The following is a 59526-nucleotide window of genomic DNA, read 5'->3' on the forward strand; positions in this document are numbered from 1 at the left end:
TCCCTTTATAGGGATGATCAATGAGATGTAAATATTTCCAAGTTCATGCAGGATTATGTAAATGTGTATGCAAATATATGCAAATAGACCAATCCATTTAAACCTTGGTGGGCCTTGACTGATCGATTTTCGAGCTGAATGTATTTGCATACAAATGTACATAATCCTGCATGAACTCTGAAACGTTTGCATCTCATTGATCCTCCCTAATCCCTTATGCGAGGGTACACACCATAAAATAGTTTGGCAGATAGATGGTTCAATAATTTCTGACATGTCCGATCAAATTGATGAGAAAAGATGAGAAAATCGATCAAACACTAAATCGGCTGAACAATCTCATCGTGTGTATCTAGCATTAGAGATGTTCACTGAGATGCTGTTTCTGAGTTGATGCAAATGCAAATAAACGTATTAATGTAGCCTGATCAGTCACTTTTGTGCTGTGTGTTGCTGATTGGGTCAGGGAGTCGCTGCAGCTCGCATCGGGCTAGGTTGTTTGCGGCCGGTCCCGTGTGTCACCCAGGTTTATGTGTGATGAGTGTGTTGATGATGCGGAGAGAGAGTTGCTGTCAGGCTTGGCTGTTTGCGGCTGGTCCCTGTGTCACCCAGGTTTATGTGTGATGAGTGTGTTGATGATGTGGAGAGAGAGTTGCTGTCAGGCTAGGCTGTTTGCGGACAGTTCCATGTGTCACCCAGGTTTATGTGATGAGTGTGTTGATGATGCGGAGAGAGAGTTGCTGTCAGGCATGGCTGTTTGCGGCCGGTCCCGTGTGTCACCCAGGTTTATGTGTGATGAGTGTGTTGATGATGCGGAGAGAAAGTTGCTGTCAGGCTTGGCTGTTTGCGGCTGGTCCCTGTGTCACCCAGGTTTATGTGTGATGAGTGTGTTGATGATGCGGAGAGAGAGTTGCTATCAGGCTTGGCTGTTTGCGGCCGGTCCCGCGTGTCACCCAGGTTTATGTGTGATGAGTGTGTTGATGATGCATAAAGAGAGTTGCTGTCCGGTTTGGCTGTTTGCGGCCGGTCCCGTGTGTCACCCAGGTTTATGTGTGATGAGTGTGTTGATGATGCGGAGAGAGAGTTGCTGTCAGGCTTGACTGTTTGCGGACGGTCCCGTGTGTCACCCAGGTTTATGTGTGATGTGTGTTGATGATGCGGAGAGAGAGTTGCTGTCAGGCTTGACTGTTTGCGGCCGGTCCCGTGTGTCACCGAGGTTTATGTGTGATGTGTGTTGATGATGTGGAGAGAGAGTTGCTGTCTGGTTTGGCTGTTTGCGTCCGGTCCCGTGTGTCACCCAGGTTTATGTGTGATGTGTGTTGATGATGCGGAGAGAGAGAGAGTTGCTGTCAGGCTTGGCTGTTTGCGTCCGGTCCCGTGTGTCACCCAGGTTTATGTGTGATGTGTGTTGATGATGCGGAGAGAGAGAGAGTTGCTGTCAGGCTTGGCTGTTTGCGGCCGGTCCCGTGTGTCACCCAGGTTTATGTGTGATGAGTGTGTTGATGATGCGGAGAGAGAGAGTTGCTGTCCGGTTTGGCTGTTTGCGGCCGGTCCCGTGTGTCACCCAGGTTTATGTGTGATGAGTGTGTTGCTGATGCGGAGAGAGAGTTGCTGTCAGGCTTGGCTGTTTGCGGCTGGTCCGTGTGTCACCCAGGTTTATGTGTGATGAGTGTGTTGATGATACAATGAAACCCTGATCCTGGGAGCACCCACTTATAGGCTCGAATTTTCAGAAGTGTGCCTTGATCCTCTCCCCTGTACCATGGGGTCACAATCCAAGTCTCCAGCGAAGGATCGGCACCGATCCTTCGCTGGAGACTTGTGTTGATGATACAGTGAGAGAGTTGCTGTCAGGCTTGGCTGTTTGCGGCCGGTCCCGTGTGTCCCCCAGGTTTATGTGTGATGAGTGTGTTGCTGATGCGGAGAGAGAGTTGCTGTCCGGTTTGGCTGTTTGCGGCCGGTCCCGTGTGTCACCCAGGTTTATGTGCGATGAGTGTGTTGATGATGTGGAGAGAGAGTTGCTGTCAGGCTTGGCTGTTTGCGGCCGGTCCCGTCTGTCACCGAGGTTTATGTGTGATGTGTGTTGATGATGCGGAGAGAGAGTTGCTGTCCGGTTTGGCTGTTTGCGGCCGGTACCGTGTGTCACCCAGGTTTATGTGTGATGTGTGTTGATGATGCGGAGAGAGAGTTGCTGTCAGGCTTGGCTGTTTGCGTCCGGTCCCGTGTGTCACCCAGGTTTATGTGTGATGTGTGTTGATGATGCGGAGAGAGAGAGAGTTGCTGTCAGGCTTGGCTGTTTGCGGCCGGTCCCGTGTGTCACCCAGGTTTATGTGTGATGTGTGTTGATGATGCGGAGAGAGAGAGAGTTGCTGTCAGGCTTGGCTGTTTGCGGCCGGTCCCGTGTGTCACCCAGGTTTATGTGTGATGAGTGTGTTGATGATGCGGAGAGAGAGAGTTGCTGTCAGGCTTGGCTGTGCGGCCGGTCCCGTGTGTCACCCAGGTTTATGTGTGATGTGTTGATGATGCGGAGAGAGAGTTGCTGTCCGGTTTGGCTGTTTGCGGCCGGTCCCGTGTGTCACCCAGGTTTTATGTGTGATGAGTGTGTTGCTGATGCGGAGAGAGAGTTGCTGTCAGGCTTGGCTGTTTGCGGCTGGTCCGTGTGTCACCCAGGTTTATGTGTGATGAGTGTGTTGATACAATGAAACCCTGATCCTGGGAGCACCCACTTATAGGCTCGAATTTTCAGAAGTGTGCCTTGATCCTCTCCCCTGTACCATGGGGTCACAATCCAAGTCTCCAGCGAAGGATCGGCACCGATCCTTCGCTGGAGACTTGTGTTGATGATACAGTGAGAGAGTTGCTGTCAGGCTTGGCTGTTTGCGGCCGGTCCCGTGTGTCACCCAGGTTTATGTGCGATGAGTGTGTTGATGATGTGGAGAGAGAGTTGCTGTCAGGCTTGGCTGTTTGCGGCCGGTCCCGTGTGTCACCCAGGTTTATGTGTGATGTGTGTTGATGATGCGGAGAGAGAGTTGCTGTCAGGCTTGACTGTTTGCGGCCGGTCCCGTGTGTCACCGAGGTTTATGTGTGATGTGTGTTGATGATGCGGAGAGAGAGTTGCTGTCCGGTTTGGCTGTTTGCGGCCGGTACCGTGTGTCACCCAGGTTTATGTGTGATGTGTGTTGATGATGCGGAGAGAGAGTTGCTGTCAGGCTTGGCTGTTTGCGTCCGGTCCCGTGTGTCACCCAGGTTTATGTGTGATGTGTGTTGATGATGCGGAGAGAGAGAGAGTTGCTGTCAGGCTTGGCTGTTTGCGGCCGGTCCCGTGTGTCACCCAGGTTTATGTGTGATGAGTGTGTTGATGATGCGGAGAGAGAGAGTTGCTGTCAGGCTTGGCTGTGCGGCCGGTCCCGTGTGTCACCCAGGTTTATGTGTGATGAGTGTGTTGATGATGCGGAGAGAGAGTTGCTGTCAGGCTTGACTGTTTGCGGACGGTCCCGTGTGTCACCCAGGTTTATGTGTGATGTGTGTTGATGATGCGGAGAGAGAGTTGCTGTCAGGCTTGACTGTTTGCGGCCGGTCCCGTGTGTCACCGAGGTTTATGTGTGATGTGTGTTGATGATGTGGAGAGAGAGTTGCTGTCTGGTTTGGCTGTTTGCGTCCGGTCCCGTGTGTCACCCAGGTTTATGTGTGATGTGTGTTGATGATGCGGAGAGAGAGAGAGTTGCTGTCAGGCTTGGCTGTGCGGCCGGTCCCGTGTGTCACCCAGGTTTATGTGTGATGTGTTGATGATGCGGAGAGAGAGTTGCTGTCCGGTTTGGCTGTTTGCGGCCGGTCCCGTGTGTCACCCAGGTTTTATGTGTGATGAGTGTGTTGCTGATGCGGAGAGAGAGTTGCTGTCAGGCTTGGCTGTTTGCGGCTGGTCCGTGTGTCACCCAGGTTTATGTGTGATGAGTGTGTTGATGATACAATGAAACCCTGATCCTGGGAGCACCCACTTATAGGCTCGAATTTTCAGAAGTGTGCCTTGATCCTCTCCCCTGTACCATGGGGTCACAATCCAAGTCTCCAGCGAAGGATCGGCACCGATCCTTCGCTGGAGACTTGTGTTGATGATACAGTGAGAGAGTTGCTGTCAGGCTTGGCTGTTTGCGGCCGGTCCCGTGTGTCACCCAGGTTTATGTGCGATGAGTGTGTTGATGATGTGGAGAGAGAGTTGCTGTCAGGCTTGGCTGTTTGCGGCCGGTCCCGTGTGTCACCCAGGTTTATGTGTGATGTGTGTTGATGATGCGGAGAGAGAGTTGCTGTCAGGCTTGACTGTTTGCGGCCGGTCCCGTGTGTCACCGAGGTTTATGTGTGATGTGTGTTGATGATGCGGAGAGAGAGTTGCTGTCCGGTTTGGCTGTTTGCGGCCGGTACCGTGTGTCACCCAGGTTTATGTGTGATGTGTGTTGATGATGCGGAGAGAGAGTTGCTGTCAGGCTTGGCTGTTTGCGTCCGGTCCCGTGTGTCACCCAGGTTTATGTGTGATGTGTGTTGATGATGCGGAGAGAGAGAGAGTTGCTGTCAGGCTTGGCTGTTTGCGGCCGGTCCCGTGTGTCACCCAGGTTTATGTGTGATGAGTGTGTTGATGATGCGGAGAGAGAGAGTTGCTGTCAGGCTTGGCTGTGCGGCCGGTCCCGTGTGTCACCCAGGTTTATGTGTGATGTGTTGATGATGCGGAGAGAGAGTTGCTGTCCGGTTTGGCTGTTTGCGGCCGGTCCCGTGTGTCACCCAGGTTTATGTGTGATGAGTGTGTTGCTGATGCGGAGAGAGAGTTGCTGTCAGGCTTGGCTGTTTGCGGCTGGTCCGTGTGTCACCCAGGTTTATGTGTGATGAGTGTGTTGATGATACAATGAAACCCTGATCCTGGGAGCACCCACTTATAGGCTCGAATTTTCAGAAGTGTGCCTTGATCCTCTCCCCTGTACCATGGGGTCACAATCCAAGTCTCCAGCGAAGGATCGGCACCGATCCTTCGCTGGAGACTTGTGTTGATGATACAGTGAGAGAGTTGCTGTCAGGCTTGGCTGTTTGCGGCCGGTCCCATGTGTCCCCCAGGTTTATGTGTGATGAGTGTGTTGCTGATGCGGAGAGAGAGTTGCTGTCCGGTTTGGCTGTTTGCGGCCGGTCCCGTGTGTCACCCAGGCTTATGTGTGATGAGTGTGTTGATGATGCGGAGAGAGAGTTGCTGTCAGGCTTGGCTGTTTGCGGCCGGTCTCGTGTGTCACCCAGGTTTATGTGTGATGTGTGTGTTGATGACGCGGAGAGAGAGTTGCTGTCAGGCTTGGCTGTTTGTGGCGTCCCCTGCTAGAGTTACACACAGGAAGTCTGCACACACACAGCAAGATAAGCAGAGTATTTTCGGTTCAAGGACATCAGCAGAGTTTACAGTAAATTAGCATCTTTCTGTAATGTAAAAAGATGAAGCCGCCTCCATCATAAGTAACCAGGGACCCGAGTTATAAAGCAGTCTGCAAACACTAGATCACTATCACTTGCCGTGACCATTTCTAATTTGATTTATGTGACCGTCTGTCCAAGCGGTGCTTATTCACAGCCACTGTGTATACAATATAATCTCGTTATAGTAAACTCTGTACTATGCGCCTGCAATGAATATACAGTGTATGACCAATTCTGATATAGGAAACTATTTTTCCTGGTCTCTTTGAGTTTGACACCCATGCTTTAAAATAAAGTCCAATACAAAATGGGCTGAAATTGTGCACTGGGACCATCCCGATGGTGTCTCTGGCCACCCCCCAATGTCTACTGGCCACCTCGCTCCCTTATAAAGTTCCCTGGTGTCTAGTGCCCCCTCCCTCCCCTATACAGTTCCCTGGTGTCTAGGGGCCCCCATCCTCCTCTATACAGTTCCTTAGTGTTTAGTGCTTTCCCCCTACTTCCCCATATGGCTTGCCTGGTGTTCTAGGGCAGAGTTTCTCAACATTGTATTGGTGTGTACCCCTTTTAAAACCCTGTACTCACCAAGTACCCCCTAGCATAGTAAACCTTATCACAAGTAGCCTTTGACAAATATATATTTAAAGTGAACCAGAGACGAAGCACCCTCATGTATTTTACCATATAGATCAGTGGGAACATTAGAGAAAACATCTACCCTGCTGTCTGTTTTATTCTGCACTGCTCAGCTTGCTTCTTATCAGCCCTAATAAAATCCCAGACTGAGCATTCAGTCTGGCTTTGCTATAATGACTCGGCTATAATGATTCCTGAGCAGAGCCAGCAGGGGGCAGGCTTGGGCTTGAAAAGACATGAGAGAACACAGACTGAGCTATAATTATTCCTGAGCAAAGCCAGACTGAATGCTCAGTCGGGGATTTTATCAGGGCTAATTAGAAGCAAGCTGTGCAGTGCAGAATGAAACAGAAAGCAAGGTAAGTGTTTTCTCTAATGTTTCCACTGATATATATGATACAATACATGAGGGTGTGTCGTCTCTGGTTCACTTTAATCGTAGTACACGATAATTTGTTCTAAATAGATTAAAGAACAGTTTTTATCCTCCAACCATTACCATGTTAAATGCTGCTAATTGGCCATGTGGATAAGAAGTGTGTGCAATGCAATGTATGCAGGAATGGAATGTTATGTTGTTTTGCTTCTGCTGGAAAATTGCACTTCAGAATTTCGTTGTACAATTTTGGTTGTTACAATGACAATAAAGATTTCTTTTCTATTCTAAACTATTTCCAAGCATTTCCTTTGCTTTTAATCAGCTTAAACACTACTTTGGTGTTGTTTATATAAGATTTATAGTTTTCTAAAACTCTAAATTTGTTGTTCTTGGTTAAGTATATCAAGCCCGAGTACCCCCTGGAACCATCAGAAGCACCCCCTGGGGTATCCGTATCACACGTTGAGGTTCTAGGGCTTTACCTCCAATATAGCTTCTCAGGTGGTCTAGAGTAAGCCAAACAATGGAAAATGGGGAAACAGCTTGGGGCCAAATCTAACCAGCTCCCGACCGCCTAACGCCGATTGGTGTCAATTCCTGGAGGCGGGGATTAGCAGGGAATGCATGCGCACGCGTTCCCTGCCGAGATACAGAGCGGGGGTCTGTGATCAGCCTGCCAGCCGCAATTGGAGCTGGCAGGCTGTTAGAAACTAAAAAAATTATGATGCCTATGTATGTGTAGTGTATTGTGTGGATCGCAGTCTAGGAATAATTTTTGGGGGGGCGGGGGATAGGAGGTAAGATTTATTTGGCTGCTAAGTTGTATGGCCGAGCAATAAACTGTTAAAGCTGCAGAGTGCTGAATTGTAAAAAATCGCCTGGTCACTAGGGGGGTGTAAACCTATGGTCCTCATGAGGTTAAAGTGGATCCAAGATAAACTTTTACTCATTGCATAATTGTGTTCCTTTCATATAGTTTATAGGGCATTCCTCAAGCCAAATACTTGTTTTGTTTTAATACTCTAATTCCCTATAAACTAAACAAGCCTCACCCACAGCTTTTTCACAGAGCTTTGGCACTGTAGCAAGGGCTTATGGGAGATCAGTCTGGGCAGGAGGAGGAGGTTACTAGCCAGAGATTTCAGAGGTAGAGGGAAGGAGGGAGGAGGAGAGCAGAGTGAATTTGTCACAGGCTGAGGGCTGGAGATGCTATCAGCTTTGCCTCTGTGTAATGTTTACAAACAACATGGCTGCTGTAACTGTATCACAGGAAGAAATAATCGTATTCTGCTGAAGCTGTTTGCAGCTAGATTTGGTGTGTAAACTATCTAAACTTTAGATAAGATATATATAGACAAGTTACTTGTTATAGTTAGTTTTTCATCTTGGATCCGCTTTCATGGCTCTGAGGGCCAGGTTTGGGATTCTACTGTGTAGTAATTGTGATGTAAATGGCTACTTGTAGCTTGTCCATCCTACAACAGAATAGGAAGAGAGCATTCTATTTTTTTTCTTGTTTCCATTGACATTAAAGGGGTTCTGTTGACCTTTTAAAAAAAAAAAAAACGTCACTTACCTGAGGCTTCTATCGGCCCCCTGCAGCTGGAACGTCCCGTGCCGTCCTCTTCCGATGTGCCGCTCGCACCGGTGTAATTATTCGTCTAACTAGACGAATAGAAGTGCGGGTGCCTGGCCATGCTCCCGCGCGTGTCATCGGGAGCTTACGGCGCAGTACGAAGTTTTACTGTACTGCGCCTGCGCAGTAAGCTCCCGCTGACGTGCGTGGGAGTGAGCACTTCTATTCGTCTAATTACATTGGTGCCGGCGGCGGGAAACTGAGGATCGGAAGAGGACGGCACGGGACATTCCAGCTGCAAAGGGCTGATAGAGGCCCCAGGCTAATTGCAGTTTTTGTCTTTTAAAAGATCAACAGAACCCATTTAATGAAAACGCATGCAAAAACCTCATACAGCATCTATAGACTTACAGCACTTACAGATTCATGAGTATTCTGGATATAATGGAAAAATGTTGTGTGTGTGTGGTAGGAATAGATCTCTCTGATCAAACAAATCAGAGGAATTGATCGTTCTGCTAGATTGAGTGTCAATCTGTGTGTGTGTATGACAGTCTTTACAGATTTCTGCTGACGTCTGATGAAAACCACGATTGTTAATCGACTTCTGATCAGTGAGGTACTGATCATTTGCCAGATCTGGCTGCTGTCAGTTGGCAGCCATCATATGACTCTGCTAGGGACATTCGGTTGTGAATATAGGATTTGAATGCTTTTAAGGACAGTTAGTGGCATAAGTTAATCGATGTACTTCATAAGGGCAAATTCATACAGGCTTCTGCCGGGTCCCTCCTCGTCGTCAAACGCCAAGATTGTATGGAAAAATGGCGCAGGGGATTGCTGCTAGTAAAATATTGCTAAGCTTAGCGATACTCTACTACTGCATTTTGATAGTAAAATATCGGTAATATTTACAGATATTTTACAATGGCTAACCTAACCCTACTCTCACACAAGAGTAAGACACCCTCCCCCCTGTGGTGCCTAACCTCAAGATAACACCCTCCCAGCCCCCCCTCCCCCCCCCCCCCCCCCCGTGGTGCCTAACCTCAAGATAACACCCCCACCGTGGTGCCTAGCCCTAATACACCCCCCCCCCTCCCCCGGTGGCGCCCAACCCTAAAACTCTGCCCTGGTGGTGCCTAACGCTAAATCCTGCTCCTAAAGCTAACCACCCCTCTTCCGCTAAGATGGAATATGCAGCTATCAGGTAAACTAGCGGCAAGAGGTGGCAATTTCTGAAAACACAGGCTGGTGGAAAAAAAAATTGGCTTGTGGATAAGTTATCCTCAAGCCATTTTTTTTTTTTTTTTTTTTTAAAAGCTTGTGGATAAATTTTAGTTGCACACAAGCCAATTTTTTGTTTGTTTTTTTTCTAATTGTGCAAGTCTCCGGGTGCCGAAATTTACTTTTTATAGACTCATATCACGGCTGTTCTAAAAGCCACGATTTGCTGCAAAGAAGGTAACATTTGTGGCCTTGAGGTGCCCGCTAGCCTCTGCCGCCCTGCGCCCAAATGTCCCTATAATGCTGCAAAATGTGGCTTTTATTATAGGCACCTATGGCGGCACCATTTTTACCTAAAGGGCTCCGGCGCCCTTTTTTCCTGCTTCAGTTCCGGCCTCCTCTGCTGCTCCGACTTGCAAGTTTACCTCTGCATTGAAAAGTGCAGCAAACAGGTGACCTAAGCTGATATCCTGCCCAGGACTCTCTTCACCGGAATTCTCGCATTGGTGCTGTTCTTGTGGTCTTCTATCACCGTGTGTGTGTGTGTGTGTGTGTGTGTGTGTGTGTGTGTGTGTGTGTGTGTGTGTGTGTGTGTGTGTGTGTGTGTGTGTGTGTGTGTGTGACATATTACAGTGATGGCTCGGAGCGTGTGTAGGTGAGGCATATTGACAAGCCAAGTCAGTGTTAGATGCTGCAGGACACCAGAGCGAATTACTGCAGAAGTTGTGTTAGTTTATGTGTAACAGGAGGCAGGGGGTGAGGGGGAAGCGCAGTAGTGTGAGCACGGCCCACTTCCTGTCTGTGCATACCAATCACCCATATAACTCCTGACTACACTAACCTCTTTTCCTATCACACAGAAGAGATCACATCATTCTCATGTAGCTGTGTGTCATTACTGGGCTGTCCATCACTACAGCAAGCTCTATGCCTGTCACTGAGGTATTGAAATATGCACTCTCTAGATATACATGAACATTTCCTCATCGAAGGGTATGTCCAAAATCTATCTTGGATTAGGCATTCAGTTGGAGTGATATATAACATTTGTACATGGGCTCTCGCCTTGCAGCGCTGGGTTCCCGGTTCACATCCTAGCCATGGCACTATCTGCACAGAGTTTCTATGTTCTCCCCATATCTGCGTGGGTTTCCTCTGGGCATTCTGGTTTCCTCCCACATCCCAAAAACGTACAGATGAGTTAATTGGCTTTCCCCTAAATTGGCCCTAGACTACAATACATACACTGCATGATAGATACATCTGGATATGACTATGGAAGGATTAGAGTATGAGCCCCTCTGAGGGACAGTTAGTGACATGACAATATACTCTGTAAAGCAAAAGAGGTTTGCGTTATCTAAATTATAAATATTAATAATATTTATAATTATATATCTTACTGATGTAGGTGTTTGCTTTAGTTTTCTAAACCCAAATGACTTGTTTTTCTGCATTAAAGGATACCCAAGGTGACATGTGACATGGTGAGATAGACATGTGTATGTACAGTGCCTAGCACACAAATTACTTTTTTCTTTCTTTGACTGAAAGAGTTAATCATTCCGGAATGCAGGTAACAGTTTCTGCCCGGGTCGAAACCGGGTTGGACTATAGCATAAGGGCCTGTTTCCACTATAAAGTGATCCGAGTGCGGCTACCTAGCCGTATCGCATCGCTTCTGCTGCTAGCTGCGTCACTTCTGCATCTCCCAATGCGGCAGTGTATGGAGGGGACGGCGGCCGTGTGAGGATCTGCAGCATGCTGCAGATTGTCGGACCGCTACGCACGCAATGCATGGAATGGAAACTGTTCCATTGCCGTGCATTGGGATCAGGACACACGCATGCGATGTGATTTGGCTACGTAGCCAATGGAAACAGGCCCTTAACCCTCACCTTAAGGAATTACAGCCATAAAACACTTTCCTTGCAGAAAATTGTTCCTGAGAGCAGAAAAGAGATAAAAAAAGGCCAATCGTTTATAGATTTTAGCTCTGGCATACTTTAATGTATGTGTTATTGAGCGGAGACAATGAAGCAGTTAAAACTTCTAAGTAGATTCAAATATATAATACCTTTGAATATCTAAAAAAAGGGTCACTTTTAATTGTAGGAGGATAGATACAATTGTTTTTTTTCATCGGTTTATTTTCACCTCATATTTCCTTTAACGATACTAACTGCTAAATCTCATGCTTGCTAATTTTCACAATCAATACTTACCTCAGTAGTGGCAAGCTTCTGGATTGTCACCCCCTGCAGCCCATCGATCCAGCGCAGGTTCCCACTAAACCTATTTAACAAGAGCTTCCTTCGTACAAGGGCATCCAGTCTGCCCATGCCTCATTAAAGTCCGCACATGCTCAGTAGAACTAAGCCGCTTGTACAGGGCTTTCTTCCTTTCAGTCCGGATAAAGAGGGTCTTGTTGAGCACAGAGGGGCTGAAAGAGGGTCTGGGAAGCCCCTGGACTATCCAGAGACTTCCCATGTATTAGGTGAGTATACTCGCCCCCCCTTGCCCTTTCCCTGTCACAGGTTTGCTGTAACTCTCAGTATTTTACACCTATTCTATATTACACAGCTGCCTCGGGCATTGGGCTTTGTGTGGTGATCAGATTACACTCTTATTAATGTTTGCTCTGAGCTAACACTGCTAATTACCGTACAAATGCTACACACAATGTTGTAACTGCAGCATATTTAAAAAGTACCTGAACTCAGAATTCCTTTCTGCTCTAAAAGATAAATAACAGCATAATAATATTTACAGGAAAAAAAAACATTTCTTTGTTACAGCTGATACAAATCCTGCAATTAATCTGCTTAGTCTACTTCCTGCTTTCATGGAAGCAAGTTAACATCCTGTGTTTACAAATTAGCTGCTCTGCCATGGCTGGCAGCTGACACAGCCAAGGGATCAAATTACAACATGTGTTTATTCACAGATGAGGGGGAATCAGGCAGGCTAAACTCTATTAATACATCCAGGGTGCATTTCTATATGTTTTCCTTCTGTCCTGTGCAAGAGTTCATGTCCACTTTTAAAGGAGAAGGCTGTCTATTAAGTAATATCTGTTGTTCTTTCCTCACACACTACACACTATTACAATAGTAAACTGCAACGTGTTTATCCCATTAGCAGCTTCAATAGTGTATCTCATTTGAGATAAATCCTCTGCTTTTTACCTCAGTCGGCAGAACTAGGTGTGCTGTAAATTCTTGGAATGCTTTGATGTCTCTCTCTGCCAGCAGAAAATATAGAAACTGAAAGCTCTGTTATTGTCTCACACTGCCCCCTAGTGACAAGTGACCATACATACACATTATATCCCTAATAATTACTAGCAAGGAAATGTAACACATACATTTGAAAAAATGTGCTAAAATAAATTGGCCTGGAGCACTTGCAAGCCTTTAAAGAGAACCCGAGGTGGGTTTGAACAATGTGATCTGCATACAGAGGCTGGATCTGCCTATACAGCCCAGCCTCTGTTGCTATCCCAAACCCCCCTAAGGTCCCCCTGCACTCTGCAATCCCTCCATAAATCACAGCCGTGCTGTCGACACACAGCGTGTCACAGCGGCTGTGTTTATCTCTATAGTGTCAGTCTGCTGCTCTCCCCGCCTCCTGCAGAACTCCAGTCCCCGCCTGCATCCCTTCCCTCCCTGCTGATTGGAGGGAAGGGACGGGGGCAGGGACCGGAGCTATGCAGGAGGCGGGGGAGCAGCGGAGACTGACACTACAGATGTAAACACAGCCACACAGCTCGGCTGTGATCTATGTCTGATTGCAGAGTGCAGGGGGACCTTAGGGGGGTTTGGGATAGCAACAGAGGCTGGGCTGTATAGGCAGATCCAGCCTCTGTATTCAGATCACATTCTTCAAACACATCTCGGGTTCTCTTTAAATAAATTTGGCTGGTAAAGGGTTAAATGCATTTTTCCCTTGCTTGTAATCTGCATTGAAGGATTTGCTCTGCTCCTGTAATGGTTTTGCATTGTGGCATGTCATTGAATAATGCTTCAGTAGCCTTGTCCTACGGCGTACGGGTGCAATCGCTGCTGGGAGACTTGGGCGCAGGATACAGCCGATATACGGCTTACCCTGCTCCTGCAAAAGTCCCTGCGGCGTTAATTACTATTCCCCAGTCAGGTCGCCGTGGATGGTGGGAAATGATGTAATTCACCTTCCAGCTATTGCTGGAGGCCGAATTACAGTGTTTTAAAAGAACTTCAGCTCTTTCTTATGACAGCGCCAAAGTTACTCTGTGCGCAGCTATAGCTGTAATTCCTATAACGGTCTATGGTGGCGCCGGCTGCACACAAATCTCCTGCACTCCTATAGATGTGTTCGTGTCCTAAGTTCCTCAACCCATTGTGAGCAGTTTGTCCTGTTTTTTGATCTGGCCGATTGTATTGTCTGTGGAGCGTTCTCTATTGCCTTCAAGGCTGCCAATTCTGAGCAGCTAAGGCTGGGTACACCCCATACAATTTTCAAGTCAAATCAACGAGAAATTTCCCATCGTTTGATCATTTTCAGCATGTCCGATCTGCTTTAGATCGAGAAAGGGATAGAGTTTTAAATCGGTACTGCTCAAAATCGATCCCTTTTTTGATCATGAGCAGATCAGACATGCTAGAAATGATTGAAACTTCCCATCGATCTGACGAGAAAATTGCATGGTGTGTAATAAGGAAAGGCATAAGGAAAGTTAGAAGATTTTTTTTGCCGCTCGAATGACTGTATCTGAAGAAAATACTGTACCGTAAATATGCAACTTTAACATAGCTCCCAACTGTCCCTCTTTTGGAGCCCTGTCCCTCTTTCCTCCTCATTTGTCCCTCTTTCAGGACTTTGTCCCTCTTTCTATGTAAATATATATATATTGCTCTACTAAAAAAATGTATGTGTTTGACTCTAAACTTTATTCCCATTCTTTAAATTGACATATTCCTAAGTTTAAAGTGTTAATATGAAGGAAAATGAACCAGGATAGAAAGTACCAGCGTGGTTTGAATTATAAAACATATTTTTCTTATGAAATCTTTATGGTATGCGTGAGTATGAGTGACCGGGGGGGGGGGGGGGGTGACTAGGGGCATGGCTTAAGTGTCCCTCTTTCTCATCTCAAAAAGTTGGGAGGTATGACTTGAATCATAATGTGGTTGTGTTATGTGCAAGCATTAGACAAACTTGAAATTTGGTGAAAATATTCTGTATTCCTATCCCTCCTCTGAACTCTGAAATAGTTTTGAAGATGTTATAATTCTAACCCCAATGTTCTTTACTAATAGCAGGGGTGTTGGGAGGGGTTATGGTTGTCTCTTGCACCTATTCCTGTTGAACACAGGACTACACTTCCCATGATCCCCAGCGGTGACTGTTAGCTGCTTATACACTCAATGCTGTTGTCAGTTTAAGGTTGTTGACAGCTGCAATAAATGGACTTGAATTACAATTATTTGCTTGCATCGTGAACCCAACACGAAATGTGGCTATGGTGATTTATATTTTAGCAACATCAGCCTTCAGGTGCTCATACGTTTATTTGGTTTTCCATCAAGCAACCAACAACTTTAAGGTTGATCGAAAGTTGATTGACTAGTGGCCCACCCTCTATCAGCGAGATCTTGTCCATTCTCCTTCACTGTCGGTCTGACCGATGCCTCCATGCTCTGAAACCACAAATCAATCCTGTTGATTGAAATCATGTGAGCAGCAGACGATTCCTTTACGGTGATTGGATATTTTCCATTCTGCTCAATCAAGTAAATTGGTCGATCAGCCAACTTCCATGGACAGAATCAAACTCCATCGATTCTCCGCCGATCTCATAAAATGATCTAATCGAATGGTTGATCATACAACGGGCCGGATTTACCATAAGGCACTGTAGGAACGTGCCTACAGGCGCCTGTTGATGGGAAGGCGGCTCACTCCCCTTCCCCAGTGCCTCCCCTCTTCCCAATGCAGAGTCCCGAGCAGAGCATAAATGGTTACTCACCCAGCTCTCAGCATTCCACTGATGAGATCTCCCTTCAGTCAGGGGCACCTCTAGCTACTTAATACTGAGAGTACTACTAAGGGGCGCCTGTAGCTACCTATGATAGGCAGGGGAAGTAAGAGAGAGGTAACAGCTGGGACAGCCAGCACACTTGCGGTGCGGTTCGGCGGGAGCTTGTAGGTTCATGGAGGGGGAAGTCTAGGTTGCCAGAACATCTGTGCCTATAGGCTACTGTGAGGGAAATCTGGGTCTCATTGTACAGGAAAATTGAGTAATAAATGGGCACCTTTGGTTTTCTGTTTTATGCGGAGTTCCCCTGTAAGAGGCAATGTTATTGAAGTGAAGTGGTATCGTTCTGTTGGGGTAACCATGTTCCGCCTTCTCTCTACAGAGCAGATCACGGCCTTGCGCTGTATTCCAGGCCTCGGAGTGGAGCTGACTGGTGGACGTGGACTGGCACCTTGTCATGCCCGGTGGAAGAAGGGGTCCTAGCCGGCAGCAGTTGAGCCGTTCCGCATTGCCCTCTCTGCAGACTTTGGTTGGCGGGACTTGTGGCAATGGCACAGGGCTGAGAAACAGGTGAGACCGAAATGCTGCCAGCGACTCCCATTATTGCCTGTGTTTTAAGAGGCCCTGTAGTGACATATCGTAGAATGCAGGACATTATTCAGGATACCCACTTTTACATTAGATATCCTGGTTTCAGCATTTAGAAACACTTCCTATATCTATATATTGCTGTATATTGGTATGTAACTCCGCCCTCCCATCAAGACTTAGCCTAGGCTTTTTAGCTATGTGGAATTCTCCTCCCAGAGCATTCTGGGAGACCAGGTATATTTTCACTGGCTTTGTAGCTCTCCATAAACAAACGTTCCACAGTGATGCATCTGACAGGACTAAAGATGTTGCCGCCTGTTTAGATTTTAAATTGGGGACGGTAGAGATTTTAAAAAGGACAAACACTCACTAATCTATAAAAAAACAATGTAAAAAAAGCAATTTAATTTATTTTCTGTACAGTTCCTCTACTAAATGCATACGTTTTTGAACTGGGTTTTGTAAGTACTTTTAGTACTAAACCTAAAAAAAAGTATAGAATAAAATAATCTGTATGTATTGCCTATTTATTTACAAAGTCCTGGGTTAGATGTATGTATGTGTGTCAGGGCTGGTTCACACTAGAGCAGTTCTGGAGCGTTTTTTAAAACACTTGCAGGGGGAAAACCGCTTGGATAATGAAAGTGAATGGGATGGTGCACACCAGAGAGGTTCGTTTTTTCCACAAACGCAAACTCTGGGGCTGCAGCATTTTTTAGATTTCTGAGGTGTTGCTAATCTTGGGGGGGGGGGGGGGGATGGGGGGTTAGTGGGTGGGAGGGCAGACAGCGGCGGTGTGGGGGGACACAGAGGCATGTCATGGGGCAGAGAACAAGCCTTTGTGTCCCATCTACCGCACAGCCTCAGGCTCTTTAACCACTTAAAGAGAACCCGAGGTGTGTTTGAAGAATGTGATCTGCATACAGAGGCTGGATCTGCCTATACAGCCCAGCCTCTGTTGGTATTCCAGACCCCCCTAATGTCCCCCTGCACTCTGCAATCAGACACAGATCACAGCCGTGCTGTGAGGCTGTGTTTACATCTGTAGTGTCGGTCTCGGCTGCTCCCCCGCCTCCTGCATAGCTCCGGTCCCTGCCCCCGTCCCTTCCCTCCAATCAGCAGGGACCGGAGTTCTGCAAGAGGCGGGGAGAGCAGCAGACTGACACTATAGAGAAAAACACAGCCCGCTGCGACAGGCTGTGTCGACAGCGAGGCTGTGATTTATGAGGGATTGCAGAGTGCAGGGGGGGACCTTAGGGGGGTTTGCGATACCAACAGAGGCTGGGCTGTATAGGCAGATCCAGCCTCTGTATGCAAATCACATTCTTCAAACCCACCTCGGGTTCTCGTTAAGGACTACAGGCTTACACCCCCGCCTAGCGACCAGGCTATTTTTCACAATTAAGTGTTCTGCAGCTTTAAAAGCTCACTGCAGAGCCATACAACTGAGCACACAAATGAATTCTCCCCCCCCCCCCCAATCCAATCAGTGATCACCTCTCATAGGCATCAGCCTATGAGAGGGGATCACATTGTGGGCCACTCGCCTTCTCACAAAGCTGTCCCCTTACAGCGCTGTGCAACGCTCGCAGCGCTGTTTACATTAAAAAAAAAAGTGGGCTCCAAGAGTGGGGCTCCATAACTAAAGCGGGGATGCGCGCAATCCCCTGCAACCCACAGTACTTGACACCAATTGGCGTTACGCGGTCCTGCGGGAGCCACCTTGCAGCGTCGTGGTGGTCGTAAGGGGGTTAAAGCTCGCACTAGCGGGGGGGGGGGGCAAAAATCATCCAAAATAACTCGTTGTCCTGCAAATGAAGGAGCAAATGATGGATTAGAACAGTGGTCGTCAAACTAAGGCCCGCGGGCCGAATGTGGCCCCCTGAGGCTTTTATACTGCCCCCACCTACAAAATGTATTACTTATAGATGCGGTCAGCTGCATCTTTAAATATTGGCTGTCCACATATAGAATAGCCAGACATCCACATAGGAGCCAGAAAGCAGTCATTCGCTGGTTTCCTGTCAAATTCCACAACAGGTGACACTGCTGTCCAATTGTATGGCAGGTTGTCACCTGGGCATGCTTTACTGTCTGGCCTGCAAAGACTTCTACATAATTTTATGTATACTACGGCCCCCCAGCAGTCTGAAGTATGTTGACCCGGCCCTCGACCCTAAACGTTTGGGGACCCCTGGATTAGAAGAACGTTCCATGACGATTGTCGTGCGTTTTGAACGACTGCCATGACTGATCACCTCGGCTGATAATCGTTCATTCATAGCTCTGTACACATTGCTGACTGATTATTAAACAATGTGTCTGTGAAGTGTGTGGCACTTTGCTTAGATCTAGCATCGTTTACCGATCCAGTCACATATCATTCGTAGTCTTTTAATGTTGTTCACATTGCATCACGTGGATATCCTGAAAGATAGATGGTGGAGCGATCGTTCATCACATGTTACTCACAATCTATCTTTCGGTGTGTATATAAAGCTTTAATCTAGCGCCGGCTCCCTAGAAGGGGGATTCAGGAAGTTCAGCTGAGGTGGGCGGCTGTGGGTGTCACCCATACAGGAAGTGACGAGAGATCACCACAGATCTTGTCAGAGTTTCTCCGTGGGTGTCGCCCATACAGGAAGTGACGAGAGATCACCACAGATCTTGTCAGAGTTTCTCTGTGGATGTCGCCCATACAGGAAGTGACGAGAGATCACCACAGATCTTGTCAGTTTCTCTGTGGGTGTCGCCCATACAGGAAGTGACGAGATCACCACAGATCTTGTCAGAGTTTCTCTTCAAGCTGTGGAGTGTTTCCCGCCCTCGGGTTCCTCAGTTGCTTGTGTTGTTGAAACCTTTTCATCACTTTCAGAATCATAAGATAACAGATGGGGAAGCTGTTGCTTTCTCCAGGAGACAGTCATGACCTTTAAATCGTGGGATCTGAAGATAAGCAAGGTGCAGTCTGGATAAAAATCAGTTCGTTTTTAGTTTAGTTTAGAAAAAAGCAATGATGAGGTTCAGAGAATGCCCTTTTGTGTGTTACTTGGTTTTATCATTTACAGTTATCTATTGCCAGCATCGCCCCTTTCTGTCAGCTAGCAGCAGAGGCAGACACACCTGTGCAATTCATTTCCTTACATGGAGCTTCAAGGCCATTTATAGTCTTTCTTATCTCTCACCACTGGTGAGAAATATCTGTGGCATTTAAAGCGGTATTGTCACCATAAAAATTAAATTTTAACAGCAACTGGTCTGAGTGTATTAAGTGATAAAGATGCTAATCCTGCATTCCGAACTTTCAAAACTTTTTCTGCTGTTATGATTTGGAGTTATCACTTACTTTAGGGGCACTGGTCCTTTAATAGCCATTGCCATTCAGTTGCATGTTGGGGGTTCTTTTTATCTATAATATATTCATCCTCTTCCCTTTATTTCCCTGCCTAGCTGTTTATCCAATACATGATCCCCTACTCACTTGTGTCTACAAGCAAGGCTGAGGTGACTCAGCGATTGGAGGAGAAAAGAAAAAAAGTAAAGGGCAGAAATGTCATCAGAATTTAGCCTAAATTGTGGGCAAAAGACATGGCCCCCACCAAGAATTCTCTTCATTTACTATATAACATTCACTGAAATCAAAACGTGGACAGTACAATACATGTGTTATGTAAGTAGATCGAATATTTATCTACTTCTATACAGTGGTTTGCAAAAGTATTCGGCCCCCTTAAGTTTTCCACATTTTGTCATAATACTGCCACAAACATGAATCAATTTTATTGGAATTCCACGTGAAACACCAATTCAAAGTGGTGTACACGTAAGAAGTGGAACGAAAATCATACATGATTACAAACATTTTTTACAAATACATAGCTGCAAAGTGGGGTGTGTGCGTACTTATTCAGCCCACTTTGGTCTGAGTGCAGTCAGTTGCCCATAGACATTGCCTGATGAGTGCTAATGACTAAATAGAGTGCACCTGTGTGTAATCTAATGTCAGTACAAATACAGCTGATCTGTGACGGCCTCGGAGGTTGTCTAAGAGAATATTGGGAGCAACAACACCACGAAATCCAAAGAACACACCAGACAGGTCAGGGATAAAGTTATTGAGAAATTTAAAGCAGGCTTAGGCTACAAAAAGATTACCAAAGCCTTGAACATCCCACGGAGCACTGTTAAAGCGATCATTCAGAAATGGAAGGAGTATGGCACAACTGTAAACCTACCAAGACAAGGCCGCCCATCTAAACTCACAGGCCGAACAAGGAGAGCGCTGATCAGAAATGCAGTCAAGAGGCCCATGGTGACTCTGGACGAGCTGCAGAGATCTACAGCTCAGGTGGGAGACTCTGTCTATAGGACAACTATTAGTCGTGCACTGTACAAAGTTGACCTTTATGGAAGAGTGGCAAGTAGAAAGCCATTGCTTACAGAAAAGCATAAGCAGTCCCGGTTTCAGTTTGCCGCAAGCCATGTGGGGGATACAGCAAACATGTGGAAGAAGGTGCTCTGGTCACATGAGACCAAAATGGAACTTTTTGACCAAAATGCAAAACACTGTGTGGTGGAAAACTAACACTGCACATCACTCTGAACACACCATCCCCACTGTCAAATATGGTGGCAGCATCATGCTCTGGGGGCGCTTCTCTTCAGCAGGGACAGGGAAGCTGGTCAGAGTTGATGGGAAGATGGATGGAGCCAAATACAGGGCAATCTCGGAAAGAAACTTCTTGGAGTCTGCAGAAGACTTGAGACTAGGGCAGAGGTTTACCTTCCAGCAGGACAATGACCCTAAACATAAAGCCAGGGCAACAATGGAAAGGTTTAAAACAAAACATATCTATGTGTTAGAATGGCCCAGTCAAAGTCCAGATCTAAATCCAATCGAGAATCTGTGGCAAGATCTGAAAACTGCTGTTCACAAACGCTGTCCATCTAATCTGACTGAGTTGGAGCTGTTTTGCAAAGAAGAATGGGCAAGGATTTCAGTCTCTAGATGTGCAAAGCTGGTAGAGACATACCCTAAAAGACTGGCAGCTGTGATTGCAGCAAAAGGTGGTTCTACAAAGTATTGACTCAGGGGGCTGAATAATTATGCACACCCCACTTTGCAGTTATTTATTTGTAAAAAATGTCTGGAATAATGTATGATTTCCGTTCCACTTCTTACGTGTACACCACTTTGTATTAGTCTTTCACATGGAATTCCAATAAAATTGAATCATGTTTGTGGCAGTAATGTGACAAAATGTGGAAAACTTTAAAGGGGCTGAATACTTTTGCAAGCCACTGTATGTGTTGTTTCCCCTGGCATAGTATGGTTAATCCGACTGCTTTAAAGAGAATATGGAGGCTGATATCTTCATTCTCTTACAAACAATGCCAGTTGCCTGGACTCTGTGCTGATGTTCCGCCTCTAATACTATAAGCCACTCCCCCAGAATGAGCATGCAGTTCAGAAGCTGCGACTTTGGTGCGACTCTGCTGGCTGCATGCTTGTTGCAGGTGCGTGAATCCTACAACAGGGTTGGTACATACGCCCAATATTTATTGGCAATTTTTATCTCTTCCATGTAGTATGAGGTCTAATAGATTTTTAATGCTATGGGCAGGTGATGTAGGCAAGGCCAGGTTTATACTTTTTGTGCCCCTAGGCCAAGTATGTTGTGGCTTCCCTTTCTTGTGCAGCTGCGCCCCTCCCATTCCATGTGTAGCCCTCTCTTCCATGTATATCCATATACTGTAGCCCCTCCCATTCCATGTGTAGCCCCTCTTCCATGTATATCCATATACTGTAACCCCTCCCGTTCCATGTGCAGCCCCCTCTTCCATGTGTATCATCCATGTACAGTAGCCCCTCCCATTCCATGTGTAGCCCTCTCTTCCACGTGTATCATCCATATACAGCAGCCTCCCTCCCATTCCATGTGTAGCCCCCTCTTCCATGTGTATCATCCATGTACAGCAGCCTCCTCCCATTCCATGTGCAGCCCCCTCTTCCATGTGTATCATCCATGTACAGCAGCCTCCTCCCATTCCATGTGTAGCCCCCTCTTCCATGTATATCCATATACTGTAGCCCCTCCCATTCCATGTGTAGCCCCTCTTCCATGTATATCCATATACTGTAACCCCTCCCATTCCATGTGCAGCCCCCTCTTCCATGTGTATCATCCATGTACAGCAGCCCCTCCCATTCCATGTACAGCCCCCTCTTCCATGTGTATCATCCATGTACAGCAGATCCCTCCCATTCCATGTGCAGCCCCCTCTTCCATGTGTATCATCCATGTACAGCAGCCCCTCCCATTCCATGTGCAGCCCCCTCTTCCATGTGTATCATCCATGTACAGCAGCCCCTCCCATTCCTTGTGCAGCCCCCTCTTCCACGTGTATCATCCATGTACAGCAGCCCCTCCCATTCCTTGTGCAGCCCCCTCTTCCACGTGTATCATCCATGTACAGCAGCCCCTCCCATTCCATGTGCAGCCCCCTCCTCCATGTATATCCATGTACTGTAGCCCCTCCCATTCCATGTACAGCGCCCCCTTTTTCTCATGACCAGCTCCCTTAGCGTCTGTTTCCTTTTTCCACATGTTGCTTCCCACTTTCAGCCTCCTCTTTCACTAGAAGCCACTCCTCTTTTATGTCCATATCAAACCCCCCTCTCCCTGGAGTGGAAAAATTTTAAATTAGCCAATCAGAATTGAATGTGTGTATGCACCCTAAAGCACAGCATGTTTAGAAGTGAATGAAGATGGCAGCCTCCAGATCCCTCTCACTTTAGGTTCACACAAGGCAGGGAGCACACACGTTACAATGCTGCTTGGGAATTGCACTTGGTTCACGTTCATTTGCGGTGGTTGTTGCGGTTTGCTTTTATCTTTCACACAACGCTTTGGTTTCCAAATTAAATACCATATTTTTCGGACCATAAGACGCTCCTGACCATAAAACACACCTAGATTTGAAGGAGAAAAAACTGGGGAAAAAATACTAAACCTGGTATGGTGCTGGGGCTGGACCTGCTTCCCCCCATTACATTTTCCCTCCTGCGCCCTCCTCTGTCCCTCCTGCGCCCTCCCCTGTCCCTCCTGCGCCCTCCTCTGTCCCTCCTGCGCCCTCCCCTGTCCCTCCTGCGCCCTCCCCTGTCCCTCCTGCGCCCTCCCCTGTCCCTGCTGCGCCCTCATCTGTCCCCCTGTCCCTGCTGCGCCCTCCCCTGTCCCTGCTGCGCCCTCCCCTGTCCCTGCTGCGCCCTCCCCTGTCCCTGCTGCGCCCTCCCCTGTCCCTGCTGCGCCCTCCCCTGTCCCTGCTCCCTGTCCCTGCTACGCCCTCCCCTGTCACTGCTGTGCCCTCCCCTGTCACTGCTGTGCCCTCCCCTGTCACTGCTGTGCCCTCCCCTGTCACTGCTGTGCCCTCCCCTGTCACTGCTGTGCCCTCCCCTGTCACTGCTGCGCCCTCCCCTGTCCCTGCTGCGCCCTCCCCTGTCCCTGCTGCGCCCTCCCCTGTCCCTGCTGCGCCCTCCCCTGTCCCTGCTGCGCCCTCCCCTGTCCCTGCTGCGCCCTCCCCTGTCCCTGCTGCGCCCTCCCCTGTCCCTGCTGCGCCCTCCCCTGTCCCTGCTGCGCCCTCCTCTGTCTCTGCTGCGCCCTCCTCTGTCTCTGCTGCGCTCTCTTCTGTCCCTCCTGCGCTCTCTTCTGTCCCTCCTGCGCTCTCCTCTGTCCCTCCTGCGCTCTCCTCTGTCCCTCCTGCGCTCTCCTCTGTCCCTCCTGTGCTCTCCTCTGTCCCTCCTGCGCTCTCCTCTGTCCCTCCTGCGCTCTCCTCGTCTCTCCTGCGCCCTCCTCTGTCCCTCCTGCGCCCTCCTCTGTCCCTCCTGCGCCCTCCTCTGTCCCTGCTACGCCCTTCTCTGTCCCTCCTGCGCCCTTCTCTGTCCCTCCTGCGTCGTCCTCTGTCCCTCCTGCGTCTTACTCTGTCCCTCCTGCGTCTTACTCTGTCTCCCATGTCCTTCTCTATGCCCTGATCTGTCCCCATCCTCTTCTTTAGCCTGATCTGTGCCCTCCTCCTCTGTCATCTGTCCCCGTCCTCCTTAATTTCCTCATCTGTCCCCCGGCTTTCCCGCTATGCCTGACAACTACATAGTACCTCCCTGCAACAAAATGTTGCCTCCACTCTCCTTTCAAGCAATCTTTGATGTCCCCCCGGCTTTTCCGCTATGCCCGACACCTATATAGCAGCTTCCTGCAACAAAATGCTTCCTCTGTTCTCCGTTCATGCAGGCTTCAGTGATCCCTCCTGAGAGACCTTCGGGTCCAATGAACAAAAGTAGCTGCAGGTGGATAGAAGCCTGCGTGAACAGAGAGTGGAGGCAGCATTGTGTTGCAGGAAGCTGCTATAAAGGTGGCGGGCATAGCGGGAAGCCGGGGGACAGATGAGGACATGGAGGAGGGGGACAGATGAAGACATAGAGGAGGAGGGAGATGGAAGAAGATGCGGAGAGATGCAGTTACATAATATTTACTGGATTTTTGAATGCTGTGCTCACCCCCCCCCCCCAGCATGGTCCCAGGACCCCAACCCCTCCCTGCACCATTAATATTGGCGCTGGTCTGAATTTTCTTATTCAGACCATAAGTCGCACTGACTTTTTCTCCCCACTTTAGGAAGAGAAACAGTGCGTCTTATGGTCCAAAAAATACGGTGCCTTGCGCCGCTATCTGAAAGCATGCACAAGTTCATGGAAAATTGCTTACAGAAAGAGCGAAGGCGAACTCAGATTGCCACAGAACGCCTTCAAAATTTGCCAATGCAAGTGTGCTTCCGGCCTAACGCTGACAAATTTCAAAGTGTTTAAAAATGTAGAATAAAAATATAGCGGTCCAGACACACATCACCACTCTTTATAAACAGGCCACATAGAATTTTGTAGCGCTATAACTGACACAATTTTACCTTTTTTTCATCACACTTGCATATAACTGATATAAAGTTTTTGCGTTCACTGGGGATCAGGGTCTTCTCATGAACTCTCTCTGATGAGCAGCAATGTTTGGGTGGGGTTCCTATGCTCGGAGTGCCTCTATAACAATGTACAGCTGTATGATCCGGACTCTCTGTGATAAGCAGCAGTGTAGGAGTTCCTATGCTCAGAGTGCCTCTATAACAATGTACAGCTGTATGATCCGGACTCTCTGTGATGAGCAGCAGTGTAGGGGTTCCTATGCTCGGAGTGCCTCTATAACAATGTACAGCTGTATGATCCGGACTCTCTGTGATAAGCAGCAGTGTAGGAGTTCCTATGCTCGGAGTGCCTCTATAACAATGTACATCTGTATGATCTGAACTCTGTGTGATGAGCAGCAGTGTAGGAGTTCCTATGCTCGGAGTGCCTCTATAACAATGTACATCTGTATGATCTGGACTCTGTGTGATGAGCAGCAGTGTAGGAGTTCCTATGCTCGGAGTGCCTCCATAACAATGTACAGCTGTTTGATCTGGACTCTCTGTGATGAGCAGCAGTGTGGGGCTTCCTATGCTCGGAGTGCCTCTATAACAATGTACAGCTGTATGATCTGGACTCTGTGATGAGCAGCAGTGTAGGAGTTCCTATGCTCGGAGTGCCTCCATAACAATGTACAGCTGTTTGATCTGGACTCTCTGTGATGAGCAGCAGTGTAGGGGTTCCTATGCTCGGAGTGCCTCTATAACAATGTACAGCTGTATGATCTGGACTATCTGTGATGAGCAGCAGTGTAGGGGTTTCTACGCTCGGAGTGCCTCTATAACAATGTACAGCTGTGTGATGTGTGCTCCTCTGTTCCCCTTTTAGGAATGGTAACGCTGTTGGCCTCTCCGCCCCTCCGCTGACTGCCTTGATCACCCCAGAACCGGTGCGCCACTGCCGAATCCCCGAGCTGCCGCTAGACGGGAGCCTCCTCTTCGAATTCCTCTTTTTTATCTACCTTCTGGTGTCCCTCTTCATCCAGTACATCAACATCTACAAGACGGTGTGGTGGTACCCCTACAACCACCCCGCCTCCTGCACGTCTCTGGTGAGTATACTACGGATAGCCCTGGAGAAATGACATTGTTCTCTCTGACCCATCAGCCAGTCTAATAAATGTGAACCATGAGGATTTTTTTTCCTGGATCAGACAGAAGCTTAGGCTACATGCACACTTGAGATAAGTCTTTGGAAAAGGCAATATCACAGACCAATTTTACCCCATTCCACGTAGTATGAGAGGCATACTCTACACAGTCATGCATTCATAGTTTTAGCACACATCTACAGACTAATCTATTAAGCACACACATTCTGTTCTGATCTGAAATTATTTTTGTATTTATTTTATACAGCTAAATCTGAAATGCTGCATTTTGTGGTACGTTTCAGATTTACAAGACAGTCTGAAGAATGAAAAAATGGCAGAATTTGCAGACTAGCTAGCAAGGGGGCGACAGCCTCCTCCCCAACAAAGTAAACCAGAGTGGGTCCCATCCTGTTTACTTTGTTATATACAGAGCACAACAAGGTAAACTAAAGGGGATTCCATCCAGATATTTACTCTGCATTGTTGTCGTTGTTGCAGAATTTCCACCTCATCGATTATCACCTGGCAGCTTTCATCACCGTCATGTTAGCCCGGCGACTTGTCTGGGCGTTAATTTCAGAGGTAAGTCCCCGCCTGTCGGGCTGTAGGGTGAAATGTGTGCTTCTCCATAGTGTAACAGCAGGATGCACCCAGGAACAAGCATGCATGTATAACAGGGTGGTCTTTGCCTGTAACATTAAAAGATAAAACCTTACTTGATCACCACAGGCTGCGCTAATAGCCTAACTCGTGATTAACCTGCTGGCTGTATTAACAGTAATATTTCTGTGAGCTGTCTGCACGCATTAATATTACCACAGTTGTGTACATCAGCCCCTAGTGTCAGTTCTAGTGTCCCGTAAGTAATGGAGATGGGTGACTCCACGCTTGTATAGAATGGGGCTGAGTGGATCTGTGACCCACAACAGCCACCAGTGCTACCAAGCTGTGAACACCACTCTGCACAGCTGCCTGTATGAACAAGTGCTGTTCCTGTACCACGCATAACCCTGCAGGGAGACCTCATGTGCATTTGTAGCTCACTGGGGAGCATGTATTAGGTCTGCTTACCTTTAACCACTTGCCGACCGCACGCTTATACCGTGCGTCGGCAAAGTGGCAGCTGCAGGACCAGCGACGCAGTTCTGCGTCGCCAGCTGCAGGCTGATTAATCAGGAAGCAGCCGCTCGCGCGAGCGGCTGCTTCCTGTCAAATCACGGCGGGGGGCTCCGTGAATAGCCTGCGGGCCGCCGATGGCGGCTCGCTGGCTAAATGTAAACACAAGCGGAAATAATCCGCTTTGTTTACATTGTACGGCGCTGCTGCGCAGCAGCGCCGTAAGGCAGATCGGCGATCCCCGGCCAATCAGCGGCCGGGGATCGCCGCCATGTGACAGGGGACGTCCTGTCACAGGCTGCACAGGACGGATAGCGTCCTGTGCAGCCCCGATCACCGGGGGGACAGGTAGGAGAGGGAGGGGGGTGAATGTCGCCGCGGAGGGGGGCTTTGAGGTGCCCCCCCCCGCCAGCCACACGCAGGCAGGAGAGATCGGACCCCCCCAGCACATCATCCCTCTAGTGGGGAAAAAAGGGGGGTGATCTGATCTCTCTGCCTGCACCCTGATCTGTGCTGGGGGCTGTAGAGCCCACCCAGCACAGATCACATAATACAATGCTGGTCCTTAAGGGGGGGGTAAAGGGTGGGTCCTCAAGTGGTTAAGGGGAACTGGTCAGACAAAAATGCTGTGTAGAGGTTGACTGGCTTAAAGCATGTGTGGAACTCCAGGCCTGGAGGGCCAGATCCATGCCAGTGTTTAGAATGGACTGAGAGAGAGGAATGTGTTCTACCTGATGGACCACATCTTTCCTGATTCAGACCCATCAATTCATTTGAGCTGTGTCAAAAATGTGGGAGGATCTCGGCCCTCGTAGGACCGGTTTGGCATACCTGGCTTAAAGTATACCTGAGATCTTGCAATAAAAAGATTTTATACTCACCCAGGGCTTCCTCCAGCCCCATGAGCACCGATGCATCACTCGCTGCCCTCCCGAGTGCCTCTTTTTGGCTGCAATTAATCCCTTTAATCCGGCTCACTTACGCCAGTCGGCTCTTCTGCGCATGAAAGGGATATGGAGGCTGCCATATTTGTTTCCTTTCAAGCAATACCAGTTGCCTGGCAGCCCTGCTGATCTATTTGGCTGCAGTAGTGTCTGGATCACCCACTTGAAACAAGCATGCAGCTAATCCAGTCAGACTTCAGTCAGAACACCTGATATGCATTCTTGTTCAGGTTTATGGCTAGAAGTATAAGAGGCAGAGAGGATTAGCAGGACAGCCAGGCAACTGGTAATATTTTAAAAGGAAATAAACATGGCCTCCTCCATATCCCTCTCAGTTCAGGTGTGCTTTAAAGGGAACCTGAGACAAAAGAAGTCTCGGGTACCATACTTACCTAGGGCTTTCTTAACCTCCCTGGCGGTACGCAGATGCGGTGGCTGTGTCCGAGGGAGGGATTTTTTTTAATTAAATGTTTTTTTTTATGTTAGCTAGCACTAGGTTAGCTAACTGTGGCCCCCAAGTCCCCCGGCACCGGTCTAAGCCCCCTAACCGCCGCCGGCAACACTCACCCGTCCGCAATCCCGTGAGAGCCGCAGCTTCCCAATTAGCATCACTCATCGCTATGGCGACGATCGGACATGACGTCATGCGCAGTTCTGATCCTCTCCATAGCGAAACCTGGTGCTGATTGGGAGGCTGCGCCATCGCGGGATCCCTGGGGGGTATGTATACCGGAGGTGATCACGGGCAATCGGAGGGGACCGGAGGGACTTGGGCACCATAGTTAGCTAGCAAAGTGCTAGCTTAACAACATGTAAAACATTTTATTTAAAAAAAAAATTCCAGGGCGATGCAATCCCCTGCGGCGGCAAGCCCGACACTGTCGGGCTTACCGCCAAGGAGGTTAAGCACGGGGGCGCGCAGATGGGCTGCGCATGCACAGTGAAGTGCGACTTGGCCAGGGTACCGGGCCATACTGCTGGGGACAGGAGCCACCCGGGGAGACAGCGAGGGATGAGCGGCCTCAAGGGGGGGTGTAAGGAAGCCAAAGGTAAGTATGGAACCTGAGACCTGTTTTTGTATCAGGTACACTTTAAGAACATTTCTGCAGTCTTTTTTTTTTTTCTCCAAGATTCACCAATTTAAACCGTGCTAGCAGAACTTTTATTGCAGTCTCTGAAACAAAAAAAGCTATATTGTTATTGGGTTTGAGTATAGAAAGTGTCAGTATGAAAGTTTGTTTGGGTCACGTACTATTTAGCACCTCCCTCAATCCAGCTCCTGGCCAGAATTCCATCCCAGGCAATGCAACAGACTTTGGCTGATCTGGCAGTGCCGAGGAGAGGCCCATGTGGGGAACGTGAGAGCGCAGTGCTAGATTTCAGTAATTCACTGCAGGATCACTATAACTAAACACACTGACTATAAATCACATCTGTAAAGTTTAGACTTCTATATAGAAACATTGCAGGAAACGCATTACAACCAGGATCATTGTACAACAGCGACATCTTGTGGAGAAAATGCAGAAGGCAAGTTAGAAATTCTGCTACTCTATGATAAATTCATTAGTACTGTCCAGATGGCCAATAAGAGGCTGGTTATTCCAGCTTGTATGCAGCCTTGCTACAAAAACCAACTACACATAAGTGTACATATTAAAGTGTGCAATACAGGTGGGTACAAGCACTGGTCAAATAAACATACAAAACAAACCACAACTACTACCAGTATATGCTGTTCAACCACCTGGATTTATTACAAAATGTTAATCAATTCTCATGGGTCAATCGCAATGGGACCTATTCAAGTTATACATATTGCACACACTTATAATGCACAGTTATCATTATACGGGGACTTCCCCCAAAATGTCTCCTCAGGAAGTCCCAGACGACTGCGCACTGAACAGAGTGCCAATGTGACAAAATTAACCATTTCTAATCCACACATGGGAAGAGGCAAACCCGGACACTTACAATGCCAAGAGATTGAGCATCTAATATGCCAATTGCTTGTCCAATTGTCTGCGTCATCCCATGTGCCGACAATAATGGTGGTCAACAGCAATATGAATGCACCACCCCATGCCCCCCTATGCCCCCCCGCAAATCACAGCACCATGCCCCAAACACAAGCAATCTCCTAAAGATTCTGTACTAAGGGGTCGTCGCCCCCAAAAAAACAAAAAATGAGAACAAAGTTATGATGGCATATATGAAAAATATGAAAAAAATTCCACAAGAGTTCCCAATCCAGACTTCAATTGCATGGAACAAAGTTCAGCATCAAAAACGTCATTATAGCAGGTCATGAAAGATCACTGGCTTTTTTCTAAGAGTCATTTCAACACAAGAGGGCTGGTGCACCTAGCCAAGTTGCTACCAAGTAGATTACAGGCCTATGTTGACGAAAGGATCATTAATTCAGCAAAGCCGTGCATCTCACCATCCAGGTATCAGTGCATGCAATGTTCCACCATGGAGCTCTGTGGATATTAGTGTCATATAAACTTTTTCTCATAGTTACCACCTCCTGTATCAGTACGAGATGCAATGTCCGCATAGACTACTAAGCCGGCCCGGCTAACCGCAGCGTCCGTGATGTATGTCTGCGGGAGTATCCAACTCGGGGCCTTAAGCCTGTGTCATCGCGTCCAAGCGGAAATCCAACCTTTGGAGATACACGCCATAGTTCCGGGCACCGCGCTCCGATCCAGCGGGAGGGCAGAGGGGGGCGGAGAGGCACATCTCAGCGCGTGACGCAGGCCTACGTCGATGCGTTTCGCCCCGCCTAGGGACTTCCTCAGGACGTACTGCGCAACTGCGCTGGATCACATGGCCGCCTTTTATGCGACCCGGAGGTCGCTTCCGCCAGTAGTTCTTTGACAACGTACTGCGCAGGTCTATTCATCCCAATGACATCATATGACACAGTTCGCATGCCCAACGAATGCACTCGCATCCATAGCTCCCCCTAGTGGTGTTAATATATATATGCAGTCCCCTGCATCTTTTAATATGTTTGCATACAAATATAGAACATACATGCCTGGAGGGGAGTTAAGCTTCATGCCATCATTGCCATCTAGTGGACATTGCTCAATTAACCTCCATTACATTCCAGAAAAACAGACCATAGTACTATGTCTCACAGGCACTATCTGTCCATACTTTTGCCCCTCAGTACACACAACAATACTTATAATTATCGTTCCATTATCATATAAACCAGATAGCATATCCCTTATATCCCAATAATACCGGCCGGCACCGTTTATTTCAAAAACACCTTTAGATTAAGGTCCCTATTTAAACCTTTGGGATATAGTGTGTCCAATGTATATATCCAATAACTTTCTTTCCTATACAATATAGACTCAGTCTTCTCAAACCTGATACTTATATTTAGGCAATATCTACCTTTCGCCTTCAGTCCAGCCGGGCTGGATTCATGGAATTCAGCAAAATGAGTGGAAATAGGGGTTTTGTCCCTTTTCTCTTCCTTGATAGAGTCATTAATGCTCCTAATGTGTTCTTGTATACGGGTTTTTAACTCTCTTTTAGTTTTCCCTATGTAGTATAAACCACAAGGGCATGTTAGCTGATAGACTACATGTGTGGTATCACAATCTATTCTGCTATTAATTTTAAACTGCTGTTTGTTACTGGAATCGTAAAACACATCTGTTTCATCAACAAAGGGACAGACTGAACATTTACCACATCTTATCATACCCTTAATACCCAAGGAACCCCTATCCTGATCAGGTTTATACTCAGACTGTACCAGTAAATCAGACAGATTTTTGTTTCTCCTAGCGGTCAGCATGGGAGGACAAACCACCCACCTCGAGGAAAAATGCAAAGAAAGGCATTCTGAGAGGAGGGGGAGGGGGTGGAGTAAAAACTAGACAACATACTTTTTTAGAACGAAAAGAAGGATCAGGAAGAGCAGGAGGCAGCGGGTCAGAAATGAGACACAGCAGTCGAAAATAACTAATGAAGACAATATTCATTCCAACAATGTTATCAACTTGACGGATGTTAGGTTGGACAAGACAGATATAGATTTACTCAATCGAGGATTAACTTTCTGTCCCTCACATCAAGTGTCACAATTTGAGATCTTTAAGGATTTACAATTATTTTTACGTAAAGTGTTATTAAAACTACAATTTCAGGGTGACGCGGATGTGGGTGATCAGGAATTAATGGGTTACATGGACATAGATGAATTTGAAATCATTGAAGGGGAGGAAGGTGAGGAGTTGGGTTTGGATGGCTGCCTGCCCCTACATACCAATATGAGACCCAGATCCACTTATATGCCTACTATACAAAAAATAAATATGTCTCATTATTCAATGAGTGCATAGTAGATGAGATCAATAATTGGACGGAGGTTACTGAACATGTGGATAATTTAACTACATCAGAAAGAAGGTCCCTGTCACGGTTAAAATATCTGAAAGGGGTGGTTATTTAAAAAAAGTGATAAAGGAGGGAATATAGTTCTCATGCCGGAACAGATGTATCTGGATGAGATTAATAGACAACTAACTGATAACTCCTGTTATGAAAGAATCACTTTTAACCCCTTTGAAAAAGTTAAAGATCAATTAAATATTAGGCTCCAGTGGGGCAATTTGGACGGAATTCTAACTGAAAAGGAATATAAAGCATTATTGGTTTCTGAGTATACCATCCCAACACTGTATATATTACCGAAAGTTCATAAGAATCCTGCACGTCCCCCTGGGCGCCCTATTATTTCAGCAAGGGGTTCTTCCCTGGAAAAAACAGCTCAATACATTGATAAGAAATTAAAACCATTGGTGGAGAGGCTTCCATCATTTGTGTTGGACACCATGCATTTTTTGGAAAAATTGAGGAAGGTCAGCATCCCACAGGGGGCCCTACTTGCAAGCCTGGACGTAGAATCTTTATTCACTTCCATCCCCAATGACATTGGTAAACAAGCTACATCTAAATTTCTTGAACGATTTTACCCTCATAATGAAGGCCATAACGATTTTGTAGATTCCCTCTTACAGTTTATTCTTACAAATAACTTTTTTACTTTTAATGGCAAATTTTACAGACAAAAACGGGGTGTCGCCATGGGAGCGGCTTGCTCTCCTGCGTATGCTTGTCTCCACTTGGGGGCTTGGGAGGAGGAGATAGTTTATAACCATGCCCTGTACAAAGAATATGTACTATTGTGGATTCGTTATGTGGACGATATTTTTTTGATCTGGGCTGGTCCCAAGGTTACTTTTTTTGAATTTGTGAAAAGTCTTAACTCAAATAAGTTCAACATTTTCCTTACTTCTACAATAGACGAAAATGAACTTGATTTTTTTAGACATTAAGGTGTCCAGGAATGATGGGGGCCTGTCTACTAGGACCCATAGAAAGAAAACTGCAGGAAACCTACTCTTACACTATAATAGTGCCCATTTAAATTCTCAGAAAAGAGCTGTACCTATTGGACAATTCCTCCGGATTAGGAGGAATTGTTCCACAACAACAGAGTACTTAAAAGAAGCCCAAGCTTTGAGGGCAAGACTACGGGCAAGGGGTTACCCACATAAATTGTTGAAATCAGCCTTATATAGAGCCCTGCATACGGATAGACATACGCTATTGATGAAGAAGCCTAAAGTTGCAGTAGAGGATTTCCCCAGAATGATTGCTACATACGGGGGACACTGGGATAGATTAAAAGAAACCTTGGAAAAATATTGGCATATATTGCTTAAAGATGATAAGATTGCTACAATAGTGGGCCCCCGACCGATGCTGACCGCTAGGAGAAACAAAAATCTGTCTGATTTACTGGTACAGTCTGAGTATAAACCTGATCAGGATAGGGGTTCCTTGGGTATTAAGGGTATGATAAGATGTGGTAAATGTTCAGTCTGTCCCTTTGTTGATGAAACAGATGTGTTTTACGATTCCAGTAACAAACAGCAGTTTAAAATTAATAGCAGAATAGATTGTGATACCACACATGTAGTCTATCAGCTAACATGCCCTTGTGGTTTATACTACATAGGGAAAACTAAAAGAGAGTTAAAAACCCGTATACAAGAACACATTAGGAGCATTAATGACTCTATCAAGGAAGAGAAAAGGGACAAAACCCCTATTTCCACTCATTTTGCTGAATTCCATGAATCCAGCCCGGCTGGACTGAAGGCGAAAGGTAGATATTGCCTAAATATAAGTATCAGGTTTGAGAAGACTGAGTCTATATTGTATAGGAAAGAAAGTTATTGGATATATACATTGGACACACTATATCCCAAAGGTTTAAATAGGGACCTTAATCTAAAGGTGTTTTTGAAATAAACGGTGCCGGCCGGTATTATTGGGATATAAGGGATATGCTATCTGGTTTATATGATAATGGAACGATAATTATAAGTATTGTTGTGTGTACTGAGGGGCAAAAGTATGGACAGATAGTGCCTGTGAGACATAGTACTATGGTCTGTTTTTCTGGAATGTAATGGAGGTTAATTGAGCAATGTCCACTAGATGGCAATGATGGCATGAAGCTTAACTCCCCTACAGGCATGTATGTTCTATATTTGTATGCAAACATATTAAAAGATGCAGGGGACTGCATATATATATTAACACCACTAGGGGGCGCTATGGATGCGAGTGCATTCGTTGGGCATGCGAACTGTGTCATATGATGTCATTGGGATGAATAGACCTGCGCAGTACGTAGTCAAAGAACTACTGGCGGAAGCGACCTCCGGGTCGCATAAAAGGTGGCCATGTGATCCAGCGCAGTTGCGCAGTACGTCCTGAGGAAGTCCCTAGGCGGGGCGAAACGCATCGACGTAGGCCTGCGTCACGCGCTGAGATGTGCCTCTCCGCCCCCCTCTGCCCTCCCGCTGGATCGGAGCGCGGTGCCCGGAACTATGGCGTGTATCTCCAAAGGTTGGATTTCCGCTTGGACGCGATGACACAGGCTTAAGGCCCCGAGTTGGATACTCCCGCAGACATACATCACGGACGCTGCGGTTAGCCGGGCCGGCTTAGTAGTCTATGCGGACATTGCATCTCGTACTGATACAGGAGGTGGTAACTATGAGAAAAAGTTTATATGACACTAATATCCACAGAGCTCCATGGTGGAACATTGCATGCACTGATACCTGGATGGTGAGATGCACGGCTTTGCTGAATTAATGATCCTTTCGTCAACATAGGCCTGTAATCTACTTGGTAGCAACTTGGCTAGGTGCACCAGCCCTCTTGTGTTGAAATGACTCTTAGAAAAAAGCCAGTGATCTTTCATGACCTGCTATAATGACGTTTTTGATGCTGAACTTTGTTCCATGCAATTGAAGTCTGGATTGGGAACTCTTGTGGAATTTTTTTCATATTTTTCATATATGCCATCATAACTTTGTTCTCATTTTTTGTTTTTTTGGGGGCGACGACCCCTTAGTACAGAATCTTTAGGAGATTGCTTGTGTTTGGGGCATGGTGCTGTGATTTGCGGGGGGGCATAGGGGGGCATGGGGTGGTGCATTCATATTGCTGTTGACCACCATTATTGTCGACACATGGGATGACGCAGACAATTGGACAAGCAATTGGCATATTAGATGCTCAATCTCTTGGCATTGTAAGTGTCCGGGTTTGCCTCTTCCCATGTGTGGATTAGAAATGGTTAATTTTGTCACATTGGCACTCTGTTCAGTGCGCAGTCGTCTGGGACTTCCTGAGGAGACATTTTGGGGGAAGTCCCCGTATAATGATAACTGTGCATTATAAGTGTGTGCAATATGTATAACTTGAATAGGTCCCATTGCGATTGACCCATGAGAATTGATTAACATTTTGTAATAAATCCAGGTGGTTGAACAGCATATACTGGTAGTAGTTGTGGTTTGTTTTGTATGTATGCATGCAGCCTTGAACTCGGTGCGTGAAAATAATCAGGAATTGAATTTATTTAGCCCAATTTCAAGCTGCATATTATTTTCAAGCAAGCTGAGATTAGTTAGAAAAAATAGTTTCTCGTTCAAAAAAAAAAAAAATCATTACCAACCCAGGAAGGCTATTCAATTTAGCTAATCAAAGCTTTGATCTTCGAGCTAATCTAAAGTGGAAATAAACTTGAGATAATGAATTGTAGGTGTAGTACGGACAATAAATAGAACATTAGTAGCTGTGCAGTTTCTAGGCTAAAATGCACCCCCCACCCCGAAGCAAGGTATGGGTGCCCGCAGTATAGGTTAGCCAGGTCTAGTTGCACTCAGTATAGATTCCCCCAGTATAGGTAGCCCAGAATAGGTACCCCAGTATAGGTAGCCAGCTATAGGTCCTCCCAGTATAGGTAGCCAGGCATAGGTGAGCCAGTATATTTGCCCCCGGTATAGGTTAGCCAGGTAGGTGCCTCCAATATAGGTAGCCAGTATAGTTGCCCCCAGTAGAAGTTAGATAGGCAGGCGCCCCCGGTATAAGTTAGATAGGTAGGTGCCCCCCCCAGTACAGGTTAGCTAGGTGGGTGCCTCTAATATAGATAGCCAGAATAGTTGCCCCCAGCATAGGTTAGATAGGTAGATGCCCCCAGTATAGGTTAGTTAGGTAGGTGCCTCCAATATAGGTAGCCAGTATAGTAATTACCTGTATAGGCTAGCTAGGTAGGTAGGTGCCCCCAATACAGGTTAGATAAGGTAAGATAGGTAGCTGCCCCCCAGTATAGGTTAGATTAGGTAGGTGCCCCCCAGTATAGGTTAGATAGGTAGCTGCCCCAGTATAGGTTAGGTAGGTGCCCCCCATAATGGAGGGGGGAGCCGCGGGGAGGGCAGCCCGACCTCTACCTCCCTTCCCTCTCCCCGGGCCACCCTCCGTGCTCCCCCCTCGGACTGCAAAGCAATGCGCAGGGAAGCGCTATACAAAACTACTCACCTCCCTGGTTCCAATCGCTGCTCACTCGCCGCCAGTCTCCTCTCTGCATAGACGCTGATACACACGCTGCTTCCTGTTTAGCCAGAAGCAGTGTGTGTGTGTGTGTGTGTGTGTGTGTGTGTGTGTGTGTGTGTGTGTGTGTGTGTGTGTGTGTGTGTGTGTGTGTGTGTGTGTGTGTGTGTGTGTGTGTGTGTGTGTGTGTGTGTGTGTGTGTGTGTGTGTGTGTGTGTGTGTGTGTGTGTGTGTGTGTGTGTGTGTGTGTGTGTGTGTGTGTGTGTGTGTGTGTGTGTGTGTGTGTGTGTGTGTGTGTGTGTGTGTGTATCAGCGTCTACTCTATGCAGAGAGGAGACTGGCAGTGAGTGAGCAGCGATTGGAACCAGGGAGGTGAGTAGTTTTGTATAGCGAGGGGGGAGCACGGAGGGCGGCTCGGTGAGAGGAAGGGAGGGAGAAGTCGGGCTGCCCTACCCGCAGCTGCGGCTCCCCCCTCCATCACAGCGCCCCCCCTCCCAACAGTGCTCACGGCGCCCGCACGGCCCTGGAAACGGCCATGATTAGTAGCAAAGCAAAGAGTCTCATGTTTTCCAGTACAGGAAGAGTTAAGAAAAAAACAAAAAAAAAAAAAAACTTTGGTTGGTATCTAAGCAAACGGTCCAACTCAGTCTTGTTTCTGAAGAGCCAAAGAGCTGTGATAGACAGCTTGAGATAAGGTTTTACTGCAGGAAAGTCCAAAGGGTCATTAGCTCTGCTTTGCTTTTCAGCTTAGGCTGAGTTCACACTCAGGTGCTTTTTGCCCAGGATTTGCGCTTTGCTGATCCTCGGCCATTACCAAAGCACTGCTGCACAAGTATTCCTATGGGATTACTCGCACTACATCGATTGGGGCGTGTTTGCGATTTCCGCTGGTCGCACACGTGTACTACGTGTAGCATTTTCCCTGCAATTATTCAGTGAAATGAGAATCGCTAAACGCAATTGCTGATAAATTGCAGAACACCACAATGCATAGTCACAATCGCCAGGCAACTATGACAATCTGATGCAATTTTACAAATAAAGCTATATAACTGAAAATAAAACTGTTACTATGAATGTTGTGTTTTCTCTCTCTCTCTCTCTCTCTCTCTCTCTCTCTCTCTCTCTCTCTCTCTCTCTCTCTCTCTCTCTCTCCTTCTCTCTCTCTCTCTCTCTCTCTCTCTCTCTCTCTCTCTCTCTCTCTCTCTCTCTCTCTCCACATCCTCTAGTGCAGGAAGAAAATATTATTTTTATTTATTTTATTATATACATTTTTTTTTTTAGACACCCCCCCTCCCAATGATACAGTGTGCATGCTTCTGTTTCAGATTGTTTGGTTTTCATGAATGCAAGATATGGGTTGGATGTAGCTTTAGGCACAGTCAGGTCCAGATTTACCATAAGGCACTGTAGGCACGTGCCTACATGCGCCGGATGATGGAAAGGCGTCCCACGTCCCTACCTGAGCGCCTCCCTCCTGCCTTCCCTATGCAGAGTCACTAGCTGAAAGTAAGTGAGAGGTTACTCACCCAGCTCTCAGCATTCCACCGACCAGATCTCCCTTCAGTCGGGGGCACCTCTAGCTACCTAATACTGAGGGAACCTCTGGATACCTAATGCTAATGGACACCTGTAGCTACCTATGACGGGCAAGGGAAGTACGGGAGAAGTAACAGCTGGGACAGTTAGTACACTTGCAGTGTGGTTCGGAGGGAGTTTGTAGGATCATGGAGGGCGGAGTCTAGGGTACCAGGACATCTGTGCCTATGGGCTCCTGTGACATAAATCTGGGCCTGGGCATTGTTATGTGTAGATCTTGTAGAGTTAATGTTGCTATGAGAGCCCCTCTGCCACTGGGCTGCTGTGTGTCGGCAAGGCTCGGGAAGAGGCAGATTGCAGGTGTCACGTGACCATCACCTCCAATCCTGGACTGTCTTGTCAATTCAGCATTCTGTACTGCCAGTTAGAAAGCAAAAAGAGCATTAACTGTTGCTGCTAGCTGTCATGTTTCCTTTAAGCAAGACTCTGATTGCCACTCCTGTTTTCCAGGCTTCTCAGGTAGGATCATCATCCATGGTCCACTACAGCGCTCTGATCACCGCCCGCCTTGTCCTGCTCACGCTGTGCGGGTGGGTGTTCTGCTGGACTCTGGTCAACCTGTTCCGCAACCACTCGGTTCTCAACCTCCTGTTCCTGGGCTACCCGTGAGTCACCACTTCCATCTGTGTGTTTATGTGGACCATACCGTTACATTTATTGCTCACTTACTAATATGGCTTCACCACACTAAGCGTTACAGCATTTGGCAATGCAGAAAACTGCTTGTTTAAACGAACCTCTTTTCAAAAGCGAATTTACTAAGCCCTTTACCACATGGAAAAATAAAGTTACCGCGGTGCTGTAAATTACCAGCTTGTGCGGTAAATACTTCAATAAATGAATTCACAAAGATAAGAATATTTGGTGAGAAGTCCGGTATTCATCTGCAGCCTGGAGCTGTCGGTGACTAACAAACAGCCACTGGATCAAATGGAAAGGCAAAGGAGCCAGCCAGTAGGAGGAGCCACGCTATTCCTACTACTCACTCCATTGGTACCGATGTACCGCCGGGCGGGGCTTCTAAGAATAAACAAAAATGGAGATGTAGGAGCAAGGCACATTCATAGATCTTTCCCTTGTAAACCTTTAGCTGTGAACAGGGAAAGACATTTACAGAGAATCAGAGGGACTAGAGATGACATGCAGCTCTAAAGGGACTCTGGATATGGGAGAACACCAGAGCACAGCTTGCTGCCAAGACCTACTCCATAGCTGGTTAGACTTTTACTTATTACTGAGCAGGTATTAAAGTGAACCAGAGACGAAGCACCCTCATGTATTTTACCATATAGATCAGTGGGGACATTAAAGAAAACGCCTACCGTGCTTACTGTTTCATTCTGCACTGCACAGCCTGTTTCTTATCAGACCTGATAAAATCCCCGACTGGGCATTCAGTTTGGCTTTGCTATAATGAATCAGCTATAATGATTCCTGAGCTGAGCCACAAGGGGGCAGGCTTGGACTTGAACAGACATGAGAGAACACAGACTGAGCTATAAATATTCCTGAGCAAAGCCAGACTGAATGCTCAGTCGGGGATTTTATCAGGGCTGAAAGAAGCAGGCTGTGCAGTGCAGAATTAAACCGAGAGTAGGGTAGGTGTTTTCTCTAATGTTCCCATTGATATATATGGGGGTGCTTCGTCTCTGGTTCCCTTTAAGACTTGTACACTTACACACTTAGAGATTTCCACCCAATGTTCCAAAACAATCAATTCCTTTCTGAAAAGGAATCAATTCCTACCATACATAGTTACATAGTTATTTGGGTTGAAAAAGACATAGGTCCATCGAGTTCAACCAGAAAACAAAGTACAACACCAGCCTGCACTCTCACATATCCTTGTTGATCCAAAGGAAGGCGAAAAACCCCACAAGGCATGGTCCAATTAGCCCCAAAAGGGAAAAATTCCTTCCTGAGGCCTGGTGCACACCAAAACCCGTAATGGTTAATACGTTTTTCCTCCATGCGCAGATCATGTCCTCTAGTCCTTTGAGAAGGCCTAGGGACAAAAGCTCATACACTGCACATGAATTTCCAATAGATTCCAGCAGGAAATCAAACTGCAGATTGTCACTGTTCGATGCAGTGCAAAGCTATAGGCCATCAATCTGCTCTTGCTCCACCCCCAATTATTTTAAATGTTCCATCCTGTCCAATCTATACTTTCGATTGATTTTTATTTTAGTCAAAATCTATTTGGGGAATCGATTTCTCGCGCATGAATCTAATCTGCAAGGAATTAAATTAGAAAATCAATGAATGTATAGCCACCTTTCGTGAATTGAAGCCACTTTTTGGTAAATCACTGAATTATTACCACATGTATGAAGATCTTAGTGAATTTCGATCCATCGGACGACATCACTGGGCTGAGACGGTACATACGTGTAGTTAGCCTGCTGGCTATATCAGTGTTCTCCCCAGAAATGTTTTCCAGCCGGGTGGCATGAAATAATAGCCGGGTGGCATGAAAAAATAGCCGGGTGGGTTGAGATGAGAGAATGCAGGGCTGGTGCTTCTGTGAGCAACTCTGCTTATAGTATAGGAGGAGGTGAGCCGATGACAGCCGGGTGGTGACTGAAACTAGCCGGGTGGAGCACCCAGCTAAAAGAGCCCGGGGAGAACACTGTATATGACATCATGCTGTGGGCAAGGCGAGTGGGGAGAACAAAGCGATTGGCCGGCGCTTGGCCAAATTGATCCACATTGCTGGTTGGGGGTTGCTGTACACAGGCTGGATTATCGGCAGAAACAATTGTTATCGGCCAACTTTATTCTACCATGTATACGGGCCTTGAGAGACCAATCTCTTCTGTTGCTATCGTTAGAGGTGTTTTTTTAAACTTTTTTTTTTTACTAAGATTATCTGCCAATTGGTCATTGATTTATTTTCCAAAGACTTTTATCTCACGTGTGTTCACAGCTTTACTTGCTGTCTCACTCCTGTCCTTCTCTCTCTTCAGGTTTGGTGTCTATGTACCTCTCTGCTGCTTCCACCAAGATAACCGCTCCCAGCCTCTGCCCACAGATTGCGGATACCTCGTCCAGGACTCTCTGGTGGAGGACGGTGCTAATGGCGTGGCCACCCTCGTCAGACCCAAAGACTTCCTGTCCCTCCTCCGCGAGTCCCTGAGAGAGCAGTTCCACACGCCTCCCACTATCCCGTCCCACAGCTGCCCGCTGTCTCCAGACCTCATACGCAACGAGGTGGAGTGTCTGAAAGCGGACTTCAACCGCAGGATCAAAGAAGTCCTCTTTAACTCCCTCTTCAGTGCCTACTACGTGGCGATTCTGCCGCTGTGCTTCGTGAAAGTACGTCTGGCTCTCCGCTCTGTGGCTTTGCTCAGGGGACGGGATGTTTATGCTAAACCTTTGCTTTCAGTTTATTCTTTGGCAGTAGAAAGTCGATGAGATGCAAATAAACCCAACTTGTATGCAAATTAAGGCCGGTTTTACACCTGGCCATTGCAGTGGGATGCTCCGCCCCATAACATCGCAAATGCAGAAAAATTCATTCTTATGACCCTGCATAGAGTGCGCCGACAGGTTCATATGCATGGTGACCCCACAAACCCCTCGCCCAGTGATGTACTACGTGCTGGACAGGAAGTACATCACTGGGATTCCTGGATTTCCCAATAATATTCGCGTTGTTCTGCGCACCGCCAGCACCAATATATTTACACTTTCTGCATAGCTCATTGACTTTCATTACTTCCCCTGTGTCGCCGCAGAAGTCCAACGGTAACGCACTGTTGACTTTGTGGCGGCTTAGCAGCCGATTGGGAACTACCAGCACAACACAGCACGGTAACTGTGCTAGGCCCCATTGTCTTGTAACGTCGTTGCGTTACCTTGCAGTAAAACAGGGTAGCGCAAAGCACACTTACAAGGCAAGTGTAAAAGGGGTCTAAAGTGTACCTGAAGGTAAAAGTTCTCCAAAGGGGTACTTGCCTCTGTAAAGGGAAGCCTCTGGATAACCCAAAGGCTTCCCCAGTCCCCCTCGCCTCCACCTATCCAGTGCTAGGACCCCGCAAACCTCTTTAAGAAGGACTTGTGGAAGAATGCTCGCAGCTGCGCTCCCGTCCATGAACGAGTATGGCTGTACTGCGCAGATGCAGGACCGCTCTCACCTGCGAGACTCTGTGCTATGGTGCAAGTCATCCTGCAGCTGTGCAGTGTGGCTCTGCTCGTTCACGGATGGGAGCACGACGTTGAATTTTCAGAGGGACCCAGCGCTTGATCAGTGGTCTCGAAGAGAACATAGAAAGTATCTAAATTTCTGCTTTTTATAAAATTACACATCTGATATGCATGTTCAGGGTCTGTGGCTAATACGCGCAGAGGATCAGCAGGAGAGCCAGGCAATAGGCATTATGTAAAGGAAATTAATATGGCAGCCTCCGTATCCCTCTTATTTTAAGTTCTATGCAATCTGACTGTACAATCAGTTGCCAATCTCACCACTTTTATGGAGCATAAGAGACAACCTGGAAAATATATCCAAGTCACAGTGAATCTATTGGTGTCATACTACATGGATATTGGTAAAATTGCATAAAAATCGTACAGTCAGATTGCATAGTGTCTGTCCACCTTTAGGGCTGTTATGGTGACAGGTTAGGAACAAATAGCCATACACTACCTCCAGTTAGAGCAGGCATGGGCAAACTTGGCCCTCCAGCTGTTAACGAACTACAAATCCCACAATGCATTTGCCTTTGAGTCATGACTGTGGCTGTCAGAATCCTGCAATGCATTGTGGGACTTGTAGTTCCTCAACAGCTGGAGGGCCAAGTTTGCCCATGCCTGGAGGCATACAGCAGCCTTGCAGAACTGTTCAGCTTGAGAATGGACTGATCTTATCCTACAAAGATGTGATGCACTCCAGCTGTTGAGGAACTACAAGTCCCACAATGCATTGCAGGAGTCTGACAGATTGGCAGAAGGATTCACTCTCGTTCAATGGTCTACACACTGGTACACACTTTCAATTATGATTGGCCAATCACTGACCAGTTTTACTACCTCCATGTAGTTTGAGTGTTTACCTACACAATCTGCTCATAGTATTCATTTTTTGTCGACCCTCGTGCTACATGAAGATGGTAAAATTGATCAGTGATTGGCCAATCGTAATTGAAGGTGTGTACCAAGCTTTAGAATGCTTTGGAGAGCCTAATGCCTTGAGTGACATTTAAGCCTGGTACATCAAATTTGGATTTGGCCAAACTTGGCCAATTTTACTACCCCCGTGTATGATGGTCCACAGATGATGCAGGCAAGCTCTTGTACTGCACTGCAAGAGGTAAACTTGACCAGACAGCCAATCGAAATTGCATGTGTGTATGCACCCCATGGTAAGCAGGCTCCGTAATGTATTGTTTATCTTGGGCAGCATGGTGGTTGAGTGATTATCAAAAACCCGTTGCATATTTTAGTTCAGGGTTTAAACCGTGCCCTTCTAAACTTTTAGTGATTTTATTCTTATGGGCTCCTCTGTTACAGTGCACTTACCACTGGTTTACAAGTAAATTATACTTGCCTAACAGGAGGCAGCTCATCTTTGTTGTGTATTTTGTGCTGTGTGAATGCTAGGAGGAACAGCTTGCAGCTGCCACGTTGCCAGGGGAAGGAGCTTGTGAGTACAGATTGTACAGCACACAAGAGCTCCCTCATATATGGCAAGTATAACTTCAGTAGAAGATAGTGGAGCGTTTAAAGAGGAACTCCAGTGAAAATAATGTAATACAAAAAAGTGCTTCATTTTTACAATAATTATGTATAAATGATTTAGTCAGTGTTTGCCCATTGTAAAATCTTTTAAATCCCTGATTTACATTCTGACATGTATTACGTGGTGACATTTTTACTGTTGGCAGGTGATGTAGCTGCTGCATGCTTTTTTGGCAGTTGGAAAATGAAGCACTTTTTTTATTACATTATTTTCACTGGAGTTCCTCTTTAAAGAGGCTTCACCCGTTGTCCTAACCAGAGGGTATCTCGTGCTGCCTCCTCCGAGGATCGGCTTGTCGGCACTTGTCGCTGGTGTGCGCAGTAGCTTCTTTTCCCTCCGGCTCCGGTGGAAATAGTCTCCTAGGTTCCGCTCTACTGCACAGATGCAGAGGGCTCGTGTCTGCACAGTAGAGCGGACCCAATCAGCCTGGGGGTTGGTGGCTGCCAGCTCTGGAACGGAGGGATGACGAGGGACAGGGGATGCCTTATTAGGATCCAGAGGCTTCCCCCTCCGGAGGTATCTGATTTTTATTTAAGGTCACAGTTTTTATTTAAAGCAGAATGTACACAGATTGGACTTGGGCCAATTAACCTCCCTGGCGGTAAGCCCGAGCTGAGCTCGGGCTATGCCGCGCAGGGGGAGATCTCAGCCCCTGGTGGGGCGATTTTCATTCTGTAAATTGCTGTGCGCGCAGCCAGCACTTTGCTAGCCGCGCGCACAGCTTGATCGCCGCCGCTCTGCGGCGATCGGCCGCACGCAGCGGCTGAAGAGGCCCCGCCAGAGCCCTGCGCTGCCCGGATCAATGAGTTCCGGGCAGCGCTATGGGCTGGATCGGGTGTGCCTGACGTCAGGACGTCGACTGACGTCCATGACGTCATCCCGATCGAAGCCAAACGGGAACGCGTTATATACGCGTTCCCCTGTTTGCTATAGATGCCGGCGACGATCGGACTAGAGGGCCACATGCGCCCTCTAGTGGTGTTTCATGTAGCTACCACTCTGGTAGCTTTACATGAAACATTAAAAAAAAATGGAATTCTGCAATTTTTGCAGAAAAAATTAACCGCCAAGGAGGTTAACAGTGACAGGCTGAGTATGGTTGGCGTGCAAACTGGAATTATTTGCATCCCATCGACCGTTTCTACTGGATAAAAGAGAAGACTCAACCTTCTTTCCCTGTTGTTGTGTTGCAGAGCACTCAGTATTATGACATGCGATGGTCATGTGAGCACCTCATCATGGTGTGGGTCAACGCCTTCGTCATGCTCACCACCCAGCTGCTGCCGCCCAAGTATTGCGACATGCTGCACCGCTCAGCGTCACACCTCGGAAAATGGCAGAAGCTGGAGCACGGTTCCTACAGCAACGCGCCACAGCACATGTGAGTCTCATCATGAAGTACAGCGGTTTGCAAAAGTATTCGGCCCCCTTGAAGTTTTCCACATTTTGTCACATTACTGCCATAAACATGAATCAATTTTATTGGAATTCCACGTGAAAGACCAATACAAATTGGTGAACGTGTGAGAAGTGGAACGAAAATCATACATGATGCCAAACATTAAAAAAAAAATTAACTGCAAAGTGGGGTGTGCGTAATTATTCAGCCCCCTGAGTCAATACTTTGTAGAACCACCTTTTGCTGCAATTACAGCTGCCAGTCTTTTATTCTGTGTACACACGTTGCGATTTGATTATTTCCAACATGTTCGATCGGGCTTCGATGGATACAGCCGCGGCTGTGTCTATCGAAACCCAATCGAATATGTTGGAAATAATCGAATCGATACCGCGGATCGATCGGGAAATCGCAACGTGTGTACCCAGCATTAGGGTATGTCTCTACCAGCTTTGCACATCTAGAGACTGAAATCCTTGCCCATTCTTCTCTGCAAAACAGCTCCAGCTCAGTCAGATTAGATGGACAGCGTTTGTGAACAGCAGTTTTCAGATCTTGCCACAGATTCTCGATTGGATTTAGATCTGGACTTTGACTGGGCCATTCTAACACCTGGATATGTTTTGTTTTAAACCATTTCATTGTTGCCCTGGCTTTATGTTTAGGGTCGTTGTCCTGCTGGAAGGTGAACCTCTGCCCCAGTCTCAAGTCTTTTGCAGACTCCAAGAGGTTTTCTTCCAAGATTGCCCTGTATTTGGCCCCATCCATCTTCCCATAAACTCTGACCAGCTTCCCTGTCCCTGCTGAAGAGAAGCACCCCCAGAGCATGATGCTGCCACCATCATATTTGACAGTGGGGATGGTGTGTTCTGAGTGATGTGCAGTGTTAGTTTTCCACCACACATAGCGTTTTGCATTTTGGCCAAAAAGTTCCATTTTGGTCTCATCTGACCAGAGCACCATCTTCCACATGTTTGCTGTGCCCCCACATGGCTTGTGGCAAACTGCAAACGGGACTTCTTATGCTTTTCTATTAACAATGGCTTTCTTCTTGCCACTCTTCCATAAAGGCCAACTTTGTACAGTGCCCGACTAATAGTTGTCCTATGGACAGATTCTCCCCCACCTTGGCTGTAGATCTCTGCATCTCATCCAGAGTCACCATGGGCCTCTTGACTGCATTTCTGATCAGCGCTCTCCTTGTTAGGCCTGTGAGTTTAGGTGGGCGGCCTTGTCTTGGTGGGTTTACAGTTGTGCCTGGATGGTGTAATGGTTAAGGGCTCTGCCTCTGACACAGGAGACCAGGGTTCGAATCTCGGCTCTGCCTGTTCAGTAAGCTAGCACCTATTCAGTAGGAGACCTTGGGCAAGTCTCCCTAACACTGCTACTGCCTATAGAGCGCGCCCTAGTGGCTGCAGCTCTGGCGCTTTGAGTCTGCCAGGAGAAAAGCGTGATATAAATGTTGCCTTGTCTTGTGCCATACTCCTTCCATTTCTGAATGATCGCTTGAACAGTGCTCCGTGGGATGTTCAAGGCTTTGGAAATCTTTTTGTAGCCTAAGCCTGCTTTACATTTCTCAATAACTTGATCCCTGACCTGTCTGGTGTGTTCTTTGGACTTCACGGTGTTGTTGCTCCCAATAGTCTCTTAGACAACCTCTGAGGCCCTCACAGAGCAGCTGTATTTGTACTGACATTAGATTACACACAGGTGCCCTCTATTTAGTCATCATTAGCACTCATCAGGCAATGTCTATGGGCAACTGACCGCACTCAGATCAAAGGGGGGCGAATAATTATGCACACACCACTTTGCAGTTATTTATTTGTAAAAAATGTTTGGAATTGTGTATGATTTTCGTTCCACTTCTCACGTGTACACCACTTTGTATTGGTTTTTCACATGGAATTCCAATAAAATTGGTTCAGGTTTGTGGCAGTAATGTGACAAAATTTGGAAAACTTCAAGGGGTGTGAATATTTTTGCAAACCACTGTATATTGCAAATTTATTCTACTGCTGTAATGGGGATACAAATTGTCACTCTTCTCAATGTCCCTATAAGGCCTGGTCCCTCCTTTCCTCTTCTGATCCTAAGCACAGGATTTGAGGAGAGATCTCCCCAGTGGGGACCTAGACAGCACTTAAAGCACACCTGAAGTGGGATGGATATGGAGGCTGCCATATTTATTTTCTTGTAAACAACACCAGTTGCCTGGCTGTCCTCCTGATCCTCTGCATCTAATACTTTTAGTCATAGACCCTGAACAAGCATGCATATTAGATGTTTCTGACAGAAGTCTGAATGGATTGACAGCATGCTTGTTTCAGATGTGTGATTCAGACACTACTGATGCCAGTAAGTTCAGCAGGACAGCCAGGCAACTGGTATTGTTTAAAGTAAACCCGATAAAAAAAATTGCCCCAAAAGGATACTTACCTCAGTAAAGAAAATCCTCTGGATGATCCAGAAGCTTCCCTCATCTCCACCGATCCAATGCTGGGAGCCCCCAAACCTCTTTAACAAGGTCCTTAAATGGGCGTGACCACACTGTGCAGGCGCAGGACGCTTTGAGTCTGCTCAGTAACACGGAGCAGAATGTGACCAGGTTTTTTTTCCACTGAGCCAGAGTGACTCCGTGTTACTGCACTGGCACAAGGCATCCTGCGGCTGCACAGTGCGGCTACTCTCGTTCACAGACGGGAGCCCAGCTGTGAATTTCCAGAGGGTCCCAGTGCTGGATCGGTGGTCAGGAGGAGGACTTGGGAACTCTCTGGAGGATCCACAGGATTCCCTCTACAGAGCTACAAGTATCCAACTTATACTTTTTTCGAAGTTGAAGGAAATAAATATGGCAGCCCCAATATCCCTCTCACTTCAGGTGTCCTTTAAAACTCGTCTAATCTATCCCAAGATGGACAACGATGGTTTTCCTGCGCTGCTGCAATGGTGAAACGGCTTCAGGAGTAATAATTATTATCCTCATGAGATAAGCCCCTAGGTGCTGCTCTCCTACTGGGTGGCTCCACATACTGTATAGATGCAAGAGGAGAGAGAAAAGAGAGCGCTCCAATGGTGCATTAAATCGCTTTTAATAAACTTGCAAGTAAACATTACACTTATAAGAATGTAAGGTTGAATGCGCGTGTAGTCGGCCGACCAAGGCATAAGTCTCCTTTCCACAAGTCTGGCCAGAACCCGGGAATGAACTAGTCCACTCACAGGCTAAAAGTCCAAAATTGCGGGAGGGTTATGAGGAAGGCATGGTTAAAGGCGAAACTGGTAGTGACGCAACGGCACTGGCGAATAGAGGCCACGCCCCCACCCCGCTAACTCTGGACTTTTAGCCTGTGAGTGGACCAGCACGTTCCCAGATCCTGACCAGACTTGTGGAAAGGAGACTTCTGCCTACACACGCATTCGACCTTACATTCTTGTAAGTGTAATTTTTACTTGCGATTTTATTTAAAGTGATTTAATGCACCATTGGAGCGTTCTCTCTTCTCTCTCCCCTTAATCTATGGCAAGAAAAAGAGTTTCTGGTTAGATGACCATGTAAACCTCCTCTCGGGAGAAGTAGTTCACATTATTTTTATTTTATTTAGTAGAGTGAGAGCTGTGTGACTGTGACCTCTGTATAGCGCTCCAATCTGTACTGAACTCTGCTGCTCGTCTCATTCACCTCTCCTCTCGATCTCCCTCTGCTGCTCCTCTCTGTCAAGCTCCTCATTGGCTGCCAATTACCGAGAAGATCCATTTTAAACTCCTAACTCTAACCTACAAAGCTCTCCACAATCTTTCTCCCCTGTACACACCTCCTAACTGGTTTCCAGATACCAACCCAACTGCAATCTCAGATCTGCTCAAAAGCTTCTTTTGTCCTCCACTAGAATCATGGCTGGCATTCACGTATAAAAAATTTCTCACGTGCTTCACCCCTTCTCTGGAATGCCGTTCTGCAGCACATTTGTCACTCTCCAACCTTTAAAATCTTGAAATGCTCCCTCAAAACTCACTTTTTCTGACAAGAATATGCTCTAAAACCACAAAACACTGGTTCACACGACAGTCAGGGGTCCCGGAATCTGCCACAGACCGGGACCCCTAATTTACCATACATTACACAGAGGGAAGAGACAGGGGAGCCCTGGACCTCTCACCACCAGGGGAATCGCCCACACTGCCTCTGAACTGAATGCTGATGCAAAACACGAAAAGCAAATGCACCTTCCCAGCTAGCACATTCCTACCTTATATCTGACCAGCAGACGCCTGTCGGCCAATCGGGTGCAATGGTATACACCCTTTGTTTGCCGTATCAAATCTAGCAGGAATTGCATGAATTGCATACATTTAGCAGCATTCAGGTGGGAGGTTTCGGTCGGATGTAATCGTAGATTATTATTATTATTATTATTTAGTATTTATATAGTGCCGACATATTACGCAGCGCTGTACAGTGTATATATATATCTTGTCACTATCTGTCCCTCAAAGGAGCTCACAATCTAATCCCTACCATTGCCATATGTCTATATTATGTAGTGTAAGTACTGTAGTCTAGGGCCAATTTTAGAGGGAGCCAATTAACTTATCCGTATGTTTTTGGAATGTGGGAGGAAACCGGAGTGCCCGGAGGAAACCCACGCAGACACGGAGAGAACATACAAACTCTTTGCATATTACTCAGCAGGGACACCACGATAAGGTACAGCCCCCACATGGTCCCCCGACCCCTAAACTACACAGAAACCCCTAAACAGACCGGGACCCCTAAACTACCATGTGATACCCAGAGGGAGAGACAGGCGAGCCCTGGACCTAGCTGGGAATGTGCATTTGCTTTTCGTGATTTGCAAGAATATTCTCTAACTTAGGCCATTCCCCCTTCAACCTCTCAAGTTTTACTCCTTACTAGATATCCTAAACAGACATGCCTGTATGTATAGCGCACACCTCCCTACCTCTTGTCTGCCCCCTATTCCTTTAGATTGTAAGCTCGCAAGGGCAGGGCTCTCTCACCCTTTAGTGTCTTAGATTCTGTTGTTCATTTCGTAGCTTGCACTCTTATACCGTTTATTCATCATGTTATATCTGCTATTGTAATCACCAGTTCTGCATTTTGTACCCGTGTCAGTATTTGGTGTATATCATTGTCTGTATCATTATGTACCCCTTGTTTGTTTTCCTACTTTGTACAGCGTCACAAATATTTTGGCGCTTTATAATTCAATAATGATAATCCCTTGTGATAACGTGTCCCCTCCTCTCTCCTCCGCAGCTGGTCAGAGAGCACAGTTTGGCCGCAGGGCGTTTTGGTACGACACAGTCGAAGTTTATACAAAGCCGTGGGGTCCTATAATGTAGCAGTGCCTTCAGATGTCTCGCACGCCAGATTTTATGTGAGTACCGCCTGCTGAGAGTTACCCATTCCCTGTTGGTTGGAAGGAGAAAAACCCCTGGTCAGTGAGATGCAAATAATGCAGATTCTATGCAGTTTGAAATCGGAGCAGTCATTTTCAGCAGCAAGCCAATCTGTCGTTGTCAATCTGCATGCAGTTTGCATGAGAATTTGCATGCAAGGTGCATGCTTCTGATCATGTGATTGTGCCTTAGGAGAGCGTATCTAACAAGTTGCATGCTGGGAAATTTACACAGGCAGCTCCACTGAGTCTCCTCGCTCAGTGCAGCTCTAGAACCTAACAAATTGCATTTTATTTATTTTTTTCTCAAAAGTTTTCAAGTTAAAAAACTTGATTGAACGAGTTATTGCTTGGGCAATTCATTCAGGGCATTGGAGTACTTGAAAGTGTGTGTAGCTTAGCTGAAATCCAATAATTTTTTGTTAAACTGGAATTTGTATGCACTTATGAATGTACAGTATAAAGGTCCTCTCTCCTACAGCGTGACCCTGATTCTAGCATCCTGTACCCTCTCTGGGGCTGTTTACAGGGATGCATCTCTTCCTTCAGTGTAATATCTACATTTTCATTATTCTTCATCACCTGTGTCTGTTAAATCCTCAGTAAAATGAAAGCCTGAGTCCAGGCAAGTCATTCAAAGTTCTTCATGTACCTTGACAGGTCCCCTAATCTAATGTAACTCCTTTAAAGGGAACCTGAGGCGAGTGTGATATGGAGGCTGCCATATTTATTTCCTTTTAGAAATTACCAGTTGCCTGGCAGTCTTGTTGATCTTCTGGTGTCCGTAGTATCTGTCACGGAATAGCCGTGAGGAGCGCAGGCGAATCGGGCAGATTCGCGCAGTCAATTTTCTGATTGCTTCCCGGTTAGGTTCGCGCAGTCATTGCAGCGATCAGAATGACATTTTTTTTTTGTTTCTTTTAAAAGACCACTTTGCTCCCCTAACACCAAATGGCCAGGGCCATTCAGGCACTTTCTCAGAGGAAGTGCCCAGGCAACCAGCTGTGTTAAGGGCCCTTATACATTAAGTTTCCACACCTCAGGGTTGGCAGAAGCTCATCAAGTGGATCTTACTGTAGCCAAGCTGGCACCATTCTCAGCAGGAATTGTCACGCGTGAGCTCTGAGCTTAGGAGTTCAAAGGACCAGCAATCTCTCAAGCAGGCAACTTTAAACTCCTGCTGAACTGTTAGTTATGAGATAAATCATAAACTGCTATATTTGTCATATTTCCTGTGTTGCAAAGCTGCCCGGCTCTTCAAACTCGCAGAGTGTGTCGGACCTCGCCTGGCGCTGGTACTGAGAAGGTTCCAGAACATTCTGAGTTATGGGCTGTCAGGCAGTTCGAAAGTGACCTGGTGATACCACAGGGGTCCTACCCCTCGTGTTTGGTATCATTGTGCTAGATAAATCCAGACTGACCTGAAAATATTATTAAATCTGCCTTGACCTGTACGGCTCTGTGAGACAGAGCCCATATATGGTTAGATATGATTTTTGGTCCCCAGGAGAAGGGGGAGGGCTCGTCTCAGGTTCTAAGGGGGTGTGGTTCCCGCCCTCACTCCTCCTTACGTTGTCAGGGGTATAAAAATGGCAGAGGACCCAAAATCAATGTTTTCCACTTTGAGACATCATCCAGATTACATCCTTGCCAGCTTGAGGACATGCTGGCATCCGGCTTGTTTGGACTTTGACGCTGAGTTGCCTGATTCTGAATCCAAGGACTTAGCATTTCTTTCCCAGAAAGGACATATTTTCACCTGACCTTAAGTATAAGTATTTTCTTCCCTTTTTATTTTCATACTGCGCTATTATTGTCTCTCTAATTGTTGATTTTAATGATTTTCTGTATATATTAATTATTTATCTTGCATTTATAATAAAAGACTTCTAAAAGTCGGTTATTTGTTCAGCTACCCCTGCTATTCAGCCACACAAACCGAATCCTTGCTTCTGAAGATCACTACTGAGAATTATTAGTCAGAACAGGGTGTGTTTTAACCGTTTTATTTGCAGGTCTAGAGTCAGCCAGTCAGTGGGCTTCTCTGTCCCATGTTAACAGAGATGGTGGCAGACTAGTATTTTGTGCTTAATAGATCGCACGCCTCCCTCTGGTCTGTCTGCTGCCAAAATTCCAGCGGTTTCAGCTCATCGATTGCGTCCACGAGATTGGATGGTCTGTGTGCTGAAACCGATTGGAAGGCATTGTGCGGTCCGGCCACTAGGGGGCGTATGACAGTATCTGATTCTCAAACCTGAACCATGTGTGCAGCTAATCCAGTCAGACGAGCCAGAGCACCTGATCTGCTGCTTGCTTGTTCAGGGTCTATGGCTGAAAGTATTAGAGGCATTGGATCAGGAGAACAGCAAGGTAACTTGCATTGTTTAAAAGGAGATAAATATGGCAGCCTCCATATCCCTCTCAGTGCGGGTTCCCTTTAAGTTGTAATAAAGCTGCACTTTATATATACTCATTAGTTATTTGATTAAATGTCTCCTGCTCTTCATTCAATTGATGCAATCTAGTAAAGACTGTGTATTCAGCTAACAAGGCAGGTCCTGCATCTCCTCCAGGCTAGGAGGAGGGGGAGGAGCTTTCAGTCTGCTGCATACTGTCAGTTACAACACTGACTTTTGGGTGCAGTTGGTGAGCTCTAGCTCATAAGGAGCCACCCACTGCTCACCAGATACTTGGCTCCCACCATGCATTGCAATGGTACAGATGTGGACAGCACATTTGACAATACTGTAGTAAATTCAGCAGCCATTAATGACTGGTGTCAGGAGACTGGGAGGGTTTGGACCAGGTAACTATTGGGACATTGGGGAAACTTTGATGAAATAATTTAGAATTTATTATAAGCCATGAAATGTTAGTAGCAGATGTACATTTCTGTTTGTGGCTGAAGCTGTGAATAGGGCTTGGTGAACACTTGTGCAAAGCTGGAGGGTTTAGAACGCCCCCCTTGTTTCTAGTTTAGTTGTACTAAAATTTGGTGGGTTCATGAAATGGGAACCCGTTCCCTCATGGCCATGCTCCCCTCTGTGTACGAGCACCGCCACACTGCACAGGCGCAAGTTCATGCCTTTGCAGCAAAATAGGGAGGTAACATTTTTTTTTTTTTAACCACCTATAGGTATCTTTTAACCACTTGGTGCAAAATTAGGTTGCTTTAAAACATCCATTTTGCAAGAATAAGTGCAACAATTTTATAAATGTTCATTTTGCTAATGTGCTTAAAGAGTAACTGTCAGGCTGCAAAAGCTAATTTAAACCTCTATTCTGTGTTAGGCCTAGTGCACACCAGAGCGGTTCTGCTGCGGTTTGCGATCCGCTTGCGGCTGCGGATACGCTTGGGTAATGTATTTCAATGGGCTGGTGCACACCAGAGCGGGAGGCGTTTTGCAGAAACGCATACTCCCGCGCTGCTGCAGATTTTTGCGGATGCGTTTCTGCCTCAATGTTAAGTATAGGAAAAACGCAAACCGCTCTGAAAAACGGCACTTCAGAGCGGTTTGCCAGGCGTTTTTTGCTACAGTAGCTGTTCAGTAACAGAAATCTACTACACCAAAAACGCTTCAAAAAACCGCAAAATGTTAGCTGAAACGCTACAGAAAAAGAAGGAAAAGCGTTTCAAAATCTGCTAGCATTTTGCGGATCTGCTAGCGGTTTTTGGTGTGCACCAGGCCTTAAAACAGTTTAGAAGGAAGCCAAAAAGGTAATACTGAAGTTAAAAATCTCTCTTACTTTATGTTTGCTGAACAGCAAGGCTGTTATTCCCAGGCTCCTAAGGAGGCCGGCAGGCCGCATAACAGATACTGCAAAGCATTCTGGGGCTGCTTCCTCTACCCACTGCACTCTCTTGGTCCTCCCCTTCATTTCCCTATCCCGCCCTAAGGCTGCTTTCACAGTGAGAAGTTACAGGCTCATGTTACAGCAGCTTGTATCTTGCAGTCCAGCTCACAACACTGAAAGATCGATGTGCTGTTCACAGGGCACATGTTCTGTTAGAATATACTGCATGAGTCTGCTATTGTTCCTAGCCACATGGCTAATTAATATTCACTGCACAGTAGTGTTGCCTGGATCATGAACCATTAGGATCTTTGATCCGGATCTTTTTTTTTGTGAGTCGAATCATCAGGAAGCAGGGTAAGGGAGGATATTACATCACAATTGGCTTCTTACAAGACAGACAAACATGGAACCTGCCATGGGCTGTCAGGAGCATCATTCTCTGCATATACTATATAAAAATTCTGTGAAATCCAAACGTGGACAGTGAAATGCATATGTAATGTAAGTACAGCCAATCTTTAGCTACTGATATATGTGTTTGTTTTTTTCTCTGAGACCTTATACCTAACAGCTCCTCTTTAAAGAGAACCTGAACTGAAAATTAAAACTCAAAATAAACATAAACATGTCATACTTACCTCCTGTGTAGTCTACTCCTCAATCTCCTTCTCCTCTCCTGCATCCTGTTTGTCTACTGCAATCAATGGGATTTCTCCATCCTCCATTTTGAAAATGGCCATTACCCCATAACAGCTTCCTGGTCCGCACACTGTTAAACTGTCATATCGCCCACTTGAGCCATAGGGAAACACTGACATTACCTTGCACATTCAGTTGTAACTGACAGCAGCTGATATGTAACTGACAGCAACTGGTATATTTCAGTTCTGACAAAATCTTGTCAGAACTGGAAGGGATCACTGTAAGGAGAAAAAGGTGAGCTTCTGAGAGGAACTGATGGCGCGGTAAGTATGTAATATTCATTTGCATCTATGTCATGTGTTTATTTTAAAATAATTTTACTCACTTCAGGTTCCCTTTAAACAGTCACATGCACATGTGTCCAGGGCTGAGGAGTCGGAGCAATTTTGGGTACCCGGAGTCGGTAGTTTCATAAACTGAGGAGTTCTGAGTCAGAGTTGGATGATTTATGATTTTTGTACCAAACTCACAGACCTGGGTAAGTATTAGACTAAGGAGTCTGAGTCGAGGAGTCTGAGCAATTCTGGGTATCTTGAGTCGATTGTTTCATAAACTGAGTCTGAGTGAGTTGGATGGTTTTTGTACCGACTCCACAGCCCTGTGTGTGTCGCAGGGGCGTGGAGGAGCAGGAAGTGGTTAAAGGATACCCGAAGTGACATGATGAGATAGACATGTGTATGTACAGTGCCTAGCACACAAATAACTAGGCTGTGTTCCTTTTTTTTCATTCTCTGCCTGAAAGAGTTAAATATCAGGTATGTAAGTGGCTGACTCAGTCCTAACTCAGATAGGAAGTGACTACAGTGTGATCCTCACTGATAAGAAATTCCAACTATAAAACACTTTCCTAGCAGAAAATGGCTTCTGAGAGCAATAAAGAGGTAAAAAGGGGAGTTTCTTATCAGTCACATACACATGGTGGGCACAATTTAGGTGGGAAGCTAAAGGAAAAAAAATATTGTTGCCAAACAAAATGGGGCCTTTTGTGGGTGTAGGTCAGCTGTAGTGTCAGGTTATGCTCGGTTTATTGACCTTTCGATTTATTTTTGTTTCCACAGTTCTTATTCCACCGGCCGTTACGGCTCCTGAATGTCCTGGTGGTGTTGGAGGGCAGCCTGGTGCTGTACCAGCTGTATTCTCTGCTGCGCGCAGAGAAGTGGAACCACACCCTCTCCATGGCGCTCATACTCTTCTGCAACTACTACGTCTTGTTCAAACTCCTTCGGGACAGGATCGTTCTGGGAAGGGCTTACTCCAGCCCCTTCAACAGCTACGGACTCAAACCCCACTGAAATGCTGTGGCCCCGCCCAGTGGACAATTTTTGTTTTTTTATTATTATTTTTTTTCTGGGGGGGTTTGGAGAATGTAACCGCAGATGAAAAAAAAATCAGAAAAAAATATTTTCATACAGGTCTATTTTTTTTCTCTCAATGTTTATAAATATTTAAGATATTTTATATTTTGTATACTTTTTTTTTTTTTTTGTGTTCACCGGTTTGGGGAAAGCTGTCCCTACGAGTGTACCAAACGTCTTTGGTTTTATAATGCAGGTATTATTGTATACATATAGGACTGGCGTATGTGCATGTCTTGGATAAAGACATGGCAGCCCTGAGGCTCCTCCCCTCTGCAATCACTGTCCCAGAGAGAGGTGGGGAGAGGGTACCAGGGACCCTGAGGCTCCTCCCCTCTGCAATCAATGTCCCGAGGGGAGGGGTTGCCAAGAACCCTGAGGCTCCTCCCCCCTCTGCAATCACTGTCCCAGAGAGAGAGGGGGAGGGGGTGCCAGGGTGAAGTGTTACTAGGGGCTCTCTCAGACGGCCCCGCTCCGTGCCCAGTGACTTTTCAGTGCCACTTGCCTGTGTTTAATGATGGCAAAGCTTGATAGTATTGACAAACAATAAAACGAGATCATTTTCATAAGCCTGTGGTGGTTGTCTTGTGTGAGAGGAGGAAGTTGCTAAGAGTACCTGTCAACATTCCTTTTGTGGTCCTTCTACAGGACAGCTACGCCAAAAACGGAGCGAGGCATGTCCTCAAAGCAATCATTTTTAATGTAAATTATAAGTATTCTCTTTCTCTAGATTTTATTATATTCTCTAGATGTTTTAAATACAAAAAACAAATTGTACTGTGTAATTTTTCACCTATCCGTACAGGTTTAAAGTGAATGTCAAGTGACAAAAAACAAACAAACAAACACCTATGGACAGGGGATGCGCTGGATCCTATAGAGCAGAGGAGCCCACACGTTTTCAGCTTGTGAGCAACTTTAAAAACTAGCAACTCAAAACGATCTACCTGTGTGCAATTTTAGGAGCACAATTGTATGTTATGACCTGAACCCGAATTCTGGCCACTTCGGGTTCTGGCCGGTCAAAACTAGAAATCGCCATCTCACTGCGGCCAATGTGAGAAATTTAATTGTATCCTGGAGGCTCAGTTCCTCCCCCCCCCCCCCCCCCCGGCTATTGCTCTTCCCCCTGCCCCCCTCCTATTGGCTGCAGCCAGAGTCCTTTGTCGCAGCAGGGAAGCAGAGCGGGAACACTGCAGACATTACTTTTACCGCCACCCATTCTGCAGAAACGAACGGCACGAATCACTGCTTTCCTGCCACAACGAACGACCCTGGGTGCATTGTGTGAGTCCCTGACTGCCAGAAGCCAATAGGAGGAGGGCATGGAGAGGAGGCAGAGCCAGAGGAGAGGAACTGAGCCGCCAGGATTCAGTTAATTTTGGACATTGGCCGCAGTGAGATGGCCACTTCTAGTTTTGACCGACCAGAACCTGAAGTGGCCAGACTTCGGGTTCTGGCCGTAACATATATACAGAATGGAAAATGTGGTGCGGTCTGGATCTACCATGAAGTCTTTGTGATCTACCCAATGGGCACCCCTGCTCTAGAGCCTACCCTGTCCTCTCTTGCTCCCCTCATTCCAGCATTATCACCCCTGTTGTGTGTACTCGATGAATTGGTAGAATACATGTCCGTGAGCCCTTGGGAGACTTCGGAAGCATTCGCGTCCCCGAGTGCTTCTGAGGACGGTGGCTCCGGTTGCACAAATACACACGCAATGCGCTCACGCATGTGCAGTACGGAGCCCCTACTTCTCGAAAACCTCAAGGGCACGAGTGTTTCCAAAGCGTCCCAAGGCAGCAATTTAAACGGGGGTGACGCCGCTGGAATGAGAGGACAGGGAAGATAATGTTAATAATGTGATTAACCTGCCCACAGTGGAATCCAGCAAGGAGAGGAAGCGAGCTCTATTGCAGAGTTGAGTTCATCTGGCCAATGAAACTGCTACAGTAGAATCCCGTCATAGTAAACTCTGATATAGTAACCTCTGGCTATAGTAGAATCAGTCACAATTTTACCTATCTGAAAAAACCTCTTAAAACCTACGGTAACTTTTAATAGATTTGATTAAAATGCCTGTCTCTGCAGATATCTCAATACTATTCTGGGGAGGGGATTGGGAATCCCTGAAAACCAAGCATAGCCTTTATTTGGCTCTAATCCGTATTATGGTCTACCTCTTTTCCCCAGACTGATATAACAACTGCATACCATCACACCACCACACGTTTCACCCCTATAGAAGAGGGGCTTCATCGGGGGCAAATATAAAACTGCAAGATGCTACCAGTGTCAATACATAAAGTGAAACATCAAGAAAAGTAAAAAACAAACAAACATGCAAATCTGCAGCATAGCCTCATGGCTATCTGTGCAGTCCTGCACAGCTAGCTGTAGTTTTCTGTAGTGGTTGCCGGTCAGGTCAGCAGCTTTTACGAGTGTGCACCCACCACTCGTGGTCAAGCTCCTGTGGCCGGAATCGGTCTGCGCATGCGCAGTGCTACTGTGCCTCCGCAGAATGCCCC

General features: G+C 46.7%; 1 protein-coding gene across 1 annotated transcript; it reads left to right on the top strand.

Moving 5' to 3' along the window:
- The first annotated feature begins 14665 nt into the window (after positions 1-14665).
- On the top strand, positions 14666-57044 carry TMEM39A (transmembrane protein 39A). The gene is made up of 9 exons (XM_068266222.1): positions 14666-14795; positions 15659-15846; positions 25703-25925; positions 26466-26549; positions 39029-39183; positions 41548-41896; positions 45515-45702; positions 51002-51122; positions 56702-57044. The coding sequence occupies exons 2-9, from the start codon at positions 15734-15736 to the stop codon at positions 56933-56935; spliced, it is 1467 nt and encodes a 488-aa protein (XP_068122323.1). The 5' UTR covers positions 14666-14795; positions 15659-15733; the 3' UTR covers positions 56936-57044.
- Positions 57045-59526: the final 2482 nt, after the last annotated feature.

The sequence above is a fragment of the Hyperolius riggenbachi genome, chromosome 2, assembly GCF_040937935.1.
Source record: "Hyperolius riggenbachi isolate aHypRig1 chromosome 2, aHypRig1.pri, whole genome shotgun sequence".
In the NCBI taxonomy this organism is placed as follows: Eukaryota; Metazoa; Chordata; class Amphibia; order Anura; family Hyperoliidae; genus Hyperolius; species Hyperolius riggenbachi.

Excerpts from the sequence above, each read along its gene's own strand:
- TMEM39A (XM_068266222.1), top strand. The coding sequence starts at position 15,734 with ATGCCCGGTGGAAGAAGGGGTCCTAGCCGGCAGCAGTTGAGCCGTTCC. Across the intron at positions 15,847-25,702 it reads GGCACAGGGCTGAGAAACAG|GAATGGTAACGCTGTTGGCC; the intron begins GTGAGACCGAAA and ends TTCCCCTTTTAG. Across the intron at positions 26,550-39,028 it reads TCTGGGCGTTAATTTCAGAG|GCTTCTCAGGTAGGATCATC; the intron begins GTAAGTCCCCGC and ends CCTGTTTTCCAG.